The 72089-nt window shown below is 38.1% G+C and overlaps 1 long non-coding RNA gene across 1 annotated transcript; it reads right to left on the bottom strand.

Moving 5' to 3' along the window:
• Window positions 1-16819: 16819 nt before the first annotated feature.
• LOC117095062 lies at window positions 16820-67283 on the bottom strand. Its single transcript, XR_004441795.1, has 3 exons — window positions 67255-67283; window positions 65638-65792; window positions 16820-17929 (listed from the first exon to the last, which is right to left on the bottom strand). It is a non-coding gene; the product is annotated as an uncharacterized LOC117095062 (long non-coding RNA).
• Window positions 67284-72089: the final 4806 nt, after the last annotated feature.

Below are 72089 nucleotides of genomic sequence, written 5' to 3'. Positions count from 1 at the left end.
TCAGAGCCTCAGACTGCTTCCAATCATGACATAAGGCAAAAAGGAGCCAGTCTGAACAGAGATCACATGGTGAGAGAGGATGCAAAAGAAAGAGGGAGGTACCAGGCTCTTTTTAACAACCAGCTCTCTCAAAAACTAATAGCTAGAACGCACTCATTCCTGTAAGGGTGGCACCAAACCTTTCATGACTAGGCCCCACATCTAACATTGAGAATAAAATTTCAAGATGAGCATTGTGAGGGACAGACATCCAAACTACAGAAGTGAGTCTCACTTGACTAAGGATTTTTACCTATACACTGAAGGAAGATCAGAGAGGCTAAATAGATATAACATGCTTAACTTTAGGGTGACAGGATGGAGGTAGAATTATAAGCTGAGTGGAATGTACATGCCAGAAAGAGTAGAATGCCAACATCTATCCTAGGAATCATAATTCCCAAACAGTTAATTTTTACCTCTGTCAAAAAGAACCCTGTTAATTTTTCCTGGGAGTAAATGCTGCATTAAAAGCATTTGTAAAGGGGATGTGGAGAGAAAACTGGGGTATTTGACCTATAGGTAGACTTTTAATTAATTACCCTGATTACTCTGCTTTGATTTCCCTTTGATATGGTTGAGGTGTCTCTCCACCCAAATCTCACCTCGAATTGTGATCTCTGTTATCTCCATGCATTGAGGGAGTGATCAGGTGGGAGGTGATTGGATCGTGGGTTGATTTCCCCCATGCTGTTCTTATGATAGTGAATGAGTTCCCTTGAGATCTGATGGTTTTATAAGGCAGTTTTCCCTGCTCTTGCTAGCTCCCTCTTTCCTGCTGCCATGTGAAGGTCATTGCTTTCTCTTTGCCTTCCACCATGATTGTAAGTTTCCTGAGGCCTCCCCAGCCATATGGAACTGGGAGTCAATTAAACCTCTCTATGTAAGAAAGGGTGCCCATATATGCCTACACCAAATGGTTAATAGGAGTTCTTTATGTGCAATAGTACTAAGTAACTTTTTTCTTTTCTATATTTCCCAATTTTGCAAATAAACATATTTACTTGCTTATTAACGATTGCTTTGAAGGACATGTTACTTTCTGATTTTAAGTTTGCAACTGGTAACATTACTGCTGCCTTCACCAGTTGTCTAGAACTGGTTGATTGGTTATTTTTAATAATAACATTAACCAATACTGTCTCAGAAGATTAATTTGTCTTTCAGAACTGGGATAATTTTTCTTCATTCATGTTACTTTAGCTGCAATCAATGAAAGGGAGTTTTTACAAAGATAATCAGAGCATAGGTAAGCTTTCACAGAATGTTCTTATTTCCTACTTTCATGTTTTTCCTCAACAGTACCTTAAATGGCAGCATACAGATGAATGAAGATCTGTTAATGTCAGCATTGATTTTATAATCCCTAAGCACAAACTCAAATGGGATCTGATGTCTGCCATGACTTTTTTATTTTTATGGAATAAGTATGATTTAAGAAATTATGGCTTCGTTGTTTGTAAGGCAAATATTTCCAACTTTGCTGCATTCCTTGACAATCTGCCTTAAGGAAGAATATATGACTTACTTTTTGCCTAAAAATTTTTTTGGTGGATTTTTTGATGTAGGTATATATACATATATATTTATAAAATGTATATTAACAAATATTTCTTTATATCCCAAACAATTAAAAATATATTGTCATAGACACCATTATTCTGCAATTCCTTCTGGGGGAGATAAGAGGTGTTAGAACATCACTTCTTTGGAGGAAGTTCTTTGGAAGTTAGATCACTTCTTTGGAGGAACAATAACCTGGTTATACCAATAGCTTGGCTGTAGGGTGCAAGAAAGTAATATGTTCCTTACTAGGAAATACATAACTGCCTTTGTGACATTGCAGTTAACTCTCAAGTTGGAGATATCTGATTGTGTGGGGTGTGAGAGTGAGGAGAGATGTCTTTTCTAGTTTCTTCGTAACATTTTGCATTTAGGGGTCTCAACTAAGAACAATTTATTGAGGTCCATATGTATTATTAGATACATTTGGGTGTATGGGAATAACTGCCTTAGTCTCAAAGTGAATCATGTTGAAGCAAAACGCTAAATTAATGTATTTTGAACTATCTGTATCAAATAGATGATATGTCCTCCTCAGATTAATTCAAAAGTCATTCTTTAAGTATGTATTCAGTAAAGTTGTCAGTCCCTCACATTTGTGGCCAGTGAAGAGCAAAAGTATGAAAAGGTTGCCAGAGTCCATAGCATATCACTTGCATGACAATAGAGCTGCTGCTAGTGAGACAGATATTAGTGGAAAATTCAAGAACCTATGGTTGAGGGCATAATTGCATCTGTCAAATCATGCTTAAAACTTAAAAGAGGTTACAGAGCATTGGATGGGGAGAGAGAATGCAAAGCCAAATTCTAGGTGAAAGGCATAGAAGCATAGGGATTGTAAGAAAGACTTTGTGAAAATCATTCTGGTGGAATGACTGATAAGCACCATACTCGTCCGCTATATTCTAAACTAGTCACATCAGTCAGTCAAGCCGTTGTTGAGAAGACTTAAATGATTACTTCATGGAGAACTCTCTGGAGCAGTGGACTGGCAAAGAAATATGTGTAGATATAATAGTTAATCAGACTTAATATTTTATGTTAAATTTGGAATCTGTGTATATTATTTAAAAGATTTGTAATAAAAATAATTGATATATTAGCTTTGTGGGTTTCGGCTGTGAGAAAATAGGATGTTTTTGTAAACTGAATTGTGATATTTATAGGAACTCAGTTCCTGACTTGTGTTAATTTATTTATTAGATTAATAACATGTAATATCATGTTTAAATATATATATTTAATTCATAAAATTTAGTTTAGTATGCCTAAGAGAATGTACTTCACTACTTTTGTAGGCAAGAACTACTGGTTAGGAAACATTAACTGCTTAACTTGGGTTAACAATTAATTTTAAATAAGATGAAAGAGACTACTCTCATTTTTATCTAAATATTGCTTATAAGTTAATAAAACATAGAACTAAAAGGTCTAAGGAAAACTAATATTTAAGTAAAATTGAATATTAATTTGAAACTCACAAATATTAAAACTCATGTCAGCTTGCTACAATTGATAACATAAATTTGTATATAATACAATTGATAATGGCATCCTATTCCTCATCAAGTGTCAGAGAAAGTTTATAGTTCTAGGTATTTATGGAAGTGAGAAAGAGTGGACAGAGGGTCCAAAGAAATGAGGTCAGGTATGGAAACATTGAGGTCAAGGTCGACCCATCCATAAGACCTCAAATCATCCCCATCAGTATTTAACTCAAAGTGGGCAACAGCCACTAGGTGGTGCCAAACTACAGCCCAAACCAGCTATGGATTTAGCTCACACAAACCACTGGGCCTCATTCTGACTAAATACATGAATTTGAACCAATTAATTCATTAACCTCACATTAATTGAATTGCACATTTTCATAAAATTCAACTTCTGCCCTTCAATCACAGTGTAATGTTGGTATTTTACTGTGACTATTAATGTATTTTTGATTCTCAAGGTTTCACCTAACACATTTAAACAATTTGCATTCATAGACATAGTTGCCTTATAGAAGATGGGAATTGTACAATGCTCCCAACTTTTCTCTGTCTAAAGTTATTTGAACTCAGTACAATTTATCTGGTGTTATTAAGAATATTAACTTGGTCTACATAATCAATGGTACCTAGAGAATATTCCACAAAAATATTCTGTTTATAAAGTTAGTAAAATAATTTGTTAATACTTTACCCCAAATATCAAATATATTATACATAATTTGTTACATATTTACATGAAGATAAATATGTTTAACAAATTGTGTATGATATTTACAAGTAACTAATGAAATTGAAACTCTAATTGCTATTCAATGTCAGTCCATTTGTAGTGTAGTCATGATTATGATGGGAGTAAACAGGCAAAAGTCTTTATAGCCTTCCTCTTCCCGGACATCAGGCTTCATCATATGTCAACGGAGAGTAAATGAGTTGTCTCCTGGAAGTAAAGCTGATATGCAAATTGTAAGAGGTTCCTTTATCTCTGTATAGTTATCCAGTGTTCAGATCTGTGCATGTCTATGTACTCTAAGTATACATAATCAACTTAATTTTTATATTCTGATATTATCTTTATTTTACTAATTGGTACTAATCCATGAATTACAGAAACACTTTCTTATATGCCGTGAATGCCTGCAAATGTGTGTATCTGTGCTATATCTATCTATGAGAAAGGTTTATCACCTGGGCTGAACACTTGGGTTTCTCCCATGGGTTTTTTTTTCTATCTCTTTGTAAAGATGACCTGTCTTCAAAAGAATCTCTTGCTCTTGGGGGTGAGACTAATCTAACTGACTGGACTAAAGCTTCACTATAAAGAGATTTTATGTCCTTTACATGCTAATTACAGTAGTGCAGTGAAAAACCACCCAGAAAATAGGTCCAACACAAGCATGAAGCTATGAAATACATGCCAATTTATGTGAACCTGTACAATACTAGTTCATCCAACCACCCAACACTCTCCAAAAGGATCCCTTAATATATTAAAATAGAGACTGGCTCACAATTAAAACTTACCATTTGCTTTTAAAAAATATTTTTTGAATTTTTTTGTCTTAATTGTATTTTTTAATTGACAATAATTGCCATATTCATACATATTCATGGAGTACATAGTAATGTTTGAATATCTATAATGTATGGTGATTAGATGAGGGTAATTAGCATATCTATTATCTCAAAGCTTTATCATTTATTTGTGTTGGGAACATTCAATATCCTCTTCCTAGCTATTTGAAACTACATCATACATTGTGGTTAACTATAGTCATCCTACAATGGTATAGATTTCATTATGATATAAATTTATTTGGTGACAGCCTACCAGGTACATAGGTCAGAGGGGAGACAATCCTGTAATCAGTTATATGGCCCAGAGAGCAGACTGTGATCATTGAAACAAATTTATAAAATAAGCATAGAACTGATCTTGGAGGCCCTTGTTTGAACATATCCTTACAATCGTTTGAATGGCATGCCTCCAAAAAATTCAGCAATACCCCATTGGTTTTCTTCCCAAGATGTTAAGAGCAGTAAGCAGTTAGTATTTAAGATAACTGATAGGATCTTGAAGAAACTTCATGGAATTTTAATGATAAAATCTGAGTTGAGGGGAAGCACATTTTAAAGTGCTTGCATTTCTTTCTATGGGAGAGTAATTCAAACTTTTTTTTTTGTAAAATATATAAGGCTAAAGTGTTAAAATCAAGTATGTTAGCAAAATGAGTAAAATTTTAGAGTTATGAAAGCAATATCAGCCAAGCAGAAAGTAAAAGTATTTCTACTCAAGGCATATAAATTTCTGTATTAGAAAATAGACCACTGACTTTGTTGAGGGGTGGTCCATTTGTCAAGTTATAAGTAGTCAATAATTGTCTATCTCTTGAAGACATAGAGAATACCTAATGTCTAAATTTACATCCCAAGTACCTAACATTGTGCTAAGACCTTTTGAATCTTCAATAAAATCTAGTAATTGGCAACGAAAATAGATCATACTTTTCACAGTCTCCATATGAAGACCTTTTAGTTTGGTAGGTTTGTTTGGCTTCCTTACTGTCAAGTTTGCGCATAACAAAATGGGATAAGAGAAACAATCTCTTTTGATCTTAAAACTATATGGATTTGCCCCACTAATTCCAAGTCCAATAAATAATTAATTAACAGCCTCTTTCTGGATATATATGTATATGTAAGTGAATGTTTTAACTAAATGGCATAAAAATGAAAAAGACGCAATTCCTACCTTCAAGGCACTACAGTCCCCAAGGGAGACAGGTTCATAGTGGTGTAACAGAGGAATAGACATGTGCTTAGTCATACGCAAGTTATTTGAAAAGTTAAGTACATGCACAATAAACCTATTGTTATTAGTACGAGGAATTGCCTTAATTTGAAGGTAAATAATTTGAAAAGAATTTTAATTTTTCTTACACTATATTCCACACTCTTGATGAATTGTGTATTGTACATCCTTCTTGGTATCTCTGGATCTATACAACTTTTTTCCAATTGTCTTTGTATCCAGATTGGCTATATTCACTGAGCAGAAAAAAATGAAACTTGTTTTTTCAGAATGATGGTGTCCAATGGTAATTTGTGATAACATTGATTAGAAAAACAAATATACCTGTATTCAACATGGTCAATCAATATTCTCTGGAACACAGGTAGATCTCAAATTGTGTGTTTAATATATATATATATATATATTTTTGAGACGGAGTCTTGCTCTGTCACCCAGGCTGGAGTGCAGTGGCCGGATCTCAGCTCACTGCAAGCTCCGCCTCCCGGGTTCACGCCATTCTCCCACCTCAGCCTCCGGAGTAGCTGGGACTACAGGCGCCCGCCACCTCGCCCGGCTAGTTTTTTGTATTTTTAGTAGAGACGGGGTTTCACCGTGTTAGCCAGGATGGTCTCGATCTCCTGACCTCGTGATCCACCCGTCTCGGCCTCCCAAAGTGCTGGGATTACAGGCTTGAGCCACCGCGCCCGGCCTGTGTGTTTAATTTGATCAATATTATGCTGCAGTGTCAATAAATGCGGAATTTTATTTCATCTCAACAATGTGAGTAGAATCAAAGTCCTAGTTTACACGAATATATTGGATAATTAGACAGTTCTCTCTGAACTCAGTAGTGACATTCATTCATTGGCTTCTGTAACATGTTTTTATTGAATCCTTACAATGCAACAAGCACTGTACCAGGTGGAGAGTATACAGACATGGAGCAAACAGATAAATGTTTGCCTTGGTCAAAATCTTTTCTGCTGTGAGAGGAAAACCCAAACAGGATAAATATAGAAATATATATTTCTAATACATATAGTGTTAAGTGCTACAAAAAAAAAAAAATCAATCAATAGAGAGCATTGGCAAAGTTTTTGATGAAAGGATGTTTGTTATACTTTTAGACAGCCTAGCCATAGAAAGTCTCACTGAGAAGGTGATGTTTGATTAAAGACCTGGAGGGGAGAAATTATGTAAATATGTAGATAATGTCATAAATTCAACCAGTATATGTGGTAGAAGTAGAACCAATTGCAACACCCTGTCTGCTCAATAAAGAGAAATTACAAATTCAAACTACCTTTCCTCTGAACTGGCAGTCTATAGAGTCTTTTTAGCAGGTAGTTACTCTGTGGCTTTTTGTTCGAAAAAGATTGAGTATCAACAGTTATGGTAGGCACCATGGGTTTACAAATCCAAAATGTATTCTCAATTCTTCTCTCTTTTGCTCACCTCTGGCATTTAGATGCTAGAAAATCTCAATGCATTTCTGCCCGCTAAAGTAGCCGTACAGGACAGTGGCAGTTAAAATAGAAACATATTTAATTTCTTAAAAGACAGCGGGCTCGGCTTCTTGGTACCCTGTCCTTTTGTTATGGCTTTGAATGCAAATAACATAACTGCACATGGGTAGATACCCTGGACCACAGGGTAGCGAGGATGAAGGAAAGGCCCAAAGAATCTCAGAGACATTAACCCTACAGTCAAGCTGTTAAACCAACACTAAAGCTGCTTTACTCAAGGCTTAAAAATATATATATTTGAGAAAAATACACCCTGATTCATTTGAACTTCTGTAACTCAAGTTTCCATTAATTTGTGGCTAAAATCTTTTCTAATGTTTACAGACAGAAAGAGCTAAACCCATGCAATTGTGAGATTAAACGAAAGCCCATTCCTGTGCCTAAGACTAACAAAACCTCCATAAGTTCTTGAACTCATTCACCTCTTTGTTTTTTTGTGACTTATCTTACGATAATGAGACCTTAAAAACAAGTGTAAACAATTTTCACATTGAAATGATACAAACATTTGATGTAATAAAACCTTGTTGGCTTGATAAACACATCACATTCATTATCTCTTTTATTTAGTAACTGTTTTTTATTTAAAAACACTCGACATAATTTTGATCTCACAAAGGAAGAAGAAAGTTAGATAGAAATTCAGGAAACATAATCAAATTCTGATATTAGGAGCTAAAAGACTTGACTTGATATATGTTGTTCTTTTAGTCACAAAAAAAGGGGTTCTATATTTTGAGAAAATGATATCATCAAAGTCCAATGACACTAAATAAATATATCATTATGGAATAAGAATGCCATTTCTATATGGATTTGGTCTTTTGTTGCCAATAGGAGTGTAAACTGTCATTCAACTGCAAAGTGTTATTTAGTAGCTCATGCTTAAAGAAAACAAATCATAACCACAGGTTATTTGCTGACTCTTACTGGGAAAAATAATAAGGCTTATTCTTTTGGTAAAATTAAACCATGCATGGTATGAGATAGTGTGACTTGCATTAGGTATCCTATGATAGGAAATTGTACCACATATTCTCACATATTTTATTATTATTTATTTATGAGGGCTCAAAAGTCCTTTGCTCTGCCACCATAACAAGTTCTACTCCACCTTCCTCCTCTACCCAGTTTTATAGTCAGAAATACAGAAGAAGTAAATGTAATTAGATAAATTTATTTAATATTTGTTTTATAGACAGAATGATATTGCTGCTCTCAAGTTTTCTAAAATTGCTTTACATTATCATACTTACATCAATTTTATAGCCGTCTGCAAATTGAAATATACATGAAACATAAACTTTAAAGAATCAATACAGCCATGGACATGTTAAAAGAGTTCTGTGATTTGTTTTCACTATTGGAATTGACAAGTCTTTTAAAAATTGTGTGTGTGTGTGTGTGCATGCACGCATGGCTGTGTATTTTACAAATTTAATTTAAAGGTAACTGGAAATGACAACAATTAAGGCTTCACAATTAAAGATGAATTCTGCATGTTGTTATTAAGGCCTATTTAAGAAAGAAAAGCTTCAATTCCCTAATTTCTGAGGTTCTAAGCAGATGTTTCCACAACAGGAGAGCAGTCTATGTAACTATATAAAATTTTAAAAAATCTTCTTGATGAATTATAGTCATTGGCAGCAAAAGTTTGATGTAGAGCTCTGTACAGAAGAATTCCCCAGGACTCAGAGACTTACTTCTGCCTCTTCTGTCATTGGTTAACAAAGTTTCAGGATGGTGTATATTTACTAGATACAACTCTCTCTCAATATGAGTCAAGATAACATTCTGAGATTTATGAAGCCTAACGTGTCTGATGTTTCTTGGTATTTACTTTACAACTGTCTTTGTAGTTTATTTACTGTAGGCTCAACTGACTGGGTGCAACCTGAAGTCCTCTGGAATAGTAAAAGTAGAAATCCTCAATACTTCCTCCCAGGACTATTTATAAAAGTGTCTTTGTTTATTACAAACATATTTGAAATTATTCAGATCAAAAATTGCAGTGCTGTGTTTCTAATCACTATATCACTATTATTTGAGCATCAAGGAAGTTGTATACACTGGTGTACTATTAACATGGCATGCTTATTATAAACGGGGTTTATAATTGTTCTATTGTTCTATTCTAATTGTTAATTCTATTAAGCACTGCATAGTTGCAATGAAATATTATATTTTAAATACTGTAGAAATATAAAGTTAAAATGATTAAATTGAGGCATGGGGAAAGCTGAACACACATAAGTTTATTAGATGCAAAATTAATCTCCAAACCTTGAATTCAAAGATTGGAAACACTGACTATCTATTGGAATGGATGGTTTATTTGTTCATGGTATTCTTGCCTAGTAAACTCTCTGAGGGCTGCCACCATATTTATATTAATCCCTACTTTATTCAGTGACTATCATGCTGCCTAATATGTAGTGTGATTAAACACATACATACATATACTTTATATATACAATAATCAACTTGTTGGATGACTACACGCATAAAAAAAGAAGAAAATATTTCGTTTCTCTATGCAGGTATAGGGAAGAACAAGGAGGCTGTGAATGAGGATACGGGTGAAAAATTAGGACAAATTGGTAGAACAAGAAGACATTAGTAAACCTAACCTTTAAAAGAGTTGTTCAAAAAGAGAAACACCTATGTTGGTAATAGAGCTTTCTCTGTAACAAGGCATGTTCAACTGAGGCTAGATTGTTCCTGGACAAAACCAAGGGTTGGGCTGCTTGTTCTTGTGGCCCAATAACGAGATGCAGATGAACTGGGAGAGAAGGGAGTTTACTTCAAAAATTGGGTGCAGGGATAAAGCCTGGAAATTATCACCAGACCAGCTGAAAATTGCAAAGTTTTCCAGAGCTTATATACCTTGTAAACTATATTTCTACATATAAGTGTGCATTCATCTAAAGACATAAGTGATTAACTTCTTCTAACAATAATGAAAGTCTCAGTTTTGAACACCTTCCTCTGGAGCCTTAGCCATAGTAAATTTACTTAATCTAAATGGGTCCAGGTGCTGGAGTGACTACCCTTATCTTGTCTCCCGCTAAATCCTGGAGGTTTGGGGAATTCCTTCAGACCCACAATAAACTTCTCTGTGAAGTTCTGGGGAGTTTCCTCAGACCCACAGGAAAACTTGTTTAATCCTAAACAGGTCCTTTTAAGAATTCCTTCAATACCTTGTCATAGTTCGAGGCCCAGGAAAGGCCCAGGCAAAACTCTTGGTGGGCTTTTGCTATATTCCAGCCTTTGTATAAGGGCACTGGCTCTATCAGCTTTTAATATTTAACTTAACCACTCAGTCAGTGCTGAAACAGTTGTTATGGAAGCCTGTATTCGTGAGACCTGGCCTGCCACAAGATGACCCCCTATACTGGATATTCTAGAGTTCACTGCACTGTCCGAGTGGATGTTCAAGGTAACACCTCAGATCTCTTTTAGTAGTCAAATGTATTTCAAACCAAAATAAAAACAACAAACTTCTTGAATACCAAATTACTAAGACATTTGAATAAATTAGCTGGTCAATTTAATTGATATAATTGATCCCATTATCTTGGAAACAAAGCCAAAGATTGTTTTCTGTATCTAAAAATTTTGCATGACTTATAATGGCATGAGGCAATGAATGAACTAGTAAGTTTTGGGAAAGTGTTAGTACTACTAATATGGTTTGACTCTGTCACCACCCAAATCTCACCTTGAATTATAATAATCCCCACATGTCGTGGGAGGGACCTGGTACGAGGTAATTGAATCATGCAGGCACATTTTCTCATGCTGTTCTTGTGATAGTGAGCAAGATCTGATGGTCTCACAAGATCTGATAGTTTTATAAAGGGGAGTTCCCCCATCAAGCTCTCTTGCCTGTCACCACATAAGAGGTGACTTTGCTCCTCATTCACCTTCCATCATGATTGTGAGGCTTCCCTAACCATGTGGAACTGTGAGTAAATTAAACCTCTTTCCTTTATAAACTACCCAGTCGCAGGTATGTCTTTGTAAGCAGCATGAGAACAGACTAATACAACTACCTCCCTTTTATAGGGAGTAGTGTTGTTTGCTATTTCCTTAGTGCAAATAGAGCTTCCCAAAAAACATTTGCCTTCTTATCAGATGGAATTTGACTAAATTTTTTTAAAGAATTAACAGGGACAAAGGATTTTATGAATGTGACCTGTCTTAATCTTTAATATCTTTTAAAAGCTCTCAAAAGATGTCCCTTGCCATTGTCAGTGTTCTGGAAGTAAAAGTGGGAACTGGCTGGTACCAAGAACAGAGTAACAGTCATTAGTTCTAAATGCTGAGTAATGGAGCATGACATTTTTCTTCAAGAACATCAAAGAGAAATGGTCCTTAAAATATCTACAGCATCAAGTACTGTACATGGACAATTACCGTGTGATAGTTAAGTAAAGTGGGTACGCATAGGTTGTTTGTTATCACTGCAGTTCTCTCAGAATCCAGAGAGAATGACACTCCCTTTTTAATTAGGAACAGTTTTATATATGAAGCTTAACTCCTCAAACAGCAGTGCAATGTAGTCTTAGTGAACTGCTTCGGTTAAATGCGCTGTTAAAAACCACAGTCATGAAATTAGAGAAGTGATAAGAACTTCAGAAATCAACCCATGAAATATAATAAAAACTTTTTATCTCATATGTCATGTGAGAAACCTGAAGCCCAGATTGATTGTCTTGTATAAGATCATGTAGAAAGTTGTTAGTAAGTCTGTTTGCATTTGTCTCAGGCCCAAACACTTCCAATGATTGCATTGCCAATTTATTGAAAGGTTAATACGGTTAATTAAATAGTCTAAATTAACTAAATGACATACGTCAATATTACAGGGCAAGCTGAACTTGCACATTTAACCTCTTTCCTCACCACCTTTCCAACTCCCTGAAATCCATAGCAAAATATTTATACCACATTGGAAATTGAGGAGGAGTGCTGGTTACATGCCAGAAATTTTATGGAATCTTTGCAAGATATAGTATAAGTGAGATCAGAATGAGAGGTAGGCTAGGACATCAAGGGCAAAGTCAAAGTCTGATAAATATCCGGCAGAATCTAGCACCAATGTCAAGTTCAGAAGGAAGGTTTTGGGGCCAAGGGCAGTAGATGAGAAGTAAACATTAGTCTTTTCAGTTCTTCTTAGAGTAGTATTTATGTGCTAGTACACATAATGTCATCCAGGGTACTCATTTTTACCTTGCACTTACTGTGGAATAAAGGATTCTATGTGTGTATATTTGGTGGGTGGCAGAGGGTCAGCCACTGCCATCCGAAGTCTTACAGAAATAAAGCAGCACTCCAGCTAACCTGGTTTGTAACAACCAACATGAATAATATAACTTCAGCACAGTGCAAACACTTCCCCTAACCAAGTCTTATCTTTTACGGATCGCAAAACAAATGGACTTGTCATCTGGCATCGTAACAATGTAATTGATCTAAATCTAAATTTAATTGATTTCAATTCATTATTTTCTGGGATGCAAGTATTTGAATAAAGACTCAGACCAATCTGATGGAAACCATGTTATAGCCATAAACATAAGAAATTTGTGTCTTTCAAAATAAGAAACTTGTATTATGTGTAGCTATAATCTGTTTTAGAATAATTATAAAATAATCATAATTATTAGGTTAGTGCAAAAGTAATTGTAGTTTTGCCATTACTTTCAGTGGCAAAACTACAATTACTTTTGCACCAACCTAATAAAATAAATCTAAAGAAAAGTCTGTATTCCAAGAAAAAGAACATAAATTACACAGGTTGGAGCAAGTGTTAAAGCAGCCATGGCTAACGGAAATAGAAGATTTGTAGTTCAGGCCATCAGTTTTCATAAAGAATAAGGTTTGCAGCCCATCTCAAGTGTCTATTTTGTTTTGGGGGTCAGAAACTTATAGCATGTTATTGATATGACTCGAATCTTTAACACGAAAGAGAAAATTAAATACAAAGTATTAAAAAAGAGAACTTCAGACTATAAAACCTAGAATATTAAATATTATTTCTTTTTTACTCATTCGATATAAAACTTATGTTGCCTCTCTTAACAAAATACTGTTAAGTGTCTTCTCATCCAATTACCTCCTTTTACCTGATTCTTTATTCACAATCAAACATCTCATTATTATAGTAAAGCTCTGCCTGTAGTGAGAAAAATATCCTATGGACATCCATGCAAGTGTTTCATTTTACATATTACTTAAAGCAATTAATTGATCCTCTGATTTTATGGGCTAGTGTGGAGGAGGAGGCATGGGCACCTACACACATTAATAGAGTGAAGGAACAATGATATTAATATATGTTGAAGAAAACTTAAGGCCAAACAATAAAGTTGTTATGAAGTTTTCCATGGATAATTGCATTGTTTGTAAACACTTAACCATATAAAAACATAACATTGCAATATGTAAAATAAAATGAAATTTTTAGGAAATTATTTTAACATACATTCTTAAGTCATTTGCAAACAATTTAACCAAAGGAAAACATGGATATAGCATATTTAAATAATATAATCAGTAACATACATCTTACGTGAAATCTTATAAAAGATGTACAAATATTCTTTTCTAATGGAGCTTTTATACAAATTGACATACTAAACCATACAGAAAAATCAGTCATGAAATTTTAGTACCAATGGTCCCAGGCCACATTGGAATAAATTGAGAGATAACCAAAAATAGGAAAAAAAGAAAATCAAGAACATTTTAGCTCCAAAATATTTGAGTAAAATATTTTTAAAAATTTCAAAACATCAAGTAAGAAATAAGAGCTGCAATGGCATATTACTCTAAAAATGAAATAGTCAAAGAATTATTTTTTCCAAAACTTGTAAATAGCCAAATTTTATTCAGAACAATATAACTTTAAATGTCTCTATTATTTGATGAAAGACATAAACATTTATTTCTCTGAGCTGCACAAGACCCAGAATGCTCTAACCAAGAGTACATTTAAATATTGAAGCAACAGATTCTAGGCTATTTAAACTCTTCCAGGATATAAAAGCAAGTAAATAAATAAAAATATTAAAAACAGCTTAAAATTCCGTTTGAGAAGTTCATGTTAACAGAAAGAAACATTAAAAATAAATTATGATTGAAAAACAAAATGAAAAACTGTAACTGTTAAAAATTCAATTTAGTAAATTTAAAAAAGTATAAAATAGGGTCAGGCAGAGGTTACTTGAGAACGTAAAGAATAATTCAATATTAAGTCACTATATTTTTCATCATATCAGTAAATCAGATGAAAAAATTTCATGTTATGAATAGAGGTCAAAATTGTGTTTGATTAAATATTAAATTCATTATTGATGTAAAACAATATAAAAATAAACATTTAAAATGTGAGCGTAAAAATAACAAAGAACATATAACTTGACCCAGTCAATATTATCCAATATTGGAAGAAAACAAAAGCTTTTCATAAACGTGCCGTTACTTCTCTAAGAAAAAATTTGGAAGGAGGAGGATAAAAGAAGGAAGAGTGGTAATTTGATGGTATCTTAGATTTGATGAAGTGCTATTCACAGCTGTTAAAATCTTGTCCATAAATAGAACATTTTCTCGGCTAATCACATGAAAATCAAATTTATAACCAATTACAAAAGGAGTACATGCAATCAGGGCCTATGCATACATCGTCTCTGAACTTTCTTCAGTGTTTAAATACAAGACTAGATGAAAGAGGTAGAAATTACTGAAAGTAGAATTTCCCTCCATACATTTTCTTCTTAACAAGAAAGAAGATCCCTTACCAAATTGTTTAGCTGAGAAAAAATCAGTATTTCCAAGAAATGTAGATTTTTGTGTTAATTAAACTGATGTTTTCTTAATACATACCATGAAATGTAATAATCACTGATCTACCTATAAGAGTAAATGACAACATTCTATAGCCCCTGTCTAATTACAAATTCTCTTAAAACCTTTGGAAGCCTTTGGAAATTAAAACCTTTGGAAATTCTCTTAAAACCTTTGGATTCAGAGAAATCTGACGAATTTTGACTCCAGCATAAAATACATTGTTTAGCATGTGTGACAGCAACAAATTAAAATCAGATTATAAAAATAGGAAACTTAAAGGGGTCAAATCTCAATATGTTTCCAAAAACCAAATGTTTCTGCTTAAGGAAGAAAACTTTTACTTCTGATTTTAAAAAGAAAACATAAATCTCAAAATAGTTACAGTAGTCTCCCAAAATTTTATTGTATGATTATAGGAGTTTATTTTTGACTGTGCCTTTGAAAGTTTATTTTGATAATATATTTCAAACAGAAATGCTTTGTACTAGTGCTTTGTGCAAGTACTAGTGACTATTTCAGACTCAAAGTTGTGTTGAAGTAATGAAAAATATATTGTATTTTTGAACCTTTGACATTCTTGTTTACAGAATTGGCATCGCTATTGCCTTAGTCCGTTTAATACTGATACAAAAGAATACCTGGGGCTGGGTAATTTCTAAGGAAAAAAGACCTATTTGGTTCACTCTTCTTACGGTGGGAAAGTTCAAGATCGGGCATCTGCATCTGGTGAGGGCCTTAGGCTGCTTCCACTCATGGCGAAAGGCATCAGCCAGTACAGAGATTACCTGACGAGAGAGGAGGCAAGAGGCAAGAGGCAAGAGGGCGAGGGGGAGGTGCCCCGCTCTTTCAACAACCAGCTCTTGCAGAAATTAAGAGTGGGAACTCATTCACACTGAGGGAGGGCATTGGTCTATTCATGAGAGGTCTGCTCCTATGACCCAAACACTTCTCAATAGACCCCACCTCCAACACTGGGGATCCAAGTGAAACATGAGGCAAAGGACAGACATCCAAACCATAGCAGCTAGTTATATCATCTAGAGCATCCAGAAGATATCTGATAACTTACGTGTACACTGGTTTCTAGTCTTTGAAGCCATGTATTGGGACATATTGTAATATGTGGTATCTTCTAGTTGCTGGGGTTTTTGTGATATGCAGAGCTTTTGAACTTTTTTCAGGATTAGAATAAATAATTGTGCATCAACTTTGTAACCTAACTTGGTGCCCTCCTGCTCTGACTGAAAGTCTCTCTTTCTGATTCCATCATTGACAAAACTGAAAGAAGCCACAGAACACATTTGCTTTGGCATTTATCGAGACTTCCTAATTTTTTCTAAGAAAAGAAATTTTAAAGCAGAACAAAAAAGTCTTTGACTCTTGGACTCTTGATAAATCAAGTATATGATCCAGTGTCTTTGCAGTGTGATTATAAAATAATGTCAGTTAAACTTAAGAGGAATTAACAAGACCTGTAGTTAATTCAAAAATGTAATGTGGAGTAAAAGAAGCAAGTGACAAAATATCATTTTATTTAAATATGAAGCACAATATATTTTTATTAATACCTTTATTATGAAAATGTGCAGATTGAAAGTACGAGCACCAAGTTTGTAATATTGGGACAAAAGGGGGATCTAGATGTGGACAGAAATCTAGAAAAGGTTTTACATTTTGTAATACTCTAAAAAGGAATATACATCTATTTATGTATTTGTGTATGTATATGTTTGCATGTGTTCAGATATAGCACATATAGTTATGTATAGTAATTACACAGTATGTTTCAGATAGATTGATAGGATTAAGAGTATAGGCTTTCAGTTTGATTTGTTGAATTTGAAACCTCTTCTCCTAGCTTTGGGGAAAGTATTTGGGAGCAATATTCATTATCTCTTTAGGAAAGGATTAGAATTCTCTACCTCATGCATATCTATCTTCTCCTTTCAACTTGCTTTGATCAATGAACTGTGAGGGAAATTGACATGTGTCTCCTGAGCAAAATCTTGTAAAACCAGCATGTCCTTCACATTTCCCTCCCTTTCCACCTGTGTTTGTGGTCATGGAAACAGGTGGAGATGGACCCTCAGTCAGCCTGCATCCCTGAGTCATTATGATGCGCAAAACTCCATTGCAATGCACATGTAGCATGCATGAGAAATGAGGCTTTTGTGTTTTAAGTCGCTGAGGCTATTGTTTTATATACAATTGTAGCATAAGCTAGCTTATTCTGACAGATACAGATGCATTGCTGCTGTACTTTTATACATGTCTAAATTAGAATAAGTTTAGAAGACTGGTATGTTGTTCCTAAATGAATATAAACTCTCAAGAATTGTTTTCCAGCAATCAGTCCACATCAGATCTGAGCACTCAGGACACAAATACATGCATCTCAGTCTGTTCTCCGTCTGTGAATAAAGTAGGGGGTGGAGAGAAAAGTAGTCATATGAAAAAAATAAATAAAAATACGTTTTATGTTTTATAACAGGATGTTAAGTGCATTTTCTCCAGTGATGTCCGTTATTCTTTTGATACTCCACAGTAAGGACAATGGGCATTAGTTGAAGAGGACAGACCATCTCATCTGACTTCCCAGTCAGGGTGGTCTGGGAGCTGATTCTGCTAAACCTTAGCCTATAGCCACCTCCAAACAAGAGCATCTGCAAAGAGGAGGCCAGGATATTGAAAAAATGAAATCGGTGGGGTTTTCCTTGAAGAGAATTGTGGGCAAATTGTGCTCTTCCCGTTTCCTTGGACCCCTGCTCCCCCATCACCTCAAAAAGAGTGAAAGCGCATCCAAAGAATGGCTTAATGAACAGAAGCAGGGGTGGCGCGGTGGCTCATGCCTGTAATCCCAGCACTTTGGGAGGCCGAGGTGGGTGGATCACAAGGTCAGGAGATCCAGACCATCCTGGCTAACACGGTGAAAACCCAGCTCCACTAAAAATACAAAAAATAAAAAAATAAGCTGGGCGTCGTGGTGGGCGCCTGTAATCCCAGCTACTTGGGAGACTGAGGCAGGAGAATCACTTGACCGCCGGAGGCGGAGCTTGCAGTGAACGGAGATCCAGCCACTGCACTCCAGCCTGGGCTACAGAGCAAGACTTTGTCTCAAAAACAAAACAAAACAAAACAAAACCAGAAGCCCTGGAGTTGAGGAGTCAGGAACAGGGCGTGACTCTTGTTGAGAGGAGTCCTCTCTGTGAAAGAAGCTGAAGTGTTTTGTGTGATGGAGCGCAGGCAGAACGACATGATAAGAAAAGTTCGTAATTCTATACAGACAGAGGTAGAGGGATTTTCGTGTAGGAAGAGTTTAGCGCATGGGAGGTAGCAGAACTGTAGTCATCTTAAGAGACTTGGCCCCAGAGAGCTGGCTCAGGGTAAGGTGACTGAGAGCCGCCTGGGCAGGGGCAACGCACCACCGGGAAGAGTCCGCCCTGGAGGGCTCTGCTCCTGCAAAGGCTCAGTGCAGTGGGAGGCTGTCCAGTACACAGTCACCACTCAAGGATTAAAGGGGCAGAATTTTGGAATTTGTCACACAAGCCCCAGTCCAGAAACATCTGGCCTTTTCTTCAAATCCTCTCTCATTGCTGTGCCTGACCTGAAGGTCACCTAGAAAGCAGGTAAGGCTGGAATAAAGGAAGAAAGAGAAAAGTGCACGTGCTCCTCCCTAACCCTCTGCAAGCCTGGAGAACCTCACATCAAGCCTGGGAATGGGACCGGGAGCTGGAAATGAAGTTATTTTAGACTAGGCTGCACTTTTTTCCTTTTTTGCAAACATGCAATGCGTAAGTCAGTAATTCTAAATGTACAGCTGGATGACTTTTTTCTTATCTCCACCCATGTAAACCCTAGCCAGAACTTCTCAGGAAACAAACAATATCCTGACTTCTATCACCTTAGATAGCTAACTCTTCTTGAACTCCATAAACGGAATTATCCATTATGAGATCTTTTGTGTCTGGCTTCTTTCCCCCTGCATTATGTCTGTGGGTTGGGTGGTCAGCAGTGTGTTTTTACTGCTGTATAGATTCCCGTGGTGGGAGTGTATCACCACTGGTTTATCCATTCCACTAGCGATGGATGGGTTGTTTTCAGGCTTTGACTATTAGGGGTTAAACTACTATGAACATATTTGTACATGTGTTTCTCACAGGTAAAGTGCATAAGAGTGGACTTTCTGGGTCACAGAAAACCACATTAAACACTGGTAATATAGGGAAAGGCAGTCTCATACTCACCCCCATTCAGCTACATGAGAATGGGCTTGGGCCTGGAACCCTTCCTTATCAAGAGATAGAGTCCTCGCACCTTGAACTGGGCTTGTCACCTTGTGTGGGTCTATCTTTCCCTGCTTCCAACTCAATGTGTGCACTCCTTTGTTCTGATTAAGTGAGTGTGTCATTGGTTATCCCCGGCTTTTCGTATTTCAGATCCCACAGTTGGGGGAGGGAATGGAAAGGGTGGGTGTTGGGGGTAGGTCTTCTACTGCAGCATAAAGTGGGATGCCTGTAGCCATACTACCCTCCTTGGCTTTGGAGTGGATCTGCTGTCTATGGGGGACTGGCACATTTCAAGGGACTGGATCTTGTAAACACTCTCTCTCTCATTTTGGTGTAAGTAAACACTGTATCAGTTGAGCCTGCTAAGCAGCTTGTCTGCTCTCAGTGACCTCAGATCATGCACTGGTCTCTCTGCTGGGTGGCACTTCTTTGCCTGTTAACTTTGACCACATTTGACCACATTCATATGATAGTCTATCCTGCAGCACAACCTGACCACCAGTGAACACTGAAACAAGTAGATCCTGCTAAACAAGTTTCCTAAGTGTATGTAAAATTTTATACTGTAGTCAGCAGTGTACGAGAGGTCTAGTTACTCCACTTCCTCACTTATTAAATTTTACATTGAATAGTCTTTTAAGTTTGAGTCATTGTGTAGTGGTGTCTCATTGCATTTCCCCGATAAGTAATGATGTCGTATTGACTGTGTGTGTGTGTGTGTGTGTGTGTGTGTGTCTGTGTGTGTGAAGTTCCTGTTCTAGTCTTTTGACCACTTTGACCATTTTTATTGAGTAGCTTCTTTTTATATATTCAGGATACAAATCCTTAGTTTTATATATAAATTTTCCCCAGTGTGTGGCTGAGCTTTTCACTCTCTAAATGGTGTGTTTTGATAAGCAGAAATTGTTAATTTTATGAAAATTTAATTTATCAATTACGGTTAGTTACAGTTGTGTACAGTTTGGAAAATCGTTGCCTATCCCAATGTTATAAAAATAATGTCCTATGTTCTCTTTTAAGAGGCTACATTATTTTACACTTCTCACCAAGGTCTCAGATCTAGTTGATGTGATTTTTGCAAATCACAAACTCACTTTTGTATAGGGTAGGAGGAGGGGTCAAAATAAATTTTTCCTCATAGATATCCAGTTGATCAAGCACGGTTTATTGAAAAGGACATTCTACACACTAAATTGTAGTAGGACTTTTGTCAAAAATCAGTGGCTATGTATAGAAATGTCTGTTTCTGATCTATTTTCTGTTTTATTATTCTATGTGTCCATGCTTGTTCTAATACCTTACTGTTTGATTTACTTTAGTTTCATGGTAAGTTTTGATATTCAATCATGTAAATCCTCAAGCTTTGTTCTTTTTCAAAATTATCTTGGCTATTAAATTCTTGGTATTTCCAAATATAGTGTTTTAAAACAGTGTCAGATAATGCTTTTTTATTACTTAAAGGTGAGATACTCAGTACCTGAACACAATGACAATTCTATGATCTTCTGAAACTAACCTCTGTGTGTGGGAATTTGAAAATTAGTGGATAAAGTGAATAGCTATGTTTTCTGCTTTCATCTCACTAAATCGAGTTTACTTAATAATCAGATCGCAATAACATAATAAATTCTATAGTAAGATTGTATATAATTAGCTATATATTGGAAGAGGAAGAAAAAGTTGTAACAGTAAGTGCTGATGAAGCTAACATCTTACCTGCATTTTGAAGTGTGAATAAACATTCAGCAGGAAGAAAGGGCAGAAAAAAAGTACTTATTTCATGGAATAAGATGTAAGAGATATGAAAGAAAAATATGCGTAATGTAATCAGTAATACTGTTAAAAAAAAAAAAAGTAGGGAAGCCATTAATCTACCGTGGCTGTTACACTAATGTTCAAAATGAGAACTAAAGCCATATTCAACTGCAGCCTCCCATACTTTTATCATGCTATTCTTATATCTGTTTTTTCTTTCTCTTTCTTTTCTTTTTTTCTTTTCTTTCCTTTTCTTTCTTTCTCTTTCTTTCTTTCCTTCTTTCTTTCTTTTGTTCCTTTATTTTCTTCTTTCTTTCTTTCTTTCTTTTTTTTTTTTTTGACAGAGTCTCGCTCTGTCACCCAGGCTGGAGTGCAGTGGCACGATCTCGGCTCACTACAAACTCCACCTCCTGGGGCTAAGCGATTCTTTTGCCTCAGCCTCCTGAGTAGCTAGGATTACAGGCATGTGCCACCATACACAGCTGATTTTTTTATATTTTTAGTAGAGGTGGGGTTTCACCATGCTGCCCAGGCTGGTCTCAAATTCTTGACCTCATGATCCCGCCGACTGGATCTTCCAAAGTTCTGGGATTACAGGCGTGGGCCACTGTGCCCAGCCTTAGATTCCGTACTTACTAACAGAGCACCACAAGTAGCATTTCTAACAAATGCTGCAAATCCTAAAGATAATTGTATTCAGCATAATCTAAGAATACAGAGCATAAAAGCAAACCTATTTTAGAAAAAATATTAAAGGCATAATGTTAAAATTCAACACTTATTTTTAGAACCTACTGTGTGCCAGGCACTTTAAAAAATGTTTTTAATAAAAGGATGAGCAAAATTGGCAAAATCTCTGCCCCTGTGGAGTGTCCATTCTAATGAAGAAAACAGTAAGCAAGTTAAGAAGCAAATGCATAACATAGTGTTAGGTTGTGATAAGGGCTATGTGGAAAAAATAAAGCGTGATTGAATATGGAATGACACAATGTGTGTGTAGAGACAGTATTGTTGGAGAGAAGGTTCAGAAGTAAAAGAAATGATGAAAGAACCACAGCAATATCTGGGGCAAGAGGGAATAGCCAAGCAGAAGCCTTAAGGCCACAAGAGCTGGGAGGTTTAATAAACGGTAACAAAAATAGTGCAAAAGTGATATAGAGTGGCAGAGGGAAAAGTAGTAAGTAACAGACACAAAAGATAAGCAGGGCCTAGATTCCCTGTGGCCTGGGAGACAATGGTGAAGACTTATGGATTTGTTTCATGTGATGAAAATCTGTTACAGAATTTGAGCAGTAAATGATGTGATCTGATCTATGTTTTTGAAAGAATCATTCTGGCTCTTGTTTGGAAAATAGCCAGGGATTGAGGTGGTGAAAAAAAATAGTAATGGAAGTAGAGGGAACAGTCAGAAGTGACTGCAGTAATTTAGAAGAGAGATAATGGAAGCATGGCCTGGGGTAGTAGCTACAAAAAAGGTGAGGACTCGATTTAGGACGTGTTGTGAAGAAAAAATTGACAGGCTTTGCCAATGGAATGGACGTGGAGTGTGTTAGAAATAGGGAATCCAGGCTGATTTTTAAATTGAGGGCCTGAGCCACTGGATAGTTAGAGATGATATTTCCACTAAGATTGGAAGTGAGAGGAAGCATCATATTTGGGGCAGGGAGGAACCAAAGTTTCTGTATGGAGTGGTTAAATTCAGAATGCTTCTCAGATATCCCAGGAGAGGCGTTGATTTGGCAGTCAGGTATCTGAATCTGCACACAGATGGGAGGTCAAAGCTAGATGTGTTAGTTTAGAAATAACCAGCATTTGGGTAAGATTTAAACTTATGACATAGGATAAAATTATCTAGAGATAGCATTTACTCAGAGAACTCTCAGTATTCAGGAACACAAGTCTATCCAGACTGGCTTGGGATAAATATAGTTTTATGTGGAAGACGAATAGGTGTCCATGTAGAACCAAAGAAAAGGCACAAATAAATGGAAGTCTATCATCTCTCTTGGTTACACAGAATACATGAGGCAGTAAAGGATAAGGATTAAGCTCTCAGCATGTGAATGTCTTGAACTCAGACATCAAACAGAACTGAATTTGAATCTGTTTCCCACCAGCCAAATGAGTGTTTGGTGAAGATGACCATGATGATGACGATGACTTACATTTCTTAATGTTTCCCCTATGTGTGTAGGACTTTTAAACTTGTTCCAGTACAAGTAGGGAAAGTAAATTCACATTAGTTTTCATGTTTTATATATATATATATGACACACACACATATATACACCACACACACACACATACACATACACACACACACACACACACACACACACACACATAGAGATAGGGTCTCTGTGTGCTGCCCAGGCTGGTCTCAAACTCCTGGGCTCAAGTAATCCTCCTGTCTAGGCCTCCCAAAGTGCTGGGATTACAGGCGTGGTCCACTGTGCCCTGCCCTAAATATATTTTTTATATAGCAGGAAATCAAAAAAGAACATGAAGATTACAAATTTTAATCACAAAGGAAAGATTTTGTGAGATAGCATAATTTCATATTCAGACAGCAAGTCTTTAGCTAATTCTTTAATTAAAGCCGTGACAAAACCATTTTGAAAAAAATGTTTTTGTGATACATTTACCTGTGAAGTTTTGAAAGATCTGCACTTGGCAAATTTAGCATCATTTAATTCTTCTTTTCCCTACAGTAATTACAAAATTCTGGAGGGAGGAAAAAATGTAATATTCTCTAGGAATGAGAAGGGAAGAGAATACTTTGAGCTATACTAAACATGATCATTTTTGTACATGCACTTTCAGAAGAGGTCCTATGCTGTGGACTGAAGTTGAAATGAAATACAGCAATTGTCTCCAGCACTAAATACCCATAGGCATATTTTTACAAGACCATACATTAGTATGTGCCTGCTAGATACATAACAATGTGTGTGTATATTTTAAGAGAATCTTAATGTGTCTAACAAATAGCAAATTGTTCAAAATTTCAGGCTCAAAATTGAAGAGAAAATTTTTTTACTAAAAAATTATATACACAAAGACAGTGATGCAATGTTGAGCACTAATGCAAATTAGGATGAAATATGAGAAATAATCAGTGCCAACCATCTGCCTAGCTTCTCCTCACTTCTGCCCTTCCCTAGCAGGGGTGAGCTAAAGTTTTTACTTCCTGGGGAGATGGGAAATGACAGTGAGTGAGAGGCTAGTGGGAAAGCTGCAGGCACCCCCTTCTCTAAAAGCAGGAGGCCGTGGGTGAGTACTGCAATTTAAAAAAAAATTTTTTTTTGAGGTTTCTCTCTGGAAATTGGCTATGAATTCTAACCCCGCATTGACAGGGCTCCAGTGATTTGGTGATGGATGTCTACAGTGACTTCTTTATCCTAGTGGATGGCCTAATGCCTAAGTGTTGCCTAATGCCTAAGCGTTCAACCCATCACCAGGTGTCCCACTCACAGGAAACATGCTTATACCAGCAGCCCCCCTTGTGGCTCTTGTCTGACCTATGTCCAGTTTATTTCTACCAAGATATCCATTGTCTACAAGAGCTTTACCTTGGAAAGAAGTTAGGTTCCGGTGTGTCAGTCAAGTGAGATGCAGAGGAGGCAATGCAACTAAAACCATATAATAGTAGAAGGAGTGTATTACTTAGAGATTAAGAGACAACGGCAGCACTCCTAATCGGGCCAATGGGTAGGGGGAGCCATTCTAGACATACATGCTCAACCAGAACCAGAAAGTGGAGAGCAAAAGAGAGAGTGAGGGGCCTGTGTGCTAAAGCTTTTATTGGACTCCAAGGTATTACCTAGGTGGGTTTCCATGGGAGTTCTAATTTTCGAGTTCAAAGCAGCAAGCTGTTGCAAGTTCTTTGTGGCCACACTGTTACCGAGAGGTTGTCGCTGCAGCATATTGGTGCAGTCTGTGGGGGATGGAGGAGTCAGTGGGGTAAGCCAATAGGTGATATCTAGCTGTCCCATAGGGAAGGTGGTCAACAGGGGGCAATTGTATAAGGCAGATATCTGGATTGACCACATTAAAGAACTGGAAATTGTGCCAAGGGTGACTAAGCCCTGTTTCTTTTATGAGAAAGTCCAACTTATATTCAAAATGAATGCCAAGGCAATCTAACATTATAGGAATTCACTACCATGCATCCCCATGCTCCTGAATTTTCAAGTCCAAACTCCCTATATCTAGCTGATAATACGGGTGCCAAGTAATCTGGAAATTCCTGGAATTTCTGCTGCTAATTGGAAGTGTCAGCCCATTTCATTCAAGGTAATTTGTCTTCGGGTCCAAAGCCAGCATTTTATGACACTTAGGTGCTCTTATCAAAGATGTGTGTATGAAAAAGCTTAAGGAGAAAATAGACACAGAACAGCCTGCCTTCGCCCTGTAGGGCTCTCAAGTGGGTCCAACCCACCCTGGGGCTTGGAGTGATTTCAGATACTCTGAATGCCTCTGGTTCCCAAACTGCCATGGCTTGCTGGTGGAAAAAAGTCAGCTTCATACCCTTACTATGAATGATATATGTGATTGGCTAACTGAAAGCAAAACCATAATGGAACATGACTGCAGACAGGTATATATTCTCCGGGGGGTCCGTGTTTCGTTAGGGCAAACACATCTCACCAGGTGAATGGCCTCGATGGCTGGAGGTAGCATGAACTCTAGACTCTTGGATACTTGGATAATTCATTAGGAGCAACAGCAGACAGAGTTGAAGCTGGTCTTTGAGAATATTCCTTACAAGCCAGTACAGACCAAAATCTTTCAAGTATAAAATTCTCTTCTTTCTTACTGTAGTGTATCTTTGGCAACAGGGATACACAGATTATGGAAAACTGAAGAATGTAAGTTACACTTTAGTAGCTCCATTCGCTTCCAGAAGTAAGGTGGAATATATATGTGTCCAGAGAGCTTTCTTAATTGGATGTGAGCGTACCCTGATCTACTTTAGTCCAGATTCCTTGTTTTAATAACAATAAATCTTGTTATTGTTATTTAATAACAATAAATATTTAGAGAATATGCTGCAGCATATTCTCTAAATATAATTTACTCATGATAATTAATCCACATTACAGAAGGAAGCTATAAATGTAAGGTGATAATATAACATAAAAAATATATTTATATGTCATGTATTACATAGTAAATAAAATACATACTAAATCAGAAGTAATATAATACAATAAAAATAGGTATTATGGGCTAAAATATATATGTACACATAAACATTTAGTGTAAATGTGCATATAAAATGAGAAAAAGAAGATACATTAAAATGATAGTACTGTAGGTAGGTAGGGGGATTGTGGTGGTTTAATTTTTCACATATTCCAAAATCTTTAATTACTATTTTATAAGTTACATAAATTGTAGAATAATTTTTCTTGTTTAGTAACAGCATAGAGGGGAGTAAAACTGGCAGAAATGGGTATGTTTGATCAATGTTGATCCTTCCAACTACAGTGATCCACTTCTGAGAATGAGGAGCTCACGTTTGAGCAAGCCAGGTTCTTACAGAGCGTGAGATTCAGCTTCTCCTGTCATGAAACGGGGTCAGGCTCTGGGCCAGGAGAGCATTGGCCAGCTTTGGAAACCATATCTCAGGTCACATTCAAAAGCACACATTTCCAAGTCTTTTCCCAACACTGCTTTTGTCACATTAGAATGAAATTTGCCCTCTGAGTTGAAATGTTCTATAAAAAACACGAATCTGCTTAAGTTAAAATTTAAAGTTAGTTTCTCTGACAGCCAGGATGTGAAGAGACAGTGAAGAGATTCTGACTTTTGACATTGCCAGCAGTTTCCCCTGACAGTGGAGCTCTGTCTTCCTGCAACCTGCAGCTCTCGCTTTCCTGCTGTGACTGAGCCAGTGGGATCGTTGGCCAGGAGAGGGCGGCCTCACCCAGTGAGACATAAATCCAGAAGAGCCCTATGAAAGCACTAGGAAGGTGAAATGCAATCATCACCTACACTTGCTCTGCTTTCTGCGGTTTCAGCATTCCACCTTAGAGCGTCAGGCTTAACTTTGGAGGTGTTAAATTTCAATGTGTCCGTGAAACACTGCAAGTACTATTTCAGCAGCTTGGAGAGATCCCAAACACAAGTCAGAAAGTTACCTCCGTCAGAGGCTTGCTGCCTCACCCCTGCATGGGTATCAGAAAAAGCTCCCTTTCTGCAACACACATTCCAATCATCGCACCGTGGCTAAAAGGCCAAATATAGGAGAGACGTTTGCCCAGCTATAGCAAAGCTGATGTTGGATTGTCTAGGCAATTTAAAAAATGATGATTGTGTGCAGGTGTTGGCTAAATAGCCGTAGATTACATATTAAGATAACTTCTGAGGTCTGTTGGAGAGAACGGGAAAGTGGGTGTGTGTGGATGTTTGGCACAGCTTGGGGCTATGGCTATAAGAACCTGAGTCTAGAATTTGCCACAGAATATTCTGTGAGCAAAAAAGACACCTACTTCTCAGTTATAATTCTCATTAGGATTTTTGTAACTTTTTTTTTTATTAAGCTGTGAAATCCACAGCTGTGTAACTCTGAGAAAAATCAATTAACCTGTCTGAACCTAGGTTTCCTCAAATATATTCAGTCTGCACTCCCAGGACCTCACTTTAAGAGAAACCTGAATCTCTTGAGCAAAAGCATTTGGATGGGTGTTATTCCCTTCCTGCACACCTGCTGTGCTTCAAGTAGAGAACTGATGTAACCTTTTTCCTCATGTATCCCTGCTTTGAAATCTGTAAATTTCTATCTTGCTCTACCCCTTTCTGATTTCTTTTTATTATTATTTTCAACTTCATCGATTCCTTCAAACTACTTTCCATCCACTAAATATTTCTAATGAGCCCCGTAAATTTTTCTTTACCACTGTGGAAAAATGTACAATATTTTTTTGTTCTCAACAAAGGATTGCCAACCCCATCTAGCATTAAAAGGAAGAAGAAAAAGCGTGACACATTAAAAACAATAAGCATTGATTTCTCTGGCTCTACCTACAGATCTGTTTTTGTGAGGCCTTTAGTCCATCTTCACCGCCGCTTCTCTTGCATTTGTCCTTTAAAGTTTCAGGGGACTCTCACAAATAGGGTCTTACTCAGGGCCTCCTGCTGCTGCTGTTTGGCATTGCTGAGCCTGTGGGGCTGGTTGCTGTGGCTCCTCCTGGCCAGTTGTCCACTGCAGGTGCCACGGATCCAAGAATTACCTCTGCCGGGCACTCCGTCCCACACAATGGCACCCTGCTTCCAGGATATGCTGAGTCCTATCTCAAGGCATTCTTGGTCTTCCCTCAATGTTCGAGAGTAATATTGTTTTATCTAAAATATTCCTGTGTTGACGCTCAGTAAATGTCAGCACAAGTGGGCAGAAGTGTATTGCTTTGGGTAGTGAACTCTCTCTATGCTCTCCCCGGGCCCCTTCTTACCAACTTTACCAGCCATGTGCATGCATCCTGTAGCTTCTCTGTGCTTTGTTCCAAATAGCCTGCTCCTGTGACCTTCTTCAGAGGCTGACCTGGCCAGTCCAACCCTCCCAAAGAGAGAGCCTGGAATGCCTAGTACTATAGATCTGTCTAGGGAAGCATATAGCCAATGACTATGCAAGATTCTGAAAGCCTGATTCCCTTTCTTCAAAATGGGGCAAATTCTGACATAATTTATGGTCTAGAGCTCCCCAAAAGATCTGGCCAAGGCCAGGGAGTTGGCTAAAATTGTGCCTTTCTCTGTTCTTCATTTTCTTTTCTCTTGCATTCTTCTCTTGGCCCTTAATAAATACCTTGTTCATGATCTGTGTCTCAGAGTCGGCTTCTGGAAGTCCAGACTAAGGTATTTGGTCAGGAGGGCAGGGATGATTTTTGAAGGCAGATTCTGAGGATGGGATTCTAGAGTTAAGTCACCAGCTAAGTGGCAATAGATACCCCATCACAGTGGTATCTGGAGCCCAGAGGGTCCCTGACACACTAGAGCATTGCAGTTGCTAAAACTTTCACCTGGAGCGAATTAAGATGATGTTACGGGTTGAATTAAGTAACCTCAAAAGATGTTGAATTTCACCCCCAGTATCTGGGAATGTGATATTACTGGGAAATAATATATTTGCAGATAATCAAGTTAAAATGATATCATTAGGGTGTGCCATTATTCAATATCACTATTGCCCTCACAAAAAAAGTGAAATTTGAACACGGAGACATACATGCTTAGAGGAAAGATGGTGTGAAGACACAGGGCATCCACAAGAACAATTTGAGGCCAATGAGGAGGTCATGGAACAGTTTCTGCCCTACAGTTCTCAGAACCAACCTTGCCGACACCTTGATTTTGGACTTCTAGTCTCCAAAACAGCAATGCAATAAATTCCTCATGTTCTATGCCACCCAGTTTACTGTATTTTGTTATAGAAGCTCTAGGAAACTAATACAGATGGGATTCTGACAGAAGGGGTATGCTAGATTGTGCAATTTTCTTTGGCTTTTGAAGGTACAAGGTAAACAGTCATTACAAAGGCTGAAGATGGGTTCCATGATAAATGGAAAGAAGAAAAGAGCAGACTCCAGTTGGCCAGCATAAGGCAAAGTGAGAAAGTCAGAAAGTCCCTTGGCATCTCTCAAACAAACCACCCTTTCCTACAGCCAAGGAAGACCATGCTGAAGACCAGGCCAGGACCAACTATAAGAACAGTGAACCTTTGGTGACTCATGCCTGTAATTCCGGCACTTTGGGAGGCCGAGGCAGACGGGTGACCTGAGGATGGGAGTTCAAGACCAGCCTGACCAACATGGAGAAACCCCATCTCTACTAAAAATACAAAATTAGCCAGGCATGGTGGCACGTGCCTGTAATCCCAGTTACTCAAGAGGCTGAGGCAGGAGAATCCCCTGAACCTGGGAGGCAGAATTTGCAGTGAGCTGCGATCGTGCCATTGCACTCCAGCCTGGGCAACAAGAGTGAGACTCCATCTCAAAAACAAAAACAAAACAGTGGACCTTAAAGGAAGCCTAATTTATGTCCTCAGCAATCCCAGGCAACAGCCAGGACCCTGGTAAGGAAGAAATGGCATCTTGAGACTTGGAATCAGAAAATGTGAATAGATGCCATTGAGACATGTGAACCTGCAGCAGTCCCTGCATTCTCTGGGCCTGCAGAATAGGCCCACACCTTCTTTCTAGAGGCAGAGCTCTCTTGCTTGAAGATGGTAAGCAGGTGTACAAATGTAAGCATAGAAGCTTAACAAGAGATTAATTTTATGGTTTATATCCTTTATTATGCCTTAAGTCCAATATGTTTATTCGACCTTGCAGGTCTGTCTTTGAGAGAAAAGAGGGATATGTTAAAGTCCTCACTCCACAAGATTTGTAACCATAGGCAAGCTACTTAATGGATTTGAGTCTCAATTTTCTTATCTGACAAAAAGTGGTTAATGACACCATAATGTATGCAATGTAAAACGACTTCTCAAAGATGGTGCTTGGTAATTATAATCTATTAAATTTTTCGTAACTTCAAATGTCCCTGTTTCTAATAATGGATAAGATGTCTACCACCTAGCAAAGAGCCCTGCTGAAAGGTAGCCAGGCAGGGAATATGGAAGGAAGCTTTTATTTTTATCTTTTTCTTTTTATCCATTGAGAGGGAGATGAAGTCAACAGCTGTTGAAACAAACAAGCTCACTTAGTGAGTTGAATAATATCAAACTATTGCTCAAATGAAAAGAGCAGCTGGCTTTTTACCAAGGCATCATTGTCAAACACACCCTCACGTTTGGGATCATTAGAAATTTACATGGGGTGAATAGCCTTGGAAAACTATATTTACTTTTTCATAAATCATCAGAAAGATGCTAGCATACTCTCAGTGAGATAAGAGATGAAAAAAGAAACACACACACACAGTAGCAGCAGTGGCAGCAGATGTGTATTTTTCATGTGAATGTGAAGAAAAGTGCTGGAAATAAATGTAAGCTTTCTTGAGACAAAGAAGTGGCAGGCATTCAAAGGAAGATAGATGCTTGAAAGAAAATGGAGAAGTGAAGCAGAGAAAAATGTGTTCTATTTAAAAGCATAAATTAGTTCCAATGTTTTAGATAGAACTAATTATTCCTAGGCCTGCTAAGAAGTACGACCTCGGGATTTCAGACCTAAGGGTATCTAAGTATTTGCCTTCAAATCGTATTAAGTTTACTTTTGCCTGATTGTAAAAATTCAGTACAGAATGTACATAAGATATAAATAACAAGAAAAATTCATAATCTCACAGTCTAGTGAAAATTAAGTAACAGTTATAACAGTGTAATAATTCCTTTTTGTATTTTCTATACATTTTGATATAGTGGATATCAAATAGTAAATAAAGTTTTGAACCCTACCTTTGTCATTTGATATGTTTTTCAATGTCATACAAAACACTTTATAGACATTATTTTTATTTATTTATTTATTTTTTGAGACGGAGTCTCTCTCTGTCACCCAGGATGGAGTGCAGTGGTATGATCTCGGTTCACTGCAAGCTCCACCTCCCAGGTTCACGCCATTATCCTGCCTCAGCCTCCCGAGTAGCTGGGACCACAGGCACTCGCTACCATGCCTGGCTAATTTTTTGAATTTTTAGTAGAGATGAGGTTTCACCGTGTTAGCCAGGATGGTCTCGATCTCCTGACCTCATGATCCGCCTGCCTTGGCCTCCCAAAGTGCTGGGATTACAGGCGTGAGCCACTGCGCCCAGCTCATAGACATTATTTCTAATGACTGTACAATATTCCCTGGCATGATTGTTCATAGTCTCTAAATTCCCTAAAACTGGAAATTTTGTTTTAAGTGTACAGTATTATAACTATAACGTTTTGCAGTAACCAAAATTTAATTTACTTTTTTAGACTATAAAACTAATACATGTTATGGAAAATATGGAGAATAAAGAAAATTACAATAAATCAAAAACAAGTTTATCTCCATTTCTTTCCTTCCTAGATTAATCACTTGTAACACTTTATTTTACTTTTTCCAGGTTCCAGAAGTCTTTCTGCCATCTTTGGCTCTTTGCAGATCTCTTCCCTATGCTTCATTGCCTCAGTTCTCCTAGACAAAACTGCATCTGAAATTCAATACATTTCTATAATTATATTTCAGGCTTTGCATAAAACCTGTAAAGGATATACTTTATGGCACTGCATTCCAAATTTATACATAAAACAGATTTCTGCTATTGCATTCCAAATTCAGACATAAAACAGACTTCCAACTTCTTTCACCTGTTGGGCTGGTCCCATGTCACATATTCAATGTGCAGTACTCACTTCTTTGGGCCTCAGTAACCCGTGAGTAGAAATGGGATCATTGTAATAAATCTACTTGCATCAATTTGTGTTCCTTGTTTTATAACAGCCATTTCTCCCCAACCTTACTTAAATATTTCTGAGAGTAACTAAAGAATATCGGATTGCTGTTGGTTTGAGATGAAATCTGTGCAAAGTCTGTGCCATGAAGGGCTCTGCCTATATTTTGGTTACAGAAGTTATCTTATTTTGGCAGGGTGCAGTGGCTCATGCTTGTAATTCCAGCACTTTGGGAGGTGGAGGTAGGAGAACTGCTTGAGCCCAAGAGTTTGAGATGAGCCTGGGTAACATAGCAAGATCCCATCTCTACTAAAAAAAATTTAAAAATTTTAGTGTAAAGCTCTTTGTGCATATATTGTCTTATGTCATGTTCTCCTCAAGCAGCCCCTGAGATGAGGAATCATGTGGGAGTAATTTATTAAGAAGGTGATGTCAAAGGAAGACAGGGAAGGAGAAGGGAAAGAAGGATATGGAAGAGAGAGAAACCAATAAAGTGTGTGATTTTTTCAAAGTCCAGTTTCAGCCTCATTCAACTTGAGGCCAGGGAATCAGACTTTTAGACACTTGGACTCATCAGTCACTGCCTAAGAACTGCACAGAGGGTTAAAACGCCCCATTCTTCCAGCTCTGTGCAGATATCCTTAAAGACAGTCACAGTTGCGGCCAGGTGTGGTGGCTCACTCCTGTAATCCCAGAACTTTGGGGAGCCGAGGCAGGTGGATCAAGAGGTCAGAAGTTCGAGACCAACCTGGCCAATATAGTGAAACCCTGTGTCTACTAAAAATGCAAACATCAGCCGAGTTTGGTGGCAGTTGCCTGTAATCCCAGCTATTCGGGAGGATTGTTTGAACCCAGGAGGCAGAGGTTGTGGGGAGCTAAGATCTCGCCACTGCACTCCAGCATGGGTAATGGAGCAAGACTCAGACTCAAAAAAAAGAGACAGTCTCATTTGCAGGCCTTCAGAAGCAAAGCAGAAAGCAGCTGGAAGAGGCTTACAGAAAGAGCAAAAGGAATGCAGGGTATCTGTGTGTGGTATCAACAGTGCTGACTATTACTGTGAATGAATATCTGAGTCCCCCCAAAATTCACATATTGAAGCCTAAGCCCCAAGTTGTTGATATTTGGAGGTGGGGCCTTGGGGAGGTGACTAGGTCATGAGCACGGAGCCCTCATAGATGTGATTTCTGCCTTTATAAGAAAAGATAATCTCCCTCTCTCCACCATCTAAGGATACAAGAAGACGACTGTCTGCAAATCAGGAGGTGGGTCTTCGCCAGTCACGGAGTCTGCTGACACCTGATCCTGGACTTCCTAGGCTCCAGAACTCCAGAAATCAATCTCTGTTGTTTAAATCACTCAGTCTATGGTATCTCGTTATAGCAGCCCAAACTGACTAAGACAATTATACATGTCAAAATCCTTTCTAATCTGTGGATCTCGGCTTTGTGACTTTGCATGTCTCACAGCCAGTAGAGGATTGTATTATTAATGGTAATCCATGTTGAATTTAATACTATAAGAATTTTTCATAAAGTCAATTTGTTTTTAACCATTTGACTATCAAACTAGTTGTGATTTGAAATCCAAGACAATTAAATCTTTGTAAAATTTGGGTTTTTGTAAGATGACTTTAACCTCAGAGAAAGTGTAAAATTTTAGAAAGTGTAAGACATGTAGTTAGCACTGAGATTAGTATGTAAGGTCTAATGTCATCTGTGTGTAGAGCAATCATCAGTGCTACACTTCATTAGAAAGATTGCTTTTAAAATACAATCAGCGCCTGGGCAGATGGATCACGTGATATCAGGAGTTCGAGATCAACCTCCCTAACATGGTGAAACCTTGTCTCTACTAAAAATACAAAAAACTAGCTGGATGTGGTGGCAGACACCTGCAATCCCAGATACTCGAGAGGCCGAGCAGGAAAATCCCTTGAACCTGGGAGGGTCGGAGGTTGCAGTGAGCTGAGATTGCACAACTGCACTCCAGCCTGGGAGACAAGAGTAAAACTCTGTCAAAAACAAACAAACAAACAAACAAAAAATAAGCCAGCTTCACAATGGAGGGAGTTCTATAATTTGTTGGGATTTTGGAATGGCAGTGAGCTACATATCTTTTCTTTCATGTTCTAACATATAGAAGACAAACTAAGTCTTTGCATGTTGGCTAACTCAGCAGGACAGTCTGTGGGAGATTATATTGATCTTTAATACACAGTACCCATATTGGATATTCATACATAATTTGAGTCTAATTTCTTCTCATATCTAAATACCTGTAAACACTTAGAATGAGTTAAATGTATAGACTCAGAATGACTTTAATAGGCTCTTTTAAATTTATATTTATATACTTAAATAAGTGCTGATGGGATTGTTGTTTATAATATTAGGTTTCTTTCTGACCTCTCAGAATTTTCCTTAGAGCCTGAGACAGGCAGACTGGTTGGTTCCCTATCTTAAGAATGTCTAAAGGAAAAGGATAAAAACCCTTCAACTCAAGCTCTAACTTATCTAACTCTCAGCCAATCAGCAATAAAAGACCCAGGAAGCTATTAACTGCAAATTTCTATTTCAGGGGGCTGGAGACTTTCCCAGAGTCCCACATGCAGAGTCAGACTCAAACTCCAATCTAAGATCACCTTTTCCTCATTTTAACACTAAAGTTCATGCCCAGGGGTGGAGATTTAAAATGCTAATGCTACATGCAATGTATGAAGAAACATGTTGAGCCATTATGCAGGTGCTAGCAAAACTCCCCCTATACATTCCCTGATGTAACCCTTCCCTATGGAAAGATCCTATACCTAACCGAACCACACAGTAGCTTCGGGGAGCAGTCCACTCCTTTTTCCTCTCTCATGACTGGCTCCCTGAGAGGTAATAAACTCTCCTTCATTACTGCATCTGGTGATCTCTCTTGATTTCTGTCCTGGGAGATCACAAGACCCCAGGGCACTGGTAACAAGCTTATCACAGATTCTTTGACTTTCTTCAATGGTTCTGAAACGGGAGAGTTCCCTTGACCCCTTTGCTGGACTTATGACATGGGTGGCTTGTTTACTTGGTTACCATGCTGAATCTGTTATGGAAGGAAGCACATGAGTGGGTGGGTGTGGGAACCAGAGCAAATGAATGCTGGAACTGTCCTGTTGCTCCTCTCCAGCGGGAGCAAGCTTTGTGTGGGTTCTGCAGCAGTGTCAAAGTGTGTTACAATAGTCTTTTACCTCTGCTGTCTGGGAGGGGCTGTCTGCAAACCCCAGAGCCCCAGAGGGTATGTGTTACAATCAGTGCTCCTTTAACATTTGCTCTCTGTGGATGGCTAAGTGTTAACCAGCTCAGTGGACGGTCAGGGTGACAGCCTTTTACACTTTGCTCTCTTGGTACCTGAGTCCAGGTACCAGGAAGAATCAGGTCACATGAACAAATTGAAGGCGGTAAATGTGGAGGACTTTATTGAGTGGTAAAAGTGGCCCTCAGTAGGAAGGGGAGCTGAAATAGGGGTGGAGCAGGAAAATAATCTTCCCTTGGAAGCCTGCTGTGTCCGGCTGAACTCTTCTCTGACCATAGTAGTCCCTGACCTCCAGCTGCTTCTTCTCATTTCAACATCTAGACACTTCTCTCTTCTGTGTGTCCACTGAGTCTGGTGCTTGGGGTTCTTATGGGCACAAGATAGGGGGTGGGGTGGGGTGGACCAAAAGGCAATATTCAGGTGGGAAAACAGGGATAGTTCTCACTTTGGGCTGTAGGTCCAGGCTTGTGGGTGGAGCCCTTGCCAAAGACCCTGCCGTCTTCTACTAGTATTTGCCTGCCTTCTGTCCATATCAGTCCAAGACAGTCTGTGCAATTTGGAAGCAGCCAAATCTAAACAGTGTAAAATCTGGCTAGTCAGGCAGAATAAGGTTGGAAAAAATACATAGTTATATAGAATAAAGCTGAAAAAATTAGCTGAGTAATACTCTGTGTGTGCACCTATGTGCACATGTCACAAAGTAACAAGTTCTATTTCCTTAGATGTCTCAAAATGTATCTTGAACATATGACAAATAGTTAATGTTCTCTGGGTGACTGCACTGAAGCCCACCACTCACATGGCACACAAATGTCATTTTTTAGTGTGTGATTATACTTGCCATCTTATAATCACAACTTTTAAATACTACATAGAAGCATTAATGTTTTTATTTTTCCTTTTAGATCCTTCACTGAAATCAACCCAATCTGCTCAACAATTCACCAAGGGTCTTGCTATCTCCAATTTCAGGATAAATTTTTCATCACCAATACTCAGGTTAACGGACACTCCTCAACCCTTTGTCAGTCCCTGCCCAGCGTCGCTTTTGAGACTGAACTCTGGACTGCCCTTCCATGTTCTCTTTTCTGTAAAAAGGAGACTTTTCATTTCTGGAAGCACCTAGGAAACAGCAAAGTTAAACGTTGTGTTTCATCATAATCAGTCTTAACTAGCTAAAACTAATTAAACACTAGGAATTTTGAGTAACCCACCTACCCCCACTAGACCCTTTCTGCATCTCACTGAAGATGTTCATGATCAAGAAGCAAGAGACTGTTTCAGCTCTCAGGTACAGATCTCAGCCTTGTATGAAAGCTAGTTCTCAGTGCTTAATTAGCACCAGCAGCATGGCCCTACACTTCGTAGCATTTAAAACCTTGAGTTTTGTCCTTCGGTCCACATATGCAGTTGTTCCATAATAAGCTCATCTCACCTCCAGCTCCCCCCTCCGGCTCTGTGGCCCATGGTTTTTGTATTTGTCTTCGTCATCTCTAATTACCCTCTTCTGCCTCACCACTACTTAATTATTTATCCTTCTCAGAACCTCTGGAGTGTATTGCACTATATTTTCCTTTTAAAATATGTTGCCAGGATTCTTAGTTTGTCATTTATATGACATTTTCTATGGCAAAGTACATCCCTAATACAAAACCTTAAGCAATCTCATTAAGGGCAGATTGCTGATATCTAATTTCTTTTCCCATTCCTAGAAGTGATGGTCTTCAAAGTGTGGCCTCCAGACAGCAATATCAATATCATCTGGGAATTTGCTAGAAATGTAAATTCTCAAGCCCCAGCTCAAACTCAATGAATCAGAAACTCGGGGTGTGGGGCTCAGCAGTCCTTCAGGTGTTTCTAATCAGATATTCAAATTTGGCAATCATTTACTCAGGATATTTACTCCTGGTAGTGTCTTAATAAATGCCTATTGGGTTAACTCTGATAATCCTTTTCTCTCAAGCTGTCTTAAAAAGAGGGGAATCCAAAAATTCCAGAAAGAAATGAGGAAAAAAGTTACAAAGAATGAAGTAGGGATTTTAGGTTTATGAGCCATTAGAGGGAACTGAGTCTTCACAAAGAAACACAGTACCCTGATTTCCTATCTCATGCTTAATTTTCCTCCATTGTCTCACCTCAGCTGCGTGATTCCATGTATCTTGCTAACCCTTCTGCTTCGCCTTTTGTAAAGTTACATGTGAATTCTGAGAAAATTCTTTTTCAACTTTCTATCCCTTAGTCCCATTTCAGTCTATGTCTTCACAGAAAATTATCACTGCAAAGCTGAGCAGTTTCTGTAGAATCTTGGTTCATTCACCTAATTTTTCAGCAAGGGCTTGTTCCCTTTTCACATCTTCGCTAAACTTGGAGCTTTTTGATGACTCTCATTTTCTGTTACCACCATAGTCTTTAGATGTTCAGTGGAGCAGGAAACCATCAGGTTCCCTACACAGGTTGCTTGGGGCAAAGATGGAAGTTGGAAGTAGGAAAAGCGTGGAGTTGGAATTGGATAATGAATGCTGAAGCAAAAGAGGACTCAACATCTCTATGGTTTTGCTTTGTGCTGGGCCTTCCTAAGTCTCGTGAGCACCTGATAATTGTTCATTTGATTATGTTGAGCTCTTTGGAGCAGTGGCTCTCAACCCTGATTAGGATGTCAGAATCCTTTGGAAGAATTTTTTTTTTTTTTTAAATCTATGGGCATGGAACCCAGCCATCAGTATTTTAAAAATTCCCAGATGGTTTCCATGAGTAGCCAAGTTTGAGAACCATGGTTTTGGATTTCCCAATTGAAGGTTGTAAACCATGACATCACTTTGCCTATTTTTCTAAATATTCCTCTTTCTACAGTCAGCTTTCAAAAGTGAGACTACAACTGGATCAAAGAATTACACAAGAAAAGGGAAACTGAGCCATCCTTCAGCAACTCCAGGAGAAAAACCAAGGTCCATACAATGATGGGGTAGTAAATGCTAATACCATCTATCTCCTTACCTTGTATTTATCCCTGGTTTCCCCACCCCTCCTTTCCTCTCTGGCTTCCTATTCTCCCTTTGTGGCAAAATATCCACTATTCTTGAAGAAAGCTAACCAGCAAACCTGCTAATATTTAAGCTTCAGTGACCCAAAAGGTAACTAAACTTTGATGAACATTTGCATTTCCAAAGAAATTATCTGAAGACAAAAATGTCTAATTCAATGGACTGAAATGCAAATTGTTATAGTTCAGGCTAGAAAGGTATCTAATCCAAGGAACTTCCTTATCATGCTCTGGAAGACAGTGTGCTGCTTCATGAAAGGCCGTTGTAGATGTCCAACTCAACATTGCAAAAAAAACCCAAAAGCAAACAAACAAACAAACCAAAAAAACGGTATAGAAGCATTGGCTTGGGACTGAGAAATGATATTAGTATGCTGCAAAAGTAATTGCAGTTGTTGCCCTTGAAAGTGATTATTAAAACCGCAAATGACTTTTGCACCAACCTGTGGATTAGTAATTGATTCACAAAGACATGACACATGAGAAAACCAAGTGCACTGCTTGGCACATAGAAGACATTCAACAAATGCTTTCACTGACAACTTTTGCTTTCCTCTCAATCATTCACTTTTTAGAATCCTTGAAAACATTTTACAAATTTTTCAAATATTCGGGAAACATAAAATAACACCAGATTTAGAGAAGAATTATCAACTGTAGCCAATTTTTGGACCTATACATTTTTTAAACTATGTGATGGGAATCTCTTCATTTTTTAGAGCGACATGGATGCATATCAATTACAAACCTTGCTAAATATCCTTTCTAGCTCTGAGGCAATAAAATTCATTATCCTGGTTAGTTTGAGGATATACTTAACCCATAAACACTAACAGCAAGTACAGATTCAGACATTTGTATCTATAAGTTAGACAATTTAAAATGCAATATTAAATAATCCAAAAATTGTTCAAAGCTCAGTACCTTTTCACGCATTAGTTCTTTAATTATCAACTTTCTTTTAAAGAGTAAGTGAGTAGAAAAGAGTTAGTAAGTAGAAAAGAGTAAAAGAGGTCTTTCACAATTTGCCAAGACATGCATCACTTATTTAAAATCAAACAAAATGCTGTTTGAAAAACAAGAAGGATGGCAAGAGTGAAGCTCCTTCATGCAAGGTACCTCTGACTACTCTCTAAAGACAGATACTATGGCATGGTCATAGATTTATTGCAGAAAAAATGTGTCCACTGAGACCACTTCCTCCAGAGGTAAGGTTTAACTTATGGTGACGTGCTATGGGTCAACAGCTCAAGACGAGGTATGTGGCTGGCAATTTAAGTGTAAAATTAGATTTCAGCATAATCAATCATCTGATAGCACATCCAAATGTATTCTGCATTTGCACATTTAATTAATTATGTCTTAATTGAAAACATTTTGCTCATAATGATCAGTTCTAATTTTATTCCAAATTAAATTAGTAGGGGAAAAATTTAGTTTGGGAATTTATTTATTTATATATATAAAGAAAAAGTAAAAATAATAGATTTTCTCTTTTCTTCTTAAAAGGAAATGTCTTTCTGCTCATTTAGAGGCACAAAGGAAAACATTTAAAACATTCCAGATAAATTGCATTTCATCTGAATGAACATCTAACTTTGGAGATGGAGAAAACCTTCTTTTGTATTGTTGCCGATATGCCTATTATAATATTGGTATAATTACTTTTTCAGCTACAACTCAGATTTCCTGGGTCAGTGCAAAAGACCTTGTATATTTAGAAGAAGAGATTCTCTGAGAAAGTGGCTCATTAGTCTTAGATTCCTGGACTACACAGTCTGATCTACAAATTAAAATAGCTACTTAAATTCCCTTTATGAAAATTGTGCCGGATAGGGCACTTCCACATACAATGAGGTTTGTATTTGCACATCTAGAGCGTCCAGGAAATCAGAGAAGGTGGGTTTTGTGTCTTTAGATATGCTACAGTTGATAAACCCTAAGATTCATATATTAACTATTGGATAAGCTCTTGCATTTCCCATAACTGTAGCTTTGAAGTGTTCATTACCTTAATACTAAGGAAAGAAAGTCGGAAAATCCAAAGAGAGAGAATTCTTAGTTATGATTTTTGGACACATAATTGGAAAGAAGTCAGATTTGGCTTTTACAATTAATGCCATATAATGTCACACAAAGTATTTCCTGCAGTGTGCTCAAAGAGGTCAATTTGTGATTTATTTGCGAGTCATAGACCTGAAATTACTGACTTGTGTGTGTAACAATTTAGCTTTAACTTGGGCATTTAATTTAGCATTACGCATAGCTCCTCTTCAATACTGATCCTTACCCTGAACAAGATGTCATTTCATAAACCCAATTAAACATGGTACTTACTGTGGTTTAAATACCAAGACAGATTAAATGTATTGTCCAATTTCACAGATCAGCAATGCTTCTCTTCCTGTATCACTATCTCATGATGGTAACATAAGGGACCAGTCTGTGCCAGTGGATGGGCCAGAATTAAAAGAAGATAAATGTTGCTGTCCTGCCTGAAATAAAACTGGGCACCCAAGGTGTCAGAGAGTTGTCTGATATGCTGTGAAATGAATGTCCCATATATATACATTTCAGCCTTTGTTAAATAAGGTAGAATTGTTTCTGAAAGATTAAAAACTCTCTTTCCAAATCATTGAATTAAAATATTTAGTCAATAAATAAATCACTGCTATTTTCCTCAATATTGGAGTTGTTTCTTCAAGTTTGTGCATTTTCTCAATTAGAAAAAAAGTCTAGTTTGTTTAAATAATGAGAAGTCAACATTGAACTGTTGTCTACTCAATAGCCACAATTCCTTATTTCTTGTTTACAATGATCATAGATTGTTTATGTTTGTATTTTTGCAATAATTTCACAGAATATGGATTCCTCTCCCAATCTGAGAGGATGAGCCATGACTGGTCTAGGCCATGAATATTGTGGTAGATTGTATTGTGTGTTCATAATTCTTTGTTCCCCGGTCAGGTGCAGTGTCTCACACTTGTACTCCTAGCACTTTGGAAAACTGAGGCAGGCAGATTGCCAGAGCTCAGGAGTTCAAGAATGGCCTGGGCAACATGACAAAACCCCTCTCTACTAAAAATACAAAGAATTAGCTGGGTATACTGGTGCTCACCTGTAATCCCAGCTACTTGGGAGGCTGGGGTGTGAGAATCGCTTGAATCCAGAAGGTGAATGATGCAGTGAGCCAAGATTGCGCCACTGCACTCCAGCCTGGATGGCAGGGCGAGACTCTGTCTCGGAAAAAAAAAAAAAAAAAATTTAAAAAGAGGATTCTTGTTCCCTCCCCGTCCTTACCATGCCTTAATGAGGAAAGAGAATATTTCCCTGTATCATTGACTTTGGGCTTGGCTATGGGATTGCTCTACCCAGTAGAATTTGGGTAGGTTAATAGTAATAGAAGTAACTAAGCAGAACTTTAAAGAAGCTTCTCCTCTTCAACTCTTGCTCAGCATTCTAAAAATCAAATGCCCTAAGTAGTCTGTGTCCTTCAACATGGGTCCAGGAATGAGAGTCTCCTGGAGCACACCTGAATCTCATCTGTAGTCTAAGGTAGAACTGCTGCAACCAATTCACAAAACTCATGAGCAAGGAGTAAACGCTTGCTGTTATAGGTCATTAGCTTCTGGTCATGTTTCTTAAGCATCATGGGAGCAAAAGCGAACTAATACAAATGTTAATGTAATTCCCTTTGCTTGTGATTTATTTAGAAATGAACATTTGTCCTGTTTCCAGCTAATAGAATGTATCTAGGAAGAATGCCAAAGGAGGGAGCTAATTAGTCGGATTTTGACCTCTAATGAAAATGATGGCCAAATATATGAAATTTTTTCTTTCTTTGGTTTTATTGTTTAAAGACATAATTATTTAAGTTGTGTTAGTTGTGTGTGATCTTATAACTGTGAGGAATTACATAGAATGAAAATGGAATGTGCTGTGGTGGCAGAACAGAAAGAAGCTGAGTGATTGACATTGTTGAGCTGCTGCAGGAAATCTGGTAGTCTCCATTTCCAGAGGTATTGTAATGTAGAAAAATTGAATAACTTTATTGCTTAAGTCACTATAAGAATGTCTTCTGTTACTTGCAACACAATGCACTCAACTAATAAAATATGTTTCTAGAAATACACTTGCCTGCACTCTTTTTAAGACACACAGACCACATACACACAGATATTTTTAAAGGTCTCGTGCTACATAAATTATACTATTTTTTAATTTAAAAAGATAATATGGGCCAGGAACAGTGGCTCACACCTGTAATCCCAGCACTTTGGGAGGCCAAGGCAGGTGGATAATGAGGTCAGGACATCAAGACCATCCTGGCTAACATGGTGAAACCTCATCTCTACTAAAATACAAAAAACTAGCTGGGCATGGTGGTGCCCACCTGTAGTCCCAGCTACCTGGGAAGCTGAGGCAGGGGAATTGCTTGAACCCAGGAGGCAGAGGTTGCAGTGAGCTGAGATTGCACCACTGCACTCCAGCCTGGTGACAGAGCAAGACTCCGTTTCAAAAAAATAAAATAAAATAAAATATAAATAAATAAATAGAATATAATATGATATTTTTTACATTATAATACCTGTACATTATAAGACTAAAATCTATCTCAGTTTTTAAAGTAACTGCCTAGTACTTTGTGCATGAACAACCTATGTCTTCAAATTGAATTTGAGGATCAACCTCAGTTAGCTATTTTCATAAAATAAATTTAAAAATACATAAAAAGATGAAAAATGTGAGAGAAACATTAAGTGAAATGGAATTTGAATTCATAAGTTGTGATATCCACCTAAATAAGTCACCAAGAGATAGAACATGAAAAATGAAAAACAAATACAGAAATGATAGGAGAAAACTTTAAAAGGTGAAGAATAAAGAAACACATAGTATAATGTCACTACCCACTCAGTGCTAAGTTAAATGGATTTCTTGAGAAGACTCCAAAAGCAGGTACAAATTTTGAGTATGTGTGTCCACGTGTGTATGTATGCGTGCACACACGTTAAATGTGTACAAAATGTTTTAAAAATCACTTTTATTGAAATATTGCATAAGCACATCTAAGAACAACTTTTAAGCTTGATGAATTTTTACAATTTTAACACAGCCATTTAACTATCAGCTAAGACAGGAAATAAAACATAACCAGCAACTGTCACCTTGTTTTATATTCACTATCAATCCTTACTCTTTTTTTAATTTGAGACAGAGTCTCATTCTGTTGCTCAGGCTGGAGTGTAGTGGCATGATCTTGGCTCACTGCAACATCCACCCCCTGGGTTCAAGCAATTCTCAGCCTCCCAAGTAGGTAGGATTACAGGCACCCACCACAATGTGCAGCTAATTTTTTTTAATTCAGTAGAGACAGGGTTTTGCCGTATTGGCCAGGCTGATCTCTAACTCCTGGCCTCAAGCAATTTGCCCACCTCAACCTCCTAAAGTGCTGGGATTACAGGCATGAGTTAACCATGCCTGGCACACTACTCTTTTTTTAATACCCCAAAGGCAACTAATATCCTAATTTCCCACACAAGAGATTGGTTTTGCCTGGGTGTTGAACTTTCCATAAAGGCAATATCAGTACACTGTTTGCCATATTGATCTATGTTGTTTTATATAACAATAATGTGTATTTATTCATTGTTACACAGTATTCAATGTAGGAATAGATCACAAATTATTTCCTATTTCTTCTCCTAATGGATAGATTTGGGTTGGTTTCAGTTATTGTTATTATGAATATGATGCTTTAAACATTCTTGTTTTTTTAAGTAAAAATATGTGCAGACTTATAGCTCAACAGATAAAGCTCTTTTTACCTGGATATCTGGATTTTTTACTCTTGGTGAAGATAACTGCAATGAGATTTATCATGTATGATTTAAAGTCAGGAAATGCCTCCTGGTAACCTGCAGGGTCAGCTTTTCACTGATGGTTTACAACTGGCCTAATTGGTTTGACAAACCTAGCTTGATTACATGGACAAGGAGACACAAAAGGCTTGTTGAGAATTTCTCTTCCAAGCCTTCCTGAAAGCAAGATTGCTAGCACAGAATCTTGGTGTTTCACACTGGAGACAATATGCACACTCTGTGTCTGTGAATACTTGTAGCTCTGGGTAGCTTTCAACATGGGATGTCTTTCAGACTCCCAGTCCATGCCTGCACTCTCTTTCATTTGCTACACCATATCCTTTGCCTTTAAATGAAAGCCCCATGTAAATATGTTCTGTGGAATGTGGTGTTTCCTTTCAAATATCCAAACAGGAAGCTTTTCAGTATGTATACATTTCTATTGAGAATATACCTAAGAATGAATTTGCTATTTGCTGGTTCATAAAAATATATATATTGATATATTGATATTTATACAAAATTTGCAAGTAAAATACACACAAAAAATTTCTTGAACCATTAGAGAATAAGTTACTGACCTGATTCCCAATTACCACCAAATATTTTTGGATTTATTCCTTACAAACAGGATTTCTCCTACATATTCACAACACAACCATCAGCATTGGTTGTATTCTCGCTAATACCCTGTTACTGTCTAATCCTAAGACCCCATTCAAGACCCTGGCACTCTACATTAAGCTAACCCCTGTGTGTAAGTTACCCTCTTCACTCTACTCTGGCTCCAACACCTCATGCTTGGTCATCCTCATTCTTGGATGCCATCCTTGGGCTCCGATCTAGCCCCTAGATTATTATCCATTTCACATAGATACTCTTCTCATCCTTCCTCAGCTAAACCCATGTGGGTGCTCACCCGACCCTGCTCAGTCAGTCTCTGACATGCTAAACATGTTACATCACTGTGATGATGCCCTTTTCATCTTGCCTGGATTCTGCCACCACTTCTGCACAGACTCCTTCTCCTGTTCTTTGGCTTTGATACCTGGTACCTTGGAGCCCTCTTATACAGATGCCCCTTTCATTCTATTTAGACCAGAAAAATCCCACAATGATCTACCTCTTCTACATGCAAATCCTTTGTATCCCATTCTGTGCCATTGCCTTACATAGGTACTACTAGCCTGTTGAGTTTAGACACCAGGTGACAGTTCTCTTCCCACTAGCCTGTTGAGTTTAGACACCAGGTGATGGATAATACATCTATCTGGATGCTCCCTCACCTTGTTTTGATTCTGACACCCCACGTGGGTCACCTGCATGCATTGAAGCCCTTACACAGTTGTGGCTTCAATCCACATGAGGCAGCCTTCTTCTATAGACAGAGGAATTAACCATTTTTCCCTATTCCAAAATTTTTTTTTTTTTTTTTTTTTTTGAGACGGAGTCTCACTCTGTCGCCCAGGCTGGAGTGCAGTGGCCGGATCTCAGCTTACTGCAAGCTCCGCCTCCCGGTTTACGCCATTCTCCTGCCTCAGCCTCCCGAGTAGCTGGGACTACAGGCGCCCGCCACCTCGCCCGGCTAGTTTTTTGTATTTTTTTTAGTAGAGACGGGGTTTCACCGTGTTCGCCAGGATGGTCTCGATCTCCTGACCTTGTGATCCGCCCGTCTCGGCCTCCCAAAAATTAACCATTTCCCCAAAGAGCATGGGTTTCTTTCATGGAGAAATAGTGTTTGGATACAAAGGTCTTGAGGCTAGGTGTTCTAGGTTTTCTCACTTCACAAAGCTAAGAAATACATAGGCATATGCCAACCAAAGCATACCATAAGGGTAAAATGATGACCTTTTTGAGGTTGGAGGTCACTATCTCTCCATCCTCTCTTCCTTAGAGTATTTCCTTGAAATCTTAATGGGTCCAAATAATAAGTTTACCCTTTTGATTTTGCAATGGAAGAATGCAGACTTTCTGATCCTTGGAATTGTAAACAAATGCCTCCAAAACTTACTTGGGAGTTTTTCCCAAGAGGACTATCTTAGGATGTAGCCCTTTGTCTCTTGAGGAGGTGAGAAGTTATTCCCACTTCTGCTGTGCTAAATAAATTATGTGAAAGTCTGTCTAGACGTTTTAGTTACTTTTGTAGTACATACGTGCATAGAAATCTGACCATGTTCACTTAGTAATAAACTGTGTTCTCTTTTCTATGTTGGTTCAGAGAGGTCTTTGTTAGTATTATTTTATTTCCAACAAACACACACCCTATATTTCTGTATTGTTACTTTCTAGAGATGGATGACTTTGGATGGTCAAATATTGATAGAAAGGCACTAATGAAAAGCAATTCAGAAAAAATGCATTTACAGATTTGGTGACAGGAAATAAAGAAATTTTTCATGTTGAGCTCCAATGATTTCTGAAAGGTAGAAGAGACGTCATTAGTTGAGAGTATACATGGAATTGGAGGGGGAAGTTTTGAGGAAAATGGAGGCTTATAAAATTAAAATAGGTGTTTCCAATAATGTGAAACAGAACTGATTAAAGAACAAAGCAGACATGATTGCCGAAGAGTCTCTCAGATGAGTTCATGTTGATCACTGTAGTCTATTGTTTCACAGTAACTCATTCCAAAGCAAGCTGCATATTGGATTCACCTGGGATCTTTTAAGTTATACTGATTCCTGGGTCCCACTTGCAGAGATTCTGTTGTAATTGACCCAGACAGAATGTTCATCACCTTTATAGTTTTCCACAAAAACCTACCATGTAAAGAATTTGTGAAGATGGAGAAGTTTATTGCAAATTAGAAACTGAGAGTTGAATTGGCAAACAAATTTAGTGAAATTAAATTCTGAGTTTAAAAACTTTCCTATGGCCACCCCAAGAGTGTGGAACCTTCCCTGGGCCTTCACCTCATTGTCTCCAAAGTCAAATTATTTCACTAACTCTTCTCCACTTCCCCAGTCTCTGCTTTCTGCCTGCCTTTTCCTAGTCTACCTGACTCTTTGAACTATAGGTTGGTGCAAAGGTAATTGCAGTTTTTGCCATTAAAATTGATGTAAAAAACCGCAAATTACTTTTGAACCAACCTAATAAAACTTCTCACTCAGAGTGATTCAGCTCTCACTAACAACCTGGTGTTCTCCATTAGCATGGACTTTTTTTTTCCTTTAGCATGGACTACAGCTATTCATCACTTTTGAGAATTTTTAAGAAGAAACATTCTTGCATGTGATCTGGTTTATAGAACCAGGATAAAAGGTCAGTGCTGACTCCAAAGTTTCCCAGACCCAGGAGCTCCTCGGAAATATGTGGCAGAGACAGACCTGCAGGATAAAGACAAGATATGCATTATATTCTCATTCATTCCATAGATAGCTAGTTCCAGCCTACTGTATCTCAGTATAGAGAGCTGGTCCCAACCTACCGTATCTATCTCAGTATAGAGAGCTCGTCTCAGCCTACTGTATATATCTCAGTATAGAGAGCTCGTCCCAGCCTACCATATCTCAGTTCAATGAAAGAAAAAATTTAGACAAATAGATACAGTAGAGTGTAGTCCATATAATGGTTTAGTGTACATAGGAAGTACACAAGTACTGTAACATATGGACAAACCATAGGATGGAAGAAGAAGGGAATTGAGAGAGCCTTGCAAGAAGTGAAGAACCCAGGGTTTGAGCCAGCCTCCTGAATCCACATGTATAGAGTTGTAGAATTGGAATACTACAAAGGATGTTAGAAATCATCTACTCTAATCACCCTTTGTTACAGATTAGAAAATAGAAGTTTCATAACCTAGGAGTTGAACTGCATTGCAGAAAGTCCCATAACAAGTCAGGGGCAGTGCCAGGATTAAATTGGAATCTGGGTTCATTGACAACTGGCCCAGTGATACTCCCTCAACAGATGAATTTCTAAGGTTCTATGAGCTCTGCTACAGGAGGGAGTAGGCCATCAACAGGGTCGCTGGTGGCAGTAGAGGCCTAAACCTGCATGGCTTACACCTGTGTCTGCAAAGTGACTGACTCATTCCAGTCCCATCTGTCCACTCTGCAGTACCTCTTCTCAGAAGTTACCAATGAGGGACATGCTGGGTAGATAATTTGGCTTGAGCATAGAGTGTGAGGGAAGGGCACATACTGAAAATAGGAAGGAGAATGAGAAACCTGAAACAAGAACCAGCCTAACAAATACGATGCCTTTGAATGGTAAAGCAGGCATATGGTATGGCTTTAGAAAATGACAAGATAACAAAGAAGGGCAAGTAAGACTAGAAAATTGTGACTTCGGGATCTTGTGTCTGAAATAAATGGAGAGACACTTTGGGGAGTGGCAGGCAATGAGGACACATCTACCATCAGAGGAGGTGACTCAGAGAAATTCAAAACAGCTTTTTTTTTTTTTTTTAAAAGTCCAATTCAAATATAGTGAAGTGAAGGAGGGTAGATCATTCATTCTCAACTCACTGTGTTTAGTTTCTTAAATGCTGGCCGAATTGTAAAAAACATTTTTGAATGGGACAGTTCTGGTGTCAGCTGTTCTTTCTGTCCCTTTAATTTACTCACTGCTAAAAACTACCATAGAGACATTCTCTACATTCAGTTAGTTAGTTTGACATTTCCCAATTTCCCCATTTTAAATTATAGCCTAGAAACTTCTTTACTTGGAGAAAGATATTCTTACATTAAAACATAAAACTTTTCCCAAGCATCCACTAGTTCATCCAGTAAGCAATTTCTTCATTACACACCAGAGGTCAGTATTGGATTATTAATTTACACGAGCTATTACTTTTTACTTTCCCAGTAATAAAAATGAGAAACAAAATACCAAAAATTGTTATTGTATTAGAGCTTTGGTGTTAGTTCCTTAAGCAAGTATCATCTGTGCAGACATGCATAGATCATGCATGGCTTAAGAAAAATACAAAAGAAAAAGAAAAAAAGCCATCACAATGAAGGCAGTCTTTGTTCTTGAGAAAGGTGGCCTTTGTTCTTTAGGAAGACATTCATGACTCATTCCAGGCACATTAATTATGCCGCTTTTACACAAAAGTTAGTTACTCTTATATGTGAGAATTGTTCACAGCTAGTAGTATTAACAGACATGCTGGCAGTGAATTGGAAAGATAACTTTTTAGAGCTTCATTCAAATCTGCATATCTAAAATAGTGTATCAATTTTGGATGGCCAAAGTCACAGATAATTTGGAGAAATAAAATAGGGTCCCAGCAGTAAAATAATGACTGTACCTCCAGAAGCTTTAAAACTAAATGGAAAGAAGAAAAGACTAAAGGCAGATCAAGCTATTATACTGGCTACAGACATATTAAAGGCTTTCCACAGAAAGAGAAAATAGATTAGTCTTGTTTCACTCTAGTCAACAGAGGGTAGAATTATAGAACTGAAGATTGCAGCTGCATATAAGATAGAATTTGTTTTTTCTGAGACGGAGTCTTGCTCTGTCACGAGGCTGGAGTGCAGTGGTGCGATCTTGGCTCACTGTAAGCTCCGCCTCCTGGGTTCATACCATTCTCCTGCCTCAGCCTCCCGAGTAGCTGGGACTACAGGCACCCGCCACCATGCCTGGCTAATTTTTTTTAAATTTATTTTTAGTAGAGATGGGATTTCATAAGATAGAATTTGTAAGAATCATAGCTATTCCAACATTTTTGCTTAAGGTGCTGTAGGGAGTGTCAACATCTAGTATCAGAACAAACTAGATGAATGCCAAAATCTCTTCTGTTCTAAGGTTATATGAGAAGGTGATTATGATGCCAAATCCAAATTCCAAACCTCCTTCCAGTCATATATATTGGGTGGCGCCTGCTTTAAGAAGTCTCCCTAACCTGCCAGAATACAGTTTGCTCATGCTTCTAATACTATGACCATAAATTGTCTTTTGTCACCTTTTGAACCATATTGTACATTTAGCATTATTTAACTTTGTGTTGTTATGTCTTATCTAAAACCAAGATTCTTCTTTTAGGAATATATGTTATTTTATCCTCTGTGACACCTCTCACAATACGATGGTGTTAGTAGATACTCGGATAATATTTGTAGTCTGAACCTGTTTCCTTATCTAAAAAGAAATGAATAAAAACACCTACTTTACCTGCCTCACTGAGCTGTTTTGAGGATCAAATGAAATAATGTGCCTGAAAGCACTTTGAAAAGTATAAAATATTATATAAACGTAAGGTATTATTATTTCAGAGGGGGGTTCTCTCAGTTATAACCTCCATGTCAGCTTGAACATAACAGCAATAAAGGAACATTTTTTAAAACTTAATCTGAAAAGAAACTTGTCCGTTCTGGGCACAAATTATAAAACTTCCCCAAAAATGTTTGTATGCATTTTTGTTTGTTTGTTTCTAAATAGCGTAATGAGCTATGATTTTTCAGGGAAAATGTTGCTCTGATAGAAGTCATTCACAATGTAGAAAATTGCCCTTGTGTACTTTCAGGAAAGAATTGCAAACAAATGAGCTATTTTGTCTTCTCAAGCAAAGGGACTTCCCAAGCATGGGTGGCAGCTGTTCAAGTCCATCTGGTCAAGAATTCACTAAGATCAGAATGTGAAAGTTGCTCAAATGCAGATTTGCACGACAGCCTGCAAATGTTCCTTTGGAGATGAAATGGTTTCTCAGGCCAATAATCTGCATATTTAAAAGTCTCTAAATACAGGCTTATGGAATAATTCATAACAGCTTAAAGGAACTATCATGGTACACTGGGCAAGTCATCTATATTGCAGGATAGATTTCTTCTGTTGGTTGGTGAGCATTTGTTTATAGTCTGCTTTGACTGTACCACGATTTTATAAGGAGTTCTTTTATTTTTTTAAAAGCATCATTTTGGGACAAAATATTGTGAACAAATAGGGAATATGACTATATTTGTGAAACCCCTTGTTAATTTCCAAGTGATATTTTAAACCTTGAATAAGATATGTATGCTCATAAATAAGGAGGGAAAAGAAATAATTAACTCAATATTCATAAGAGCTTCTCTTATGAATAGGAAAGAGATAAGTGATAGAACTATAACCTACAATCTACCCTGATAGTATATTTGCATCACGTCTTAAGCTTTGTTTAGTATTTTAACACGTTGTTTCTTATTATATGTGAAGAATGCTGTGAAGTAGCATGTCAATGTTTTGCAGATGAATAAACTGATGTTAAAAGAGGTTAAGTGACAGATTTTGTACTTCCATTATCTCAAAAGTGCAACTAAAACTGCACTTAGGATTGCCACTCCTGTCTGGGGCCATGGCTTTGGTCCTATTTCCTGCAAGTCTCTGGATGACCTCTGTCCACTCGCTGCCTCTGAGTGCTCTCCTCACCTTGGCCTTCCTCCCTGGTTTTAGTCCAACACCAGTCACTGCTCTTCAGAATCCTCATGAAACTTCAGGAAAATTGACTGGGTAGGGCTTGTTTCAGAATTATCCTCCAATGTTCTAGGGCTGATTTAGAATTCAGAGAAAGAATCAAAAGTGCTTATCAAAATGTCTGTTCTAGAGGTAAGCTCAGAGGCACCATGGCAATCCCCACATTTCCCTAGGATGTCTTCAGAAATACCTGATATTGCCATCTCAGGCCCAGATATCATCCATTAGCTGAAGGTCATGGGCAACGTTCACATTTTCAGAGTAAAGACTGTTTTAGAAGTCCATGGGCAATCACCAGTCATGCAGGGAGTTCCAGGGACCAGCCAGTTGTTCCTTTCATGAGTTAGGAGGCAGTAAGGATATCACGGTGATCATTTCCACTGAAAACACAAATTTAAGACCACTCTGCTACTCAGCAGTTAATGCTGACTTTTGAAAATTATGAAGCAATTATCACCATGGTCAGTGCAGTCAGCTCAGAAAACTTTCATTCCTTCAGTATATCCAGCTCCAGCTAATCAGAAAGGGAACAATGAAAACAGACTGACATTTGATTCAGAGGTTCTGGAAAGAAAGTGGACGTGGCAACAAAGTGACTGCACTTACAATCCTCCAACCTAATGTCATCAGGGTCCAGGGTAGACCATCTGGGGCTACAGGGGAGAGAAGCTAGTTTCAAAAGCTGTCTATTATAAGCAGCTCTGATTAACATCTTAGGACCACAAGACAAATTATCATTGGCATTTGGAGGCAAAAGGTCTTGGATGCTCTGGGCCTGGGTGAATATCTGGGTCTAACTCACAATTCTCAGAAAGGCCTTCTGGGTCCATTCCCGATGTATTAACAAAATGCCTGAAACACAGTGGGGTTTGAGCAAATGATAGAATGAATGTTTATGGAAGGACAATTCTCTGACCTCTTCTACTACATCCTTTAAAGAAAGGTTCTCAGAATTTATGGTTAAAGTATTGTGTAGGTTGAGCATTTCTAATCCAAAAATCTGAAATTCACATTTTTTGAATGCTGACACGATGCTCAAAGGTCATGCTCAAAAGGAAATGCTCATTAAAGCTTTTCAGATTTCAGATTTTTGAATTTGGGATGTCAACCAGTAAGTTTAATGAAAATATTGAAAATTTTTTTAAAAATCCAGAACACATCTTATCCCAAGAGTTTTGGACAAGGAATACTCAACCTGTATTTCAATTGTTTGCTTGTTTGCCCTGTCATCAAAAATGAGCCAGGTACGGTGGCTCATACCTGTAGTCCCAGTACTTTGGGAGGCTGAGGCGGGCAGATCACTTGAGGTCAGGAGTTAGAGACCCACTCGGACAACATGGAAAAACTCTGTCTCTACTAAATATTAAAAAAAAAAAATTAGTCTGGCATGATGGCAGACTGATTCTGTAATCCCAGCTACTCAGGAGGCTGAAGTAGGAGAATCACTTGAGCCCAGGAGGTGGAGGTTGCAGTGAGCCAAGATCATGCATTGCACTCCAGCCTGGGTGAGACAGTGAGACTCTGTCAAAAAAAAAGACAGACAGACAGACAGAAAGAAAGAAAGAAAGAAAGAAAGAAGAAAGAAAGAAAGAAAGAGAAAAGAAAACAGAAAGAAAGTTTCTTCAAGAGGGAAATTGTACCTTGTTCCTGCCCATCACTCCCATGTATAATATGGCTCCATAAGAACTCAGTCCTTATGAAACTCCATTCAGTAAGGACTCAGTTTTTTCAGAATGAACAGACCAAGTAAGACCACTTAATTACTTATTGTCATGTAGCTCAGATGAGGAAGGGCTGGGATTTGAGGAAAGGCTCTATTACTGAATAGGATCTGGGTGGATAGATTCCATCACAGATGTAAAGCGAGACTGCACTAGCCTGTCCGACAGGATCAAGTGATAGCAGGTTATAGTTCAGTTAAGTAGATACCCATGAAGGGTTACAAATTAAGTGTTGGCCTTTCCAAACAGATGGATGCAGTATGAGACAATTCATCCTTACAAGAAGGATAGCAAATTGAAATTAGAAATATTTGGCATTTCAGAGGAGGATCCAAGACAATGGTCTAGGATCCAGGACTGGGGTACCCCTTCCTGAGGGCAATGACACGTAACAAAAAAGAATCAAGCTGAGGAATCAGACTTGGGTGCTCAGGAATCAGACTTGGGTGACTGGAGAACAGGAGACTAAGTAACAGACTGAGATCTACTTGGCAGAACCAGGGTGTTTTCTCGGCATTAGCTCGGAGACAAAGAAAAAAATGATGAAACCACAGCTTGTAGACATGTAGTCATATACATCTCCTTAGCATCATTTCAGGATTCGTGCTGAAAGTTAAGGCAATGGTGAAGCTGCAGGAGGACTTTAGGTGGTCATAGCTCAGGAAGGAAGGGTCTTTCAGAGACTTGAAACTAGGCCTGAGCTAAAACATTTGCAATCTTGGATTTGCTTGCGGATGTTCATTCTACTAACAAACAAACACCAATTTAATTTCCTGATGTTTATTTCAGGAGATTTACAAGAACTAATTGCCTTGGAAGTGATTTTTTTAAACATCCATTATAGAAAATTCTTTTTCTCACGTGTGAACTCCTGTGAGAAAGAAGTATTATTTACGCAAGTTGATACCTGTTGAACTATTAGAGAGTTGCGGGGAAAAGCCTTCACAGGGTTCACAAGAAAAAGCCTTCTCCAACTATGTCTTACAGATGTATTCTTAAAATAATGACTTAACATATTTATATGTACATCTTTAGTTTAATGTCTTGCCTAATTGTCCAACAAACTAATTCAGTGTTGTTTGCGATGCATTAAATGAACAAAAGATAAACTGGGTAATAGAGAATCCAGAGAGCCTAGTGGCCCATGAAATCACTGGATTTGCAAAGTGATTTTCTCTTCAGTGCTGTGCACTATCTGAGAACAAAATCTGTTGGCAAAGCTCTTTAGCGGCAACCAATGGATTAGAATACAGAGACATTAGGAATGCCACATGGGGTCCAACCAATGGGCCACCCAGGCCAGCCTAGTGCAAAGGCAACATCAGAGGATTTTGGAGATTGAGGTTGCCCGATGTGGTATCAGTTTATAATGCTGGGATTATTTAATGTATCTTCCGGAAATCATTTTGTGAACTAACACGTAACTGTAATCTATCATTTTATATAACTCCCTTGACTTTGTCCCACAGCGCTCCCTCTTTGTGTTCCATAAATGGAATGCCCAATATGTGAAGAGAAAATTAACATTCCCCTTTTTCTACTTGCAGACTTCCAAACATTTCCTGAAGCCTTAAACTCTTACTGATTCTTTAAACTATCCCCGTTCCTCTTTTCTCTGCAGCAAGTAGCTCTCAATGTGTAGTCCTCAGATGGGCAGCATCCGCTGGAAAAGTGCTAGAAATGCACATTCTCGGGCCTCACCCCAGATGTGCTGAAACAGCTCTGGGGTGGGACCCGACAACCTGCATTTTAACAAGCCCTCCAGATGACTCTGAAGCATGCTCAAGACTGAGAACGACTGCATTATGCTAAATTTCCCCACCCACCATCGGACAAAAATAACGTCGAATTGCATTTACTTTTTAGTTTGATGAGTACTTATCTTGGTGTCTTTTAATTCACCTGATGTTTCCGTTGGTAACAAAACCAACAAAAACATTGTAAATTTGGTATACTGAAATACAAAAAATAAGAGTGAAGGAGAGAACACAAGTAGTGAAATCAACTACTATAAAGTAGTTTGGGACAATTCAGTTTAGAGAGAAGCATTATACCTCAAAAACCCAATGAGCATCACATTACAAAAGCATAGCTCCAAAGCTGATGATTTCAAGTGAGAACGCTTACGTCACAAAGAGATTAGCTCACATTCATTATTTCCAAATTTCCCTCACCAAAGCACAAATTACTAAGGCATTTTTGAGACATTTTTATCAAAATGAAAATAAATGTGTTTGACAAATAATGGAGCAAACTGAGATATATGAGATATTTGCTTGTTGGAATATCTGAACATACTAGAAATGTGTCCTTAATTTACTCTATTTGTCTTATATGAAATGTAAAACAATGTTATCCATTAGCTTTTAAACATGTTCCAACTGACACATGTTCCCACTGCTCCAGCCCTGTTGCATAGGACAAGAATCAGTTTTTTCAGAATGAGCAGACCAAATAAGAACAATTACTTATTGTCATTAAAGTTTGTGGTTTTTGATCACCTTTTATAAGGGCACAATATAATGTGTTTAATCATCATGGCGGCCACTCTTTATACATGACTTTTTAAAAACTTAAATGCAAACTTCAAAACCTTTGCCTCATCCTGAATGAGGCCTCATAACAAGCCCTCCAGATGACTCTGTACCAGTGGAAGTACTGGTACCTGAAGTCTGATTTCATATTCGATGAGTATTTGTTGAAGGAGAATATTTGTGCCTGTGTTCTGCTGGGCATTTCTGAAGGATATTGACCAGCACAGCATATAAATACTACGCTAGCTGTGTCATAGATTGGCACAATGGCAGAAAGAGTATCTCTGAGAATTTACATCCTGACAGAGGCAAATTATTCAATGAGTCAACTAAGGAGCAAAACATTGTTAAATTCAATTGGAAAAAAAGTTGAAATTTTCTCATATTCTCTGTCATCTAATATCCAATATGTTTTTAATCCATTCAGTTACTCTTCTCTGGATTTCAAATAGAATTTCTAATAAAATGTGTACCAATTCTGTCATCAAGCTATTTATGTTCTTTACATTTCTGTTCTTGATAATTATATGCTAGTCTTTGAATATGAAGATAATGCTTCTGACCCAATATTCACAATGCATGTGCCTCAAGTTGCTATGCTTTGCAAGAGAAATAAGTTTATATTGATCTGATGCACTCTCTTTCCCAGTCTTCATGTGACCAATAGCAGCAACTGCAAGACTGTCTGTCACCTGAGTGTGGCTTGCAACCAAGCACATGTGGGAATTCAGTGAAGGCCCTGGTCTTGGCCTCATTATCAACAAAAATCAGCCAAAGACAGTGGTCACTCTTTATCCATGTAAATAGACACTGTAATTTATTTTCAAAAAATCCAAAGGACAAAATTTAAAACCATTGTAATACCATCTGCACTATGTGTACTTGGATGATGACAGTTGATAAACCTGGGAGGTTTACAATGGCTAGATTGTCAGAAGGCATTAAGTGTATGTTCTAATAATAAGAGAACAAGAAAAAAGAATGCCCTGGTGATGTGTAAATTTAAAATACAGTGGTACATGTTAGGAAAACCAAAAATCATTCCATGAACTTTGAAATGAAGGGAGATAGTTCTGAGAGAACTAAAGGAACTGGACTTGAGATCCAAGTTCACAATTTACTCAATTTATTTATTTTTTTTGATATTTTAAGTATGGAAAATTTAATTTTATTATTATAGATAGTAAGGTATAATAGAGAATATAAAGTCCCTTAAATTAAAGTGGTTATAGATCCTGGTTTTCTTGACACTCCTATATCATGCTGAGGGTTTCTATGTCAATATTAACATTACCCCCTTCAATTTACAAGTGTCTTGCAGTGAGTATGCATGCACGTGTGTAGCTTTCATTTTTATTCTTGTTTGTTTGTTTTGCAAAAATGAAATGACAGTAAACATGTGATTCTGAAACTTTCTTCACTGAATATGTACCTTAGAATCTTTATTTTTCTTATTATTCAAAATAATTCCTTTTTTAACCTAATACTTACTCATCATTAAATATAGTTACTTAATCCTTAAGTAACATTTAAAGTTACTTAAACCATTTGCATTGTTTTAAATTTTGCCCTACTGCAGATAATTTCACCACATTCTTTTAAGCTATAACTGCACATGTTTTAGTATTTCTGCAGTTTAAGTTTTTGGAAAGGGTATTGGCTCAAAAAAAATTAACATTAAAATCATAATGAGGCCGGGCGTGGTGGCTCAAGCCTGTAATCCCAGCACTTTGGGAGGCCGAGACGGGCGGATCACTAGGTCAGGAGATCGAGACCAACCTGGCTAACACGGTGAAACCCCGTCTCTACTAAAAAATACAAAAAACTAGCCGGGCGACGTGGCGGCCGCCTGTAGTCCCAGCTACTCGGGAGGCTGAGGCAGGAGAATGGCCTAAACCCAGGAGGCGGAGCTTGCAGTGAGCTGAGATCCGGCCACTGCACTCCAGCCTGGGAGGCAGAGCGAGACTCCGTCTCAAAAAAAAAAAAAAAAAAAAATCGTAATGAATATTCCCAAATATAGACACAGTTTTGAATCTTCAATTTAATCACTATCATAAAATTTCAACCTTCCTTAATAATACTTCGAGTTTAAACTAAGGAGTTTTAATTGTTTAAGACCACAAAGATTTCTATCAGAGGGAGGACAAAATGTGAAATATTTTGTTTTGTAATTCATCTGTTTCAGAAAACATCACTGCTGTTTGGAAATTGAGAAATTGTCCAAACAAGTACACTATGGACAACAAATGTCATGAACTGCCTGTTCACACTGAGGTTTGAGAGCCATGGGAGACTTGAGACATCTTCTAAGACAGTTTAAAGAAGTCTCATTTATTTGTCTTTTTATACAATGTAGCAAATCAATATATTAAATAATATGAGAACACCAAGTTTTCTTACATATAAAACTAGAATAACCTATCAAACAAAGCTGTTCCATGTAACTAAGAACTCATTAACCCTGAGGTTCTAGGACTTAATGAAGTCAGTGAAACAGCAGATGATAGTCTCTTATGTGCAACTAGGGCTGCTGATAGGAAAAAAATACAATATCACAGATTCGTCAGCGATGTAGCTGGATCGTTGGGTGTGCGAAATGCATCAGCCCTGACTCAGAGATGCCCTCTCTTGTTCATCTTCCCGTCGTTCTGGTGCTGAACACCTGTGCCCACCCCTAGCGATCGGTGACCGAGGGCATGGGCACAAACACCTTCCCTTTCTCCCTTTTTTCTTTCCCTCTTTTCCATTTATTCATTTCTCTATCCTTCTTCCTCCCCTTCCCAACCCCAACTCTTTTCATATCATCAACAAATGGCAAGTACAGTCCCTGAGGAAGACACAGATGACTAAGAAGGAACTTCTGCCCTTAAGAAGCCCATGATCTAGTCTGGGAGACTGACATATAATCTGAGGATCAGACAGCCTAATGAACACCATGATCATATGCCTGACACCTTAGAATAAAGAAAATGCGGCAACTCATGTTGCTAGGAGGAATCAGGAGAGCTTTGCAGAGCATCTGGCATTTGTGATGTGTCTGGAAGTTTGTTGTCTTTGAGTGTAGGAGACCACCATTGGGGCACATAGGCTGGACCCAGGAACCTTGGACCCTGCATCAAATATAGGCTGCTGAATGGAAGATGGGTGACATTGCCTCTGCCCTCAGTCACTGCCCTGGCTTGCCCAGAAGGCAAGAAATTAAATTGTTATAGGTGGTGTGTACTTGTACCTAAAGATGTCACTGCTAGCTGAGGGGAAATAAGGCCCTGAAGACTGTTAGGGCAGTGAAACTATTCTTTATGTAACTGTAATGGGAAATATATGACATAGTACATTTAGCAAATCCCATAGAACTGTACAACACAGAGACTAAATTCTAAAATAAACTATGGATTCTAGTTAATCATAATGCATGAATATTGGTTCATCAATTGTACCAAATGTGCCACACCAACACAAAATGTTAATAGTAGGAAAAACCAGAGGCCAGTGGGGGTACAGAGTATACAGGAATCCAATATATTTGGCTCACATTTTCTGTACACCTAAAACTGGTCTGAAAATCAAAGTCTATTAATTTTTTAAACACTCTGATATAGTATGTCTATGTTCTCTTAGCTCCTTGTCTTTGTGAAAATAAGAGCAAAATTTTGTTTTTTCTTCTTTAGGACAAGAATTACATTTTAAAAAGCTCCTCCATTACTTTTGATATATCTAATTTTTAAAATAACTGGATCAAACACTTTAATATTAATGATTGTAGAGCCAATAGGATATCCTTGTAGATTGAAAATGGGAGAAACAGAGGCATAAAGGATGATGCTGAACTTTTTGGCTTGAGCAAGAAGAAGCAGGGATGTTACTAGGGTGAGCCAAGTGAGATGTTGAGGGCATAAAATTTAAGGAGGACCTTGCGTAGCCATACAAAAGTAAGGCCAGCACTTTCCTGATGCTCTGAATGCCTTAAATGTTGTGCCCAACTGGCTGGCTTGCTTCACCCTTGTCCTAGTCCTGACTGGAACAATGGTGTCACCATCCACTGAGTTGGGGCAGGCTGAGCAGAAGCATGTTTTGGAAGGTTGGATTAAATATAGAAGCCTTGTTCTGGATATGTTGACTCTGAGATGGCCGTTGAACATTCAAGTGGAGACATCAGGTAGTCAGTTGGATCTCTGAGTCTATACCTCAGGAAAGAGGCTGAGACTAAAATTATGTATTTAGAACTTATCACAAAACTAGATGAACTCATGAAGAAAGTGAATGCAAATGGATAGATAGATAGATAAGGGAAGAGTTTCAAGGCCTGAGCCATGAAATACTTCTATTTGTCGGAAAGAAAAAGAGGAACCAGCAAAGAACCTTGAAAAAAGGCAAGCAATAAGAGAAGGAACACTGGCAGTGTATATTCCTGGAAGACAAGACAATGCTTCAAGGAGCAGAGAGTAATAAATTCTGTTTCATGCTGCTACAGTTGAATTAGACAAAGCTTGAAACTAGAACTTTGGTGTTAGTAGCATTGAGATCATCGACAATGTTGACTAAAACAGTTTTAATGGAGAGATAACAACAAAAGGCTGAACAGTGTGCCCTGAAGAGAGAAGAGAGGAGAGAAATTTGATTCTGCAAATACATAAAACTCTTTCAAAGGCTTCTTTTAGAAAGAAAAAGGGAGAGAGAGAGAGAGAGAGAGAGAGTGAGAGAGAGGTGAGAGAGAAGCCAGAGGGGGAAGAGAGGTCCAGAATTTAGTACTTTCCCAGTTTTTCCAACTTGCATCCCAACCCCTTATCTCTGGGTTTAGCAATGAATACTTCGAGATTCTAATATTTCTCTCCTCAGAAGGTGAGATGCAGAAGAGGAGATAGGAAATTGAAATAACAACCACTTTATCCTGATGGGTGGGACAAATTCTATATGAGAGTTTTTCTACATGACACGTGAAAGGAAGTGGCAACATGTGGCAATTCATCTAAGATCAGCAACTTTTTTTCTCTGTTTGAATTTGTTGATTTGGAAATTATTTGTCTGGCTCTGCAACTGAATCATCATTTGCTCTACCAGTTTTTCTAAAGTTTCACATGCTGATGCTAGTTAAGAAAGAATACATTTTAGTCTGTCAACTTCTGCTTACCAATGAGGATCTAAAAGTGCGTTCAAAGGTAATTTGAACAGACTCTTTCAAGATAGTGCATCTTTGACTAGATCCGCAGAACAGTAAATATAACTTGATAATCACGCCAAACATTTCTTTGCATTGTAAAATTGAATTGGCAGCTTTGCATAATAAAGGGCTAAAATTATGGACCACACAAGATTTGCCTGAAACTTGATTGTTCAGGCTCAAAATTCTCTACTGAATACTCTTGTGCTTGCTTTTGTATTTATCCATTTTCATGTAACTGCTTCCAGCAGACATTTCTTTTTTTAATCTTTTTTCATAAAAATAAATTTTAATAAATATGCCAAACCCACTCCAATAGCATCCATCATATCATATGTATTATATAAATACATATTTTACCATTATAATTGACAAACCAACATTTATGAACTTGGTTCTTTGTGGATGCATTAGGAGCAGCATTTCTTCACAGTATATAATATTTTATAATTTCTTATTCTTTACTGCTTGCTGTTCTGTACAAACATTTATAAAATGAGTTGCTTTTGGGGTGTGAAATGAGTAATCATCAGAGGAAAAGCGTTAGGGACAAGAAAGTGGAGTGAGGATCATGACGCATTTGCATGTTTTTCTCAAGGTCACGGATAAATTTCAGCCCCATGGAAAATCTTGAGAAACAATCCAGCAAGAATGAAATCATGAAATGTTAGCTTTCCCCAAGTAGAAATTCCGTAATAGAACTATAAAATTGCTGCTTACAAATTTTATCTTCCAACTTGTACGTGAAATTAGGAAATTGAAAGGGCCAGGAGGGACCTTGGAACTCATCTAGTCTGAACTTATTGTGCATAGGGAAAGCTAAGCTGAGCCATTCTGTAAGTCACACTAATGTGACATAGAAAATACCAGAACCTAAGGTTCAGCATTACTGTTTCAGGTGTTCATCTGCTACAACAAACATTTATCAAACAACTAGTAGGTATAAGAGATCATTTAAACCCACCCCAAAAGATACAAAGTTGAGGAAAATACTCTTTGCCTTTGCAGAAACCACCATCTATTATCAAAGCATATGATAGAAATTTTAATATCTAAAACACAAGATCTAATTTGTTAAGTGCCATGAAAATGATATAAGAATTTAAGAAGGGAGAGATACAAGTTTGGGCAAGCCAGTATGTTTCTTGAATGAATAATTGTGAAGGTAAAATCTCAGTAAAGAAAAATGGGGAATAAGACGTTAAGCCTGGTAGAAGGAATATTATTAGCAAGTGCAGAAAAATATGCTGTAATAAAAAAGAACAAGTAGCCTTATGTGACTGGATTTCAATTTACCTTTACATTTTTCTCTCATGTTATTCCATGCCCATAAATTATGGCAATAGTCTAAAGGAACTTGAGTATCAGACCAAATTTCCTTGTCTTATATTGTAGCCCACTCAAGTCTCTAAGGAGGAAATAACCTGATCCCTGTTCTCTGAGATTTGACACACAAAAAAATTGTGTATCCTTCCTAAAGTTTGTAATGCATTTTGGAAGGAAAGAGGAAAAAAGAACGAGTGTGTCCTATGTCCTGACCATGTATTTTACTTGTTTGCTCTGAAAGCCATATCCTGCCCCATTTCCTGCTCAGCTCTGAATGTTGGTTCACAGTTAGGTTTAGCTAAGTGAAGGCAGAGGAGTGGGCATCCAAAGGGTGGAAGGCAAGGAGAAGCCAGACTATTTCTTCTTACTCTCTGTACTTGAGGTCATATTTCTTCTCTGGTTTTGGTTCCTGTTGTGCAATCTTTGCCATGGTTCCAGCCTGGCAGCTTCAGCATTTCCCAAGCAGTTCTTTCTCCATGATTTCAGGTCCTACTGAGGCCCCAACTCAGAGAGTTCTGTAGTGCCATAGCCTCCCTTTGACCTCCATTTCTCGTATGATAGAGACTTTCTGCTGTTGCTGAGTGCTTCATATTTCCTTTGCGCATTAACCTTTGTGACTCTTCCAATATAGGATATTAAAGAATCATATTACTGAAATGTTAAAAAGCATAACTGCCTTTAGATATAATTAAACAAACAGCTTCAAACAAAGTCACCATGGGCCTCCCTCTTTCTCCCTATTCCTGGACTCTTCTGTGCTCTTTTGCATTGTCTTTGCTGTCAGGTCAGTTCTTTCTATATAGTTGGAAAGGTGACTTGTTTGGCCCAAGTCTACATCCTTATGGCTCATAATCCAAATGAAAAAGAGATTATCTATTTTCCAGAGACCCTGTATTAAATCTCAAAGTTGAATCTGATTGATCGGCTAGAGGGTAGGGAGATGAAATTCTCTGGTCTTGGTCATTGGAGGAGGGTAACATGTTATTTCAGCCTCATTCAAGTTTTATGGAGTGAGTGTTTACTCAAAAGAAGAGATACTGGGCAAACAATAGCCATCTAATACAGAGAGATGCTGAAAACTTTCTGTTTCCTCCTCCACATCCACTCTTGATCCTTTTCTAACCTGATTTTGTGCAAAGGAAGCTCACTTCCTTAGCCACTCTCTTCCTTTGTCTTCTGACTTTATGTCAAGGGCAGCCAATGAAGCACACTGCTGTGGGATTGGAAAGCAAGAGGAAAGAGCCTTAGTGGGGTTTATTCCACCCACACCTAGCCAGACAGTAATGTGGCAGTGGTGGTGGCAGTATCCCTCACTGAAGCAGCTCTTGCTGGGTGGTCTCTCCCATGTGTAAGTTCCCCAATGCTCTGATAAGAGCTCTCACCTCCCCCATCCCCACGGGCCTGATGGTGGGAATAGCCTTCACTACCACTAGTCCCTGGGCGCCTCCCTACTCCTAGTGGGTTCCTTAACTTTGTCCATACCCTGAATGAACTCTTGATAAAACCCCCTTCAGGTATCCTTTTGTTAGCATGCCAACTGACCCAGCCAGGACTTGGTACTTATGGCTTAAATGGTTATTTCCGCTTTCTAGCCGGCAAAGTCAAAGCTTAAACATTTTCAGAAGCTTACTAGAGACCACACAATAAGGAGGATGTGGGATTGGGACTGAAATTTTGGTTTATTTGCCTTCAAAGTCTGGATCCTAAAAGAATAATTTCTCCCCTTTTGACAGGCATAAACCCAAGAGGATCTATGCCATTGTCATGTGCCTTGTCTGTCTATATTCTACTGAGTGTGATGGGCCAAGCAGATGGGGATTTTTGCTTCCTTAGTAAAATTGTCTCTTAAGTTAAAAAGAAAATCAAAATAAGATGGAGAATCCCCTCTCTTACATTCACAACTTCATGGCTGACTCCAGTTTGCGTTTTGATAATGTGCATATTCCATTTCTTATACTCTATGAGTAAATGGGCCCTTCATAAGCCCATCCAAAGGGGAACTTATAATTTTCATTCTATCCCCTCTCCTTGTACTTTTCTTAAAGTGAATTGCTAGTTAATGCCTGAGAGAGTAAAATTCCTGATCCAATTTTTTAACAAAACATATAGTTTTATGTGGAGGAAAATAGGAATCTAGAGGATACTGGGTCTCAATGAACTTTATTCTTCTGAGGAAGGTTAGCAACGGGGATAGGAGTCAGTAGAGGCACCCTCATTAGTCACCAGCTCTGACTGTAAACAGTGGAATAATCGGTTATCATTCTTTACCATACACCTTTCTCTGGCTCCAGATTCATGTAAGTATAATTCAGAAATATAAAGTGGATAACAGCTTATTGTCCAAGGCTCCCAGGGACCAAAAAAAAAGATGCAAAAACAAATGCTTAAAAGTAGCCAGGTAACTCTGACCTGGAGTGCTGAAGTTCATTCCAACATCATTTCCATAATATCTCCATACCCAAATGGTATCCCAAAATACATTAAGGAATTAACTAAGAAGTTAAATGGAAAATAATAGCAGGGGCAAAGTGCAATTAATGCCATAGGCAGGAAAGGCAAATACACTGATTTAGCTGAGATTTGACACAACTTTGGAATTCAACTTGGCAAAGTAAGAGGGGACATTGGAAAAGCCACACCTTGCTAAGAGAGAAAGAAGCTTTCTATTCTGAGGTTATAGAAGACCCAATCCATGAGAGAAATGAGCAGTGCAGTTTATGGGAAGAATCCAATGCAAGAAGGCATTTACATGCAGCTAAAGCACTGACCTTGAGGGGTCAAGGAAGACAGAAACCTTGTTTAATGACAAGGTAACAGAAGCAGAAATAGTACTTTTAAAATTATTTTTAGAATCTTACTTGTGATGCATGCTAATCTCCCAGAGTTGTGTGGGCTTTCCTCCAGAAGTACAGATTCACAAAGGGTTATTTATTTATTTCATTATGCTTTACGTTCTGGGATGCGTGTGCAGAATGTACAGGTTTGTTACATAGGTATATATGTGCCATGGTGGTTTGCTGCACCCATCAACCCGTTCATCTACATTAGGTATTTCTCCTAATGCTATCCCTCCCCTTGCTCCCAACCCTGACAGGCCCTGATGTGTGATGTTTCTCTCCCTGTGTCCATGTGTTCTCATTGTTCAACTCCCACTTATGAGTGAGTTTGGTTTTCTGTTCCTGTGTTAGTTAGCTAAGAATGATGGTTTCCAGCTTCATCCATGGTTATTTTGAGAAAAGTTTAGAGTAAAACAAAGGACAGACAAAAGCCCTCTGTGGTCAGAGTTTGTGCTCTGAGAGGGGGTCCCTTTCTCCATGGTGCTAGACAGTCACCGTGATGCACAGACAAAACAGAAATGACCTCCTTGTTTTCTTCAACAAAGTTCCAATTATTCCCAGCATCCTCACAACGGGTGAGAATGAACCTCTGTTGAGTGCAACATGCTCCATGGTTTGTGTTTATTTACTTTATTTTTGCTGCAAGGTTGCAGGCTCCTTTGCAGTCTACAAACACGTTGAGAACAGGGATGGTCTTTACTCATCGTTGTTCTTATTCCTTACCTCAAGGCCTGGACACATAGCAGGCATTTAATAAAGTGAATTCTGTTAACCTACTCTTTAAATGTTGATGTTGCTTTCTTTTCAGGACATAAACTTATTTAGGTCACGCACATACACACACGCCACATGCATTCACACTCCAGAAAACTAAATCCGACACATACATACACACAAAGAACAATTGATGTAAAAAATAATAATGGTAAATTGAAGGCAATAAAACATTCATTTTTATACTAAAATAAGATATGAAGAAAGCTGAGCATAAAAGATTGACAGAAGCTACAGGAAAACAGACCCACAAAGCATTATTTCATATCTCCATGTATTGATTTTTTTTCTCTAACTTGGCGAATGAGGTAGGATTTCTATTGCCCCCCACTTTCTGCTGGCTGCTGATGGCTACATTTCCTTTTCTGAGAATCTCACATATTGACCATAGATGTTGTTGTCACTAAACAAACCATAGGAATCATTAATCAAATAGGAGTCAGTAAAAAAGAAAAGAGGTATAGTGCGTTGAATAATTTTTCCCTAAATTTCTGTACATCTGTGTCTTAGTTCATTTGAGGGGCTATAACAAAAATACCATAGACTAAGTAATTTATGAACAAAAGAAAATTTGTTGCTCATAGTTTCTGGAGACTGCAAGATCAAGATGACTTCCTATTCAGTGTTTGGCAGGGGTCTACTCACTGCTTCATAGATGGTGCCTTCTTGCTGTGCCCTCACATGGAAGAAAGGTTGACCAAGGTCCCTGAAGCCTCTTTATAGGGCATTAATCCAATTCATGAGGAATCTGTCCTCATGGTTTAATCACCCCCTCTGCCCAAAAAGCCACATCTCTTAATACTCTCATACTGGGAATCAAGTTTGAATATATGGGCTGGGTGTGGTGGCTTATGCCTGTAATCCCAGCACTCTGGTTGTGCTGAGGTGGGAGGATCACCTGAGGTCAAGATTTTCAGACCAACCTGGCCAACATGGTGAAACCCCTCTCTACTAAAAACACAAAAATTAGCTGAGCGTGGTGGCACGTGCCTGTAATCCCAGCTACCAAGGAGGCTGAGGCAGGAGAACGACTTGAACCCGGGAGGCAGAGGTTGCAGTGAGCCGAGATGGTGCCACTGCCCTCCATTCTGGGTAATGGAGCAAGACTCTGTCAAAAAAAAAAAAAAAAGTTTGGACATATGAATTTTGGGGTTATACAAACGTTCAGACCGTTCCAACCTGGAACATCAGAATGTGACCTTATTTGAAAATAGAATCTTTGTAGATATATTTGGGATACAAAAAGGATCCTGGGATAAAACCACCCTGGATTTATGGTGCATACAAAAATCTAATGACTGGTGTCTGTATGAGAAGAGGGGAAAACACAGAGACACTGGGGATAAGACCATTTGTAAACCCTAGCAGAGATTGTAGTTGTGCTGCCACAGACCAAGAAATGCAAAGACCCACCAGAAGCTGAAAGAGGCAAGGAAAGATTGCAGCTTTCCAAGGAAGGGTGACCCTGCTAACACACCTTGATTTTGGACTTTTGACCTTGACAACAGTGAGAGAATACATTCCTGTGGTTTAAGCCACCCAGTTTGTGGTAGTTTGTTACAGTGGCCTCAGGAAACTAATATAGGAGGTTTTTTGTGTTACAGGATATTAACTTGAGTAGGAGCTCAGATTCCACAGAGAGATAGTTGGATGAGGTCTATGTATTAACACCATATTGAATATAAACTCTGTAAATGGGAAGCATTGTTTCCAGGCACATTCCAACCATATTTATGGTTGCTGAGACAGGGAGATTCCTGTCAAAACTACCTTATCAGCAACTGTCTGGCTGAGAGGAAGAATAACCTTTTGCCTCTTTTTTATACAGATTTTGTGTAGTTAATTAAATAAATGTTAACTTAATAAAAACCATACTAAAGCAATTTCTAAAAATATCTTTATTAGCCACTTTTTTTAAGGTCTTAAATAGAATAGTCAAATCCATGAAAAATCCTAGGCCTTCAGGTTTTCATCTTGATATCACTTTGTCAAACTATAGGCTGAGAGAGAAACATTTTCCCTTAGAAGACCTGCTTTCGATCCATCTTTCCACAGAGGCATTTTTCAGGATTCCTGTGTCTAGATTTCACCCTGGGAAACCAGGGATAAAACCATCAGTCACATTAATTGCAGCCCAGGGAATGTTTAGTTGGCACACATGACTAGGCCAGTGGTAGAAGCCAAGCAGGACTTAGGATTTTACATTTCTTTACATTTGACCTTTACATTTCTTGTTACAGACATTGTTTATTAATGTCATCATTTTACAATGGAAAAAAAATGAAGATCAGGATATTTAAGTGAATTGCTCAAGATTACACAGCTAGTAAATGGCAGACTCAAATCCTGAGCCCAACATAGTCTTGCCCCAGGGCTGTGCGCCATGTTGCTTTTCTCAAAATGTGCTTAAGCCTATTTGCTTGATCACTCTCCTTGAGCTCTAGAAGGGCAAATACCATCTGTCTACTGAAAACAAAATGAGAACGCCTATTTTTTGCGAGACACTGTGAGAGTAAACAGTGGTTTATAATCCACGCTCAAACAGTGTATTGGCTGAGTAAAGTTTAATAATTACTTTACATCATTTAGGTAGTCTGGTTGGATGACTGGCAGTAATTTTCCTACGTTTTTCACTCTTTTGAGGAACAGGCTGGCCCTGGGAGATGGGACGGAGTGAGAAGGAAGAAAAGGCCACATAGCTTTTATAAATCTCATCAAAGTCAAAGGTCTTATGGACATACTTTGCAATACCTCCCCTGGAACTGACTTAAGTGTTACATGTTTTCACGTGCTCTTGTTTTAGTAATTTCTCCTTGGGAAAACAAACTCATGATTCAGTAAAATTTGAGAAAGTAAATCACCTAAAATTTCACAACAGAATTTCCCCCAAAATGGTGGTGGGAAGCCACAGTTAGAAATAAATTTTGGTCTACTATTTTTCAACTAATTTTTTAAATAGCTGTAAAATACACATAACATAAAATTTACCATCTTAACCATTTTTAAGTGTACAGTTCAATCGTGTTCAGTGAATTTACATTGCTGTGTAATCAATGTCCAAAACTTTTCCATCTGTCACAACTGAAACTCTAAACAACTCCTCATTTTCCCCTCTCCTCAGCTCCTGGCAAACATAATTCTACTTTCCATTTCTATGAATTTTATTACTTATAGTATTTGTTTTTTTGTGGCTTGCTTATTTCACTTAGCATGTCTGCAAGATGTATCCATGTCAGAGTCTCATTCCCATTTAAGGCTAAATAATATTCCATTGTATATATATAAATTATTTTTCCATTCACCTGTAAATGAACACTTGGGTAGTTTCTAATCTTGACTATTGACTATTGTAAGTGATGCTGCTATGCACTCTACCTACTACTTTTAATCACAATTTAAACTCTTCCATTTTGAGAAAAGTTGTAAATTAACAGAATATGTTTTATTTAGAAATTTAATCATCATTTTTATCCTCAGATACAATGAGAACAACACAAAGAAAGTATTTTTTCTTTGAAGTTCATAAAATGCCATTGCATAATTTATTTTTACATAAAAATACTTTCTGGGTTGAGCATGGTGGCTCATACCTACGATCCCAACACTTTGGGAAGCTAAGGTGGGAAGATTACTTGAGGTCAAGAGTTCAAGACCAACCTGGGCAAGAAAGTGAGACCCTGTCTCTATAAAAACTTCAAAAAATTAACCAGGCATGGTGGTGGATGCCTGTGGACCCAGCTACTCAGGAGGCAGAGGTGGGAGGATAGTTTGAGGCCAGGATTTCAAGGCTGTAGTAAGCTGTAAACATACCATTGCACTCCAGCCTGGGCAATAGGGTAAGACCCTGTCTCAGGAAGAAGAAAAATGAAGGAAGGAAGGAAGGAAGGAAAGAAGGAAGGAAGGAAGGAGAAAGAAAGCGAGAGAGAGAGAAAGAAAAGAAGGAAGGAAAGAAGGAAGGGAGGGAGGGAGGAAGGGAAGAAAGGAAGGAAGGAAGAAAGATGAAATTTCGGAGTACATTGTTGCTTTGAATTGAGTTGTGCATTGGGAAGCATCAGTCCCCCAGGGAGGAACAGCGAGCTGATAAGCTAGCATGCATTCTCCCAAATCTGTCCCACCCAGAGAATAATGTTCTAGATTTTTCTGACATGTTTCTGGAGGGTGATAATGCTGAAAGTCCCTTGCAGAATCATTTCCCATTACTAAATTCACCTGCTTTATTACATCTCAGGAATGAAATTTTTCAATTAAGTCTTCCCATTGTTTTTGTTGGGTTGTAACTACTTCAGGATGACTGCCCTACTTAGGGATGGTATCTTAGTCCATTTGCACTGTTACAAAAAATTTTGTTACAAAAATACCATAAGCAGGGTAGTTTATAAAGAACATAAATTTATTTCTTACAGTACTAGAGGCTCAGAAAGTTGACGTTAAGTCACTATCAGCATCATTATCTGGTGAGGCTTAGTTTTCTGGTTCACAGACAATGACTGTCTTCTCACTGTGTCTTCTCTTACAATAGATTTCTCTTGCAATGATTCTCTCTTGCATCTCTTTAATAAGAGCACTAATCTCATTCACCGATTCATGAATCACTAATTACTTATGAAAGACCCCATTTCCTAATACCATCATATTGGGAATTAGAATTTCAATACAGGAATTTGGGGGAAATATTAGTCTATTGTTGATGGTTTAATGACCTAATTCTCATGGTGGTTTTAACCCCTGCTCTCTTTTAATAGAAATAAAATGTCATAAAATTATATATTTTTTTCTGACGGACAACTCCCTTCATTCCTCATACTTTATCCTCTAAAATCACTGATATGTTTAGAAGATGGTTTATTTTCTAGACATTTCTGCAAATTGATTAGGTCAAACTTTTATTTTTCTTTGGCCACTTTTTTTTTTTTTTTGAGAGGGAGTCTCGCTCTGTCGCCCAGGCTGGAGTGCGGTATCGCAATCTTGGCTCACTGCAAGCTCCATCTCCCGGGTTCACGCCATTCTCCTGCCTCAGCCTCCGGAGTAGCTGGGACTGCAGGCGCCTGCCACTGCGCCCAGCTAATTTTTTGTATTTTTTTAAATTAGAGACGGGGTTTCACCGTGTCAGCCAGGATGGTCTCGATCTCCTGACCTCGTGATCCGCCGGCCTTGGCTTCCCAAAGTGCTGGGATTACAGGTGTGAGCCATCACGCCCGGCCATCTTTGATCAAATATTATATTTATTTTCAAATATATGCATTCTATTTTGATCCTCCTGATCGTCCCTCCATAACCCCCAAAAAACCTTTTAAGGATCATACCATTTTAATTAGGAATTTCTTTGGCTACATTGAAAACATGATTTTTCTTTATAAAATTGGACTCCAGTTTGTGCAGACCACATCTGAAGAATGTTACAAACGTGTGAACTCTGTAAGGCTCCCAGTCCAACTTTCTTTGTGTGTGTATGTGTGTGTTTGTGTGTGTTTGTGTGTGTG

Source organism: Trachypithecus francoisi, unplaced genomic scaffold (assembly GCF_009764315.1).
Source record: "Trachypithecus francoisi isolate TF-2019V2 unplaced genomic scaffold, Tfra_2.0 Lachesis_group13, whole genome shotgun sequence".
Classification (NCBI taxonomy): Eukaryota; Metazoa; Chordata; class Mammalia; order Primates; family Cercopithecidae; genus Trachypithecus; species Trachypithecus francoisi.
The sequence above is the reverse complement of the archived record's forward strand: the minus strand, read 5'-3'. Positions and strand labels throughout refer to the sequence as shown.